General features: G+C 39.9%; 3 protein-coding genes and 1 pseudogene across 3 annotated transcripts; 2 read left to right on the plus strand and 2 right to left on the minus strand.

Annotated features, from left to right (window-relative positions):
- The first annotated feature begins 11,907 nt into the window (after positions 1-11,907).
- On the plus strand, positions 11,908-18,644 carry krr1 (KRR1 small subunit processome component homolog). Its single transcript, XM_052118132.1, has 10 exons — positions 11,908-11,983; positions 13,294-13,469; positions 13,562-13,696; positions 14,305-14,430; positions 14,612-14,695; positions 14,831-14,887; positions 15,775-15,945; positions 17,491-17,568; positions 17,670-17,766; positions 17,869-18,644. Exons 1-10 carry the CDS (start codon positions 11,914-11,916, stop codon positions 18,006-18,008), a joined length of 1,134 nt encoding a protein of 377 aa, XP_051974092.1. The 5' UTR covers positions 11,908-11,913; the 3' UTR covers positions 18,009-18,644.
- Positions 18,645-20,148: 1,504 nt separating this feature from the next.
- On the minus strand, positions 20,149-24,441 carry glipr1a (GLI pathogenesis-related 1a). The gene is made up of 6 exons (XM_052118135.1): positions 24,166-24,441; positions 21,315-21,569; positions 21,100-21,218; positions 20,887-20,972; positions 20,785-20,811; positions 20,149-20,676 (listed from the first exon to the last, which is right to left on the minus strand). The coding sequence occupies exons 1-6, from the start codon at positions 24,343-24,345 to the stop codon at positions 20,522-20,524; spliced, it is 822 nt and encodes a 273-aa protein (XP_051974095.1). The 5' UTR covers positions 24,346-24,441; the 3' UTR covers positions 20,149-20,521.
- A 5,662-nt stretch (positions 24,442-30,103) lies between these two features.
- Positions 30,104-47,257, minus strand: LOC127637184 (cytidine monophosphate-N-acetylneuraminic acid hydroxylase-like; annotated as a pseudogene).
- A 12,776-nt stretch (positions 47,258-60,033) lies between these two features.
- Positions 60,034-69,169, plus strand: ccdc107 (coiled-coil domain containing 107). Its single transcript, XM_052118133.1, has 6 exons — positions 60,034-60,237; positions 63,033-63,265; positions 64,033-64,105; positions 64,192-64,282; positions 65,777-65,886; positions 67,550-69,169. The coding sequence occupies exons 1-6, from the start codon at positions 60,105-60,107 to the stop codon at positions 67,846-67,848; spliced, it is 939 nt and encodes a 312-aa protein (XP_051974093.1). The 5' UTR covers positions 60,034-60,104; the 3' UTR covers positions 67,849-69,169.
- Positions 69,170-72,089: the final 2,920 nt, after the last annotated feature.

Genomic DNA, 72,089 nt, shown 5'->3' on the forward strand with positions numbered 1-72,089 from the left:
AATATTATTAACTACAGTCTTGACCAAAAAAAAAAAAAAAAAATAGGTGTCAACGTATTGTTTACAATGCATGCAGGCATTATGACCAAAACTGAACAAGTGCATTCAAATTTGCAGAGGAAGTGTTCTGAAATAGCCTATTTGTTTTACACACAGACAAAAATATAGCGAGTAATAGCCAAGTATATGTCTTTGACGTGCATGTTACATGTAAACAGGTGTTGCTTATATGCTGCGTTTAAACTTCATTAAAAATAAACATAACAAATATCCCATAACATTACTTAGAGTAAGTGATTATCTTTAAAATGAGCCCACATACAATGTAATCAGACACATAGATCATTAGATAATCCACACGAAGCATAATGTGCTATCTGACAAAAACACGTTCACTTTCATGGATCAGATGACATCATAGGAAACGATGTAGTCATGGAACGCTATATCAGTTGTATGAGGATTCAGATCGCTGCAACCAGAGGTGGAAGTCATCCAAATATGGGCAGAGAGGATCAGTCACTGTAATTACATATGGCCTCCAGGAGATGGCGCCAAATACACGACACAGACTCAATGATGACTCAAATGGCACAGAATGAAACTGAATGAGATCTCGTTACTCATGCCTGCATGAATTGGAGGGAAAGCATACCTTTAGTCATTGTTGTATTTGCACGTGTAATTAGGTATTATGTACAATTATTATGTTTTATTTGTTTGGAGAAGCTTTTGGACACTTGGAGACGTTTTTAGACACTAGGATAAATGATATTTGTAATGCTATAACTTTTGATTGCTTTGTCGTATCAACACAACATTTTACTCAGTTACAGGTAACAGCTTTGTTGCTATTTTAGTTATAAGCCCTTCATTTTTGGTATACCACTGAAACAGGAAATCTTTAAAATCACCGTCAGAGCTTGAAGTGATGGATCGGAGACTAGCTAAAATCTCATGCCTGTATTGTATCTATTTAAAATTCTGTTTAGCCTCAAATTCGTACCTTTTTGTACAAGACAAGTTGTACAATATCTCACGATTACGAGTTGTCATGAGACTATGTTAGCCATTGTCACCATTCACTTAAGTTGTACAGAATAGAGCAGTTTAAAAATGAGCTGACTCCAACTTCAAGATGTTTTCTCTTCTCATTTGCCATTTTCTACAAAACTCACAAACAAAACTTACATTTGTATTTATAACTTTGCATCTTTTAAGTTATGCACATATTCAAATATGTACTTGGATCAATAAGGAATGTGTAATCTAAATGTGCGTTTTATGTAATGAACTTTTAGCAAGCTCAAGACAACCATTTGATATATTTCAAGTATGCAGAGAAAGTGGGTAAATACGTTCTGCCCACTGCTATATTTGAAACGCCATGAATTAATCATGCATTCGGGGATGAGAGACTAATGGAATGGGCGAGAGGACTCATTAGATAGATAAGATGTAAGTAGGACAGCAATGTTTAGAAAAAGCAAAGTTTTTGAGTGGAAAAAGTTATATATAAGAGGTGAAACACATTTTATTGTGTAATAACACAGTTATAACATGTAATTACATATTATTAAAAGCTTTTTGTGTAGTAAACATCCTATTTTCTGCTTTTGTTTTGAGAGTGATAGAGTAAGGCGAGATAGGTAGTGATTAAGACCTGAAACTATCAATATTGGTGTAAAATAATACAGATATGATCTTATGAGCAGCCTCATTTTTCACCCTAAAACACTGACAATACGCATCTCGCAGTTTCCCGAAGCATCACACTTGCAGTCGTTCATGATTTGCATCCAGACTTGTAACGCCTGAAGTCCTCTGTCACCCACATTGGTGGAAAATGTAACAATATATGCCAGAACTTAATGAATTCAGCCACTACATCTCGCTTAATTCATACTAATGATGGATGTGTGAATGTGTTTGCTCTGAAATGCACATAGGGAAAATGTAAATGAATAGGAGACGTATGATTTATCCATGGCTCGGTACGTAGCATGTGCGTGTGACTGAAAGAGAAGAATGTGATTTATGGAGCTGCATTGTTATTCAGAGTCGTGCCTTTACTGTGTGTTACTTGTTTAAACAGAATTTGTGTTAATATATAATCTAATGAGAATAATGCTGAAATATACATATGCTGACCTGTGTTATATAGATAACATTTCACCCCAAAAATCAAGTAAATTAGGCCTACTTTACAGTTTTTCCATTGTGACATTATTTGCATGATAATTCAGCAAAATTATACAAATTGAACATTGCTTTTCAACAGTAGTACAAACTTTACACTGTACTTGTAGGTGCATTTTACCTAAATAAATACCTAAATACTAAAAATGTTAACATTAAAGCAATCTAAATAGAAACATAACATACGGCAACTGCAATATTCTCTGTAGTGGCTGCATGTGACATCACTGCACGGGTAAGTTACAGTGGCAAGAAAAAGTATGTGAACCCTTTTGAATGAGCTGGTTTTCTGCATTAATTGGTCATTAAATGTGATCTCATCTTCATTAAAGTCACAAGTAAAGGCTTAAGATGACAACACATGTAATTATAATCTTTCATGTCTTTATCAAACACATCCCATTAAACATTCACAGTGCTGTGGAAAAAGAAAGTGAACCCCAGAATTTAGTAACTGTTCAATCCTCCTTTTGCAGCAATAACCTCAACCAAGCATTTTCCCAGTAGCATTTTGGAGTGTCAAGATGGTCTTTGTGCAAACTTCAAGCATGCAACAATGTTTTAGTTGGAAAGTATCGGCTTCCTTCGTAGTGTCCTGCCATGGACACCATGTCTGATTAATGTTTTCCATATAATAGACTCATGAACAGAGATGTTAATCAGTTCCAATGATTCCTTCAAGTCTTTATCTGTCACTATAGGGTTATTTTTGATCTCATTGAGCATTCTGTGGTGTGCCCATTGAGTCATCTTGGCTGGACGGCCACTTCTAGAGAGAGTACCTATAGTACTAAATCATCTCCATTTACAGACCATTTATCTAACTGTGGACAGATGAATATCTAAGCTCTTACAGATAACTTTGTAACCCTTTCCAGCTTTATGCAAAGCAACAAATCTTGATCGTAGATCTTCTGAAATCTGGTCCACGTCAGCAGATGCTTCGTCTGAATTGCAAACTCAAAATGTTTGAGTGCTTTTTATAAGTCAAAGTAGCTCTAACCCACACCTCCAATCTCGTTTCATTAATTGAATGACAGGTCTGCCAACTCCTGACCCTAATTAGCTTTTTTTGGGGGTCGTCTTTAGCCTGGGGGGGGGTCACTGTATATGGAGGAAATAGATACATTTTTGCACAATGTTTCTTTAAAGACATTTACGCGATGTCTGATAAGATGCAAAAAATAAATATGACACTTTATATGTTTTAAAATGAAGTTTTCTCGCTAACAAATTTGAACGACATTTTCTGATGGTAGAAAAATAAATGAAAATATATTTTTTTTAAGAGCATGCATGTGCGGCAGCCACGCAGTGCACTATGCCAACTTGACATCACTATGACTGAAATTAACAACTTAAATCTTGGTCAGTTTGCTCTCACAAAGGTATTGTTTGGCTTCAGAAGACTTTTATATTGAATGAGCGGCTAATATAGCGAATGATCAGTATGGACTTCTTTTATGATACTTCTGTGGTGCTTTTGAGTTCAGTTTGGAGCTTGACACACATGGAGCATTGTTTCTACGGAAAAGAGGAGCATAATACTCAACATTTCTCCTTATCTATTTCACCAAAAAAAAAAATTGCATATGGATTTGTAACAACATGAGGGTGAGAAGATAATGACAGAACAATACCTTTAAAGAGACAATAAAGAGAATGAAAATAGACAGATTGAGACTAGTAACAATGTTGGCACGGTGGGCAGTGCCAGCTCTGTGCTGCCAGTCTTCTAACAGAGCCAGATGAAGACTGTAGCAATGGCAGGAAATGAGGTAACAGCTTCTCACCGCTTAATACAGGTTTCCATGGCAACACACAGCACATACGCGGGTGTGAGGGATGGGCACATAAGGCAAGAAAACTCTGAAAAATGGGACTGGATGAGCAGAAGAAATCAAGTGATAAATGATTTATACTTTTCATGAGTGTAAAGGCTACAACAGTCTCTCAGGGCCAGTGTTCCACATTCACTGACCTCAATTGCTTTTTATGTATTTTTCAAGTCCATCACAAAGATCTTATTCGTCAGTCTGCTAATTAAATTAATTGACATTAATGTGGATGCTTGAAGCTAAAACTCCTTGTGAATGTATGTGGAATGACACCGCTTCAGACGAGTGTATTCGCAGTGTAGACGGCTTCGTTGACGCAGCGTTCCAGTTTCTAGCGTCACCTCATTTGCCGTGTAGACGGCTTCGTTGATGCAGCGTTCCTGTTTCTCGCGTCACCTCATTCGCAGTGTAGACGGCTTCGTTGATGCAGCGTTCCTGTTTCTAGCGTCACCTCATTCGCAGTGTAGACGGCTTCATTGACGCAGCGTTCCTGTTTCTAGCGTCACCTCATTTGGCGTGTAGATCGGCTTCGTTGACGCATCGTTCCAGTTTCTAGCGTCACCTCATTTGCCGTGTAGACGGCTTCGTTGACGCATCGTTCCAGTTTCTAGCGTCACCTCATTTGCCGTGTAGACGGCTTCGTTGATGCAGCGTTCCTGTTTCTCGCGTCACCTCATTCGCAGTGTAGACGGCTTCATTGACGCAGCGTTCCTGTTTCTAGCGTCACCTCATTCGCAGTGTAGACGGCTTCATTGACGCATCGTTCCAGTTTCTAGCGTCACCTCATTTGCCGTGTAGACGGCTTCGTTGACGCATCGTTCCAGTTTCTAGCGTCACCTCATTTACCGTGTAGACGGCTTCGTTGATGCAGCGTTCCTGTTTCTCGCGTCACCTCATTCGCAGTGTAGACGGCTTCGTTGACGCAGCGTTCCGGTTTTTTGCGTCACTTCATTCGCAGTGTAGACGGCTTCATTGACGCAGCATTCCTGTTTCTAGCGTCACCTCATTCGCAGTGTAGACGGCTTTGTTGACGCATCGTTCCAGTTTCTAGCGTCACCTCATTTGCCGTGTAGACGGCTTCGTTGACGCATCGTTCCAGTTTCTAGCGTCACCTCATTTGCCGTGTAGACGGCTTCGTTGACGCATCGTTCCTGTTTCTAGCGTCACCTCATTCGCAGTGTAGACGGCTTCGTTGACGCAGCGTTCCGGTTTTTTGCGTCACTTCATTCGCAGTGTAGACGGCTTCGTTGACGCAGCATTCCAGTTTCTTGCGTCACTTCATTTACATTTACATTTATGTATTTGGCAGACACTTTTTTTCCAAAGCGACTTACAGAGCCCTTATTACAGGGACAATCCCCCCGGAGCAACCTGGAGTTAAGTGCCATGCTCAAGCACACAATGGTGGTGGCTGTGGGTTTTTCGACATTTTTAGTACAAGCACTTCCCTTTTTGTTGCATTGAATATCTCAGCCTCTGCGTGGACTAGAAACTCACTCTAGTGGTCACTGGAAATCTAAAATCCTCCTCTTTGCTAATTTTCAATGCAAATGTTTTGAGGCATTATTTTGTTGTTTTAAATAACATAAATGCAGTGATCTCTGAAAAGTTCAGATTCTAAGCTTTCAAATGATGCCTCATATGCCTGACTTTTGTATATGGATACTTCAATATCATAAGCGTGTACTTTTTTCGCAATATACCAGGCCCCTTTGGACCTGCCGGCGGGTCAATAGATGTAAATATGGTAAATTTAAGACAAGGACAGACAAGTTCCGACATGAGATCATCACTTCAAGTCAGGAAATCATGCTCAAGTTGGTTTATGAATACATGCATGGGAATCCTTACTTCAGCTATACTTTATACTTTATACATTACTCAGCTTTGTTTATTATAATCGTAGCCTTCTAGTTCGACGACTCATTTCATTAGCAGTGTAGACAGCTTCCTTGGTTACTAGGAGTGTTCAAATTTGTCTGCAGGATTGAACTTGAGTGGGCACGTCAAGTATGTGTGTCTAGAGATAGCAAATGGCTCACTTTAATGGTCCGGTGGGAAAGGAGGAAGTTCACAGTCATTAACGCTCTTCATGACAACAACAGAGGCTTAATTACTTAATTGGAACTGGACCTGTGGTTAGGTGGCGATCTAATTGCAGACTGAAGAGTTTAATACATGTTATGCCGCAATGTGTCATTTCTAAATGCCTCTGCAGTGCTGTATTTGTTCCTTTGAGGTTTCAGAGATCCCAGAGTTTATATTCTCACTGTCTCCACTATTATCAGGGAGTTCATAATAAAATCCAAATCTATGTGGCAGAAAACCCTTGATACTAAATGTGTGTGCATTCATTGTCACGGCGATAAAGCTCACAAAAATTGAAATTAAGTGAAGTGAAGAGGATGGAAAAGACTGAGAGATGATATTAAAATTCCTGGTGGTGTTATAATTATAATTATTTCCCGTAAATACAGGGCAGCCATCTAAAGAAGCTTTACATCAAACCATAGCTGCCATCCTATTTAACTGCTCTGAGATCTGTTTCTTCGACCCTCTAATAATAACTAAAACGAGGTGTTATGTTGCAGTAACTGGCCCTAATTCAGTGGCGTATAAACTGCTGTGGATTGATTAGTATGCAGGCAGCAGTATGTGTGTCCTCGACTGGTGTTGATGTCAGCACTGGGGTGAGTTTTAATTAGCTGACTGGCTTTAATAATGGCACAGGACACTAGGTTGTCTCTGTGTGTGTTTCACAAGCACACTGTTGGCACACAAAATCAGCCATGCATTGCCATATTTGTTTACTTGTTTCCAGATTTTCTCAAAAACCTCCAAAAACTAAAACAGTGTACAGTGGGGTCCAAATGTCTGTGACCACTAGTGAATATGCATCTGTTTTGCATTTCATGCTAAACGTTTCATTGCATATTATAATTTCAGCATCACGTTTTGCATAATCTAAATGAGCTTCCTTCATGCTGGTTGTTACAGGATTGGTTATCTTCAGAAAGACTTGCTCAGTTTCTGCTAGACGGAGCATGTTTGCTTGTAAACATTGCTTCGGCATTTTCATCTATTTGCGCAACAGTCAGTAACGATACTTTCTACACACAGAAACAGGGCGTGGCCGTATGCCACTGGAGGGAAAAATAAACGAAAAATACAAATAATGCTTGGAAGGTGTGTGTTTGTGTACATTCACACAGACCTTTAAGATCAGTTGACATAACAGTAATTATCATATTAGTGTTTTCTATTTAACTGAAAGACGTTAGGTTTATGTTATGTTACTTCCATCAAATATTGTTTATGCCCAATTCATTTTTAAAGATTCTGGCATTAGATCTACCACTTTTAATGTTTGGAACCATTTTTATATTTCTTTCCCTCTGGGTGTCTATGGCAGCCAGTGGCGGCTGCTGGTCTTTCAAAGAGGGGAAGCTCATTTTCGGCCTACATTATAAACTTATTTACCCTATTTTTTGCACTAAATCAATCTTAGGTGTTGATCTGCCCTGCTGTTTAATTCTAATTTTTTCCTCGTAAGGAAGACTTTCAAATGGCTTCGCCAAAATCAGGTTGACAATATTAGCACCGTCTGCCATCGTGCGCAGTTTCACCCGTACGACGCTAGCCTAGCCTACTGTATGAATGAACGAACGAACGAACGAACGAACGCTCTAAAACAAAATATATTAAACTTGGTAAAACTGAAACAAGGAATGTGGTGTATAATTGTGTGAAATGTATTATGCAAATTGACTAGCAATTTCGCCAAACAAATATAAAGAAATAGGTTGCAGCAGTTTGTCCGGGCCAGCCCACTCCTCATTCACCCCCAGAGACGCTGAGCGTCCGTGAGCGGGACATAATCGCAGCATTTATCCAATGACCGTCTATTTTCGGAGCACTGAAAAATACTGTTCAGAGCAGCCCCATTGAAGTCAATGGACGCTCGGCTTCAACAGGGAAATGCACTGACGCTACGGGAATGTATGAGAAGTAAATCGAGTCAGCCGACCTGCTATATGTAATGTAGCTGATTCTGAACGAACTCGTCTTCGAGATGAACGTGTTCTAACGCATTTTTAGTCAATAAATTGTTTACACAATAGTACATATTTGACCATTATTTTTTTTGACATTATAGGGGAAGCTGAGCTTCCCTTGCAGTCTTAAAGAAATCCCCACTGATGGCAGCCCATAGACCTGTACATGGGAAAGTTTTGAAATTTGGCACAATGATAGAGGACACTCTCATAAGTAATTGACCTAAATTTGGGGTCTCTAACTCCAACGCTGTAGCGCCACCAACTGTTCAAATTTTCACTTATGTTTATGCTCATAACTTTTGAACCATTAGGCCTAGAATCAAAATTCTACATTTACATTTATGCATTTGGCTGACGCTTTTATACAAAATGACTTACAGTGCACTTATTACAGGGACAATCCCCCCGGAGCAACCTGGAGTTAAGTGCCTTGCTCAAGGACACAATGGTGGTGGCTGTAGGGTCGAACCAGCAACCTTCTGATTAACAGTTATGTGCTGTAGCCGACTACACCACCACCACTAGATTGTCCGCCATTTTGAATTTTCTCCTATACCTATGTCGATGACTCATAGACCATTTGTCTGGCGGCTGTGGCTCAGTTGGTAGAGCGGGTCAGCCACTAATCGTGTGGTTGGTGTTTCGAATCCCGGCCCACATGACTCCACATGAACCCCAAGTTGCTCCCAATGGCAGGCTAGCACCTTACATAGCAGCTCTGCTGCCATTGGTGTATGAATGTGTGTGTGAATGGGTGAATGAGACACAGTGTAAAGCGCTTTGAATACCTTTAAGGCTTAAAAAGGTGCTATATAAGTGCAGACCATTTACCATATGTTGAAATGTGTTGTGTGTCATATAGAGACACTTGAAATAAAAACCATTTTTGAATAACGCTTCAACGAATTCGATGGCCAGCACGCCAAAATGGTCATGATGCTTGATCTTCGTAACGCTTTAGCGTATTGACACGAAACTTGGTATATGTCATAGCGATCATGACTTGAGGGTACCTGCCGCATTTCGGCACCATGCCACCTAGTGGTCAGGAGATATGAAAAATGCCTCTTTTTGTGGTATGAATGATTTTTCCTATATTGGCCATTTCGGGTGTCGGCCATTTTTTATTTTGTCGTAAAATGTTTTATTTTACAAATGCATTGCCACCAACTCATTTAATGGTCATTTTGACCACAGCATGACCTCGCCAGGTAAATTTGGTGACTGCGCCACCTACTGGACAAACGTTATAATGAATTTAATTTTAATTTTAGCACTCCTACCAATGTTTTTTATGCCTAAAGTCATAATCACCGGTGTCCATTGAAACCGCTCAGAGCTTGTGCTGTAGATGCTGCATAACTACTTGATTTGATCTTTGACGCAGAGACTTCTGACATATGGAGGACATCACTTACCCAGCGAATCCTGAGAGAAATTAGCCGGTCTGTAAACAACCCTGACTAAAACCCCTGTTTTATGGTGTCTGATAACTTCCTCGTGCATCTTTGTGAGGTTTGTTGGTTTGTCCTTCTTCATTTATGTGTGTGTATTTGGGTCAGTTTACTCTGCTGAAATGACACCGTGCTGCTCTAGGATGGGTTATCATGGTTTGGTGATGATCTATATAATTGGCTCCCACAGAACCATGTAACTGTGACGCTGGCCATGCTGAGAGCACTGTCATCTACTTTTAATTATCGTGTGGATTTTTGCCGATAACCGATAGTTCCAGAAATCATAATCGGTGCCGATTAATCGGCAAAACCGATATATCGGTCGACCTAAATGTAACTGTTGTCAACGGCCGCCTTAATCCCTCGCGTGCCCCAACAGGCTGATTGGGGCCCGGGTGTGCGTCGTTCCAGGCGGACCACGCCCTCCTCCGCTCTACACATATATTGAATGCAATTTTCATAAAGTAACTTGAGTAGTTTTCCGACAAACTACTTATTTACTCTTACTTGAATCCTAATATTTCTCAGTACTTCTACTTGTACTCAAGTGAATTATTTCTACAGTAGCAGCAATTTTACTTCGGTAGTAAATGAAACAACTGAAACATAATTGTGAAGTGAGTGTGTGTTGAAATGTGTTTCGTTTTGAGGAATTCATTGAAGCGATTTGAGTGGAGTCTGATCAGCGTTTGTTCACAGCTTTTCATCGTGTGGCTGTAGGTTAAGTATCACTATCTGTTACCTGGTAACTAAACACGCATCAGATTGAGAACACACACAAGGCCACAGCCCAATCACAGCATCTACCGCCTGCAGTCGGGCATGGGTCGATTTCAGCAAACACATAAAGACACACACACACACACACACACACACACACACACACACACACACATACACACATACACACACACACACACACATACACACACACATATACACACACACACATACACACACATACACACACACACACACACATATACACACACACACTGAGTGATATTGAACGCCTCCTTGTCTATTGGTCGTATGCTGTTTCCTTGCATACAGAAAAGACTCTAGTGATTTGATTGACAGGCCATGGTGACCTTTGATATCTCTCATATGTATCTGTATCACTAACTGAAGCCATGGTGGCAGAGGAATTTACACCACTAGAGTGACAGTGCTCTCTTGTGGACATCAGCTAGACTTTGCCTGGAATCTCATTGACCTTTAATATGTCTCTTGTGCCCACATACACACACCTTCAGTGTCATCACTAACCTGTGCCAGCATGTACCTGCGGTCAGCAGCTTTGTACAGTGGCGGGTATTTGCGCAGGATTTTGATGGCGTGATGTCGTGTAGATCGTACTCGATAGGTGACACAGGCTTAGTGGAGACTCCATACACAAAAATCACACCTTCCTCTGAGGTGGTATCTACACAACACACACATTATAACCAGCCCTCCATCATTAGACCAGATGACAGATGGCCCAAATGTACATTTTTATTATATAACTGGAAATAAAAAAAATGTGGACAAATTTTGACATTCTTGGAGTGAACTATCCCTATAAAACTCCAGTGTAAATAAATATGAATAAATAATTAATTATTTTATTAAAATAATAATTGTATTATAATGTTTATCTTTTGTTATAGTAAATAACAATAATAAAAATAATACGAAATAACAAAAATTAATTATTATATTCTAAGTATAATTAATTATAAAATAACTTGTTTTAAATAATTAAACAATAATAATGAATTATTAATTAATTAATTAATACTTATTATTATTATAATTATAAAATGCATTTTTATAATGAAATAATAATCAAATGTAATATATAATAATTTAATTATTTTCCAATTATAATATATATAATTATCATCATTAATGATTATAGAGATAATCTTTAATAATTAATATTAAATGTAGTATTCCTTAAAAAATTATAATTTGGTAATTTTTTCCCTCATTAACAAAGTTTAACTCCTGCAATATGTGTAGAAAATCATGAGCACTCACATTACTCAAGACTCCAGTCATATCAGTAACCTTATAAAAGCTGTTTTATTCTACATGGAGAGGGTCCACGCATGGGGGCAGCCATGTTAGAATCACATGACCAGCCGAACACTTCTCACTTAATCTCAGTATATCCTGTTACTGGACACTTTTCATTCATTTACTTATTGTTTACTTCAATCATTTAAGTTGGTGTATTTTGTCAGTAATCAGATTTCTGCTTTATGTACATAAATCAGTTGTGCCTTCTCAACACAAGGCGGCAGTACACGTGCTGATCTCTGAGCGCTCATGACGTCCTGACGTAGCGTCTGACGTCATCACGTGATGGAAACAATGGCGGCGCCCGCAGAAAGCGTGAGTAAAACGCCAGCAAATAAAAAAGAGAAAAAGAAGAGCAATCAAGGTACAGTTTCACTTACAAACCCTGAAATATACAACATATCATCCTCAGTGTGCGTCTTGACTGTGTGCTTGTCATACATATTCAGATAAACCCAAGATAAATGAGATGTTTATGTGTGGTGCAGCACATGTGTATTTATATTTAAAATAATTTGAATAATGCCTTAATATTTTGAGTTGAAACAGAATTCTGTTCTGAAATGAAAGAAAATTAGAACTATTTTAAATTAAAACTTTAAAAAGTTTCCTTAAAGGACAAAAATGTCCGCGTCAAAAAACTGCCATAATAATATTATATATTAATATTATTTCCACATTCAGTGTGTTAATCCTGATCATAAATATCAAATATCCATTCATTTCAGGATTTTAACCCTTCAAATACCAGTTTGTTTATATAATGCCATTGCTGTTTTTTTCTCATGACCTTAATGTTAAAAATTGCCATACAAATATTATATATTATATTCCACTTTTACTGACTTTAACATCAGTCCTGATCATAACTACCAAATTTAAGAATTTTAACCCATTAAATTCCAGTTAGTTTACACAGTGCCACTGTTGTTTTTACACATACAAAACACACACACACACCATACAGAACACAGTCTGACATCCATACCAACACATCCACACAATTTTATTTATTGAATTGTCCTGCAGGTCTCTATAATACAGCAATCAGAAAATAGGTAAAAAGCTTGTATTTGCTCCATAGGCTAAACATGAGAAAAATGGCGTCATCTGGTGGAAATATTAAAAATGTCCATTTTAAAGCCAGCGCTCTGGAATGAAAGCATAATATTATAGAATTCATTTTATGCTTTAAAGGCACTGGGATCAAATATTACAGTTTTAATGGGTTTCAATGGGGACATTTTTGTCCCAAAAGGTCCTGAGTGTAACAATTTTTTTACATGGTGTATTATAGATGCATTATAGGAACTGAGGTTGAAATATCAAAATACCCGCAAAAATACACACCTTTGGCAAAATGTTTAACACGCCAAAATGATCGAAAAAAACTTAATGAAAAAGATAAAAATGTCCCTAAGCTCACACAAGGGTTAAAAATATCATGGAACATGTTATTAGCATGTACAGTCAATAAACACATGGTGTTACCTCTCTACCATGTCCAAAAACTGTTACATTATTATATCATATCCAAAGAAACATAATTAATGCATGGTACTGTTAGTTTTGTCCACCAAACCTCATGTGTCTCTAGAGAGTGGTCACCTTTGGAATAAAGCTTCTGCTAATTGACTTCTTCTTATTAACATGACATTTTTGTCCATAATATAGAAGAAGAGACTGAACTGCTGACTGTGCCAGACGACTGGAAAGAGCCTGCGTTTACCCGAGCGGACAATCCAAAAGGTTTGCTGGAGGAGAGCAGCTTCGCCACACTTTTCCCCAAGTACAGAGAAGCGTATCTGAAAGAATGCTGGCCACTGGTGCAAAAGGCGCTTGGAGATATTGTACGTGTTTTTACTAACTGTTTTGTTTTAACATATTGGATCTCACGCTATTAAACGACTCATTTCGTCCAATCTCCATTCATCTTCTGTAGTTCGTCAATGCCACACTGGACCTGATTGAAGGCAGTATGACTGTGAACACCACCAAGAAAACGTTTGACCCCTATGCCATCCTCAGAGCGAGAGATCTCATCAAGTTGCTGGCTAGAAGTGTGCCGTTTGAACAGGTAAGATACCTTAAAACAGTAAATGCAAATAAATGGAATTAGTTCAGTATTTTGAAAAGATTATGCTTGGTCCTCGGCCACTCCTCCACCCTCTAATGGACGACAGCCGTGCCTCCCCGGGTGGATCGGAGGCTGTCCTCCGGCCCCTGGTGGACGGAACACCCCGCACGTTTTTGGTGGATGGTAGGGGTCTCCCCCGCCCCAGGGGGTTGGTTGGGATCCCCTCCTCCCCTCGCGGTCGGTGGCCATTCCTCTGCGGGATGGCCGCGTCTGCTCCTTTGGGGTGGATGTTAGCGGCGAGAACTCCACTACGGCGCATCCCTCCTCCTTCCTGGGTTTTGGCACTAGTGTAAAGGTAATAAAGGGAAAGGAGAACCAGCTTGATGATATAAATAATAGCTCAATATAAAACTCAACCAAAAGACAAGCACACACACAGGTGTTGGGACAGCTGCCCGTAAATCTCTCTCTCACATTGCCGTCTTCGGTCAGCCTTTATCCCTCCTAAGGGCTAATTAGCATGATTAGCGGCCGGGTGTGTAGCATCACGACCTGGCCCCGCCCTCCGCCCTGCCACACTCTTGTGTTAATTGTGCTTTTTATTCCAGGCTGTAAGGATACTTGAAGATGACGTGGCATGTGACATCATCAAAATCGGGACGCTTGTGCGAAACAGAGAGCGTTTTGTGAAGAGAAGACAGAGACTGATCGGCCCCAAGGGCTCCACCCTGAAAGTGAGCAATAATACTGTTTTATTGACGTTATAGGGATCCTGGAGCCTGATTTTCTTCTCAGAAAATTCGAGGTTAATTTATTAGGTTTTGTGTGTAAGTTGTGGCTTTTCTCTTGATGCAATAAAGATGGGATAAAACGTGTTATGGTGCAGTAAAATCTAATCAGTTCTGCTTGTTTCAGGCACTTGAGCTTCTCACCAACTGTTACGTGATGGTTCAGGGTAACACCGTTTCTGCTGTGGGGCCGTTCGGCGGTTTAAAAGAGGTGAAAACATCTGCGGTCACATTTGTTTTGATGCTTAAACCTAATCTGACCTATATCTGTTTTTACATTTTCATTTATATATTTCAAGTAGCTTGTAAATATCTAGTTATTTATGTTACTCACTCTTATCTACAGGTACGGAAAGTCGTACTGGAAACGATGAAGAACATTCACCCCATTTACAACATAAAGGTACATAGAAACGCTGCAGTCTGAGTATCTAAGTTGCATATCAAGCATTCATTTGCAGATTGTGGCTAATATGGTGGTGTGATGTAGTGCTTAAAGGAACAGTACACCCCCCAAAAAGTCTTATTATTTACTCACCCTCATGCCATCCCAAATTTATGACTTTCTTCTGCTGAACCCAGATGAAGATTTATAGATATATCTCGGCTCTGTAGGTCCGTGCAATGCAAGTGAATGGTGACCAGAACTTTGAAGGCCCAAAAAGCACATAAAAGCAGCATAAAAGTAACCCATAAGACTCCAGTGGTTTAATCCATGTCTTCAGAAGTGATATGATAGGTGTGGGTGAGAAACAGATCAATATTTAAGTCCTTTTTTCACTATAAATCTCCACATTTACGGTTACATTGTTCTTGTTTTGTTTTTGGCAATTCGCATTCTGTGTGCATATCGCCACCTATTGGTCACGGAGGATAATTTATAGTAAAAATGGATTTAAATATTGATCTGTTTCTCACTCACACCTATCATATCTCTTCAGAAGATATAGATTTGTATGGACTACTTTTATGCTGCCTTTATGTGCTTTTTGGAGCTTCAAAGTTCTTGCCAACATTCACTTGCATTGTATGGACCAACAAAGCTGAAATAGTCTCCTAAAAATTGTTCTTTTGTGTCGGGAAGACATGAGGGTGAGTAAATGATGAGAGAATTTACATTTTTTGGGTGAACTGTCCCTTTAAAGATCTAGATCGGTAACCCCACAAGTGTTGATAAAACTATATGTGTCATTGATTAAGACACTTAACCTCAGGTTACTCCAGATGAACTGTTAGAAACGATTTAATGCTGCATTTTGAGTGCATTCAGAACTGATTAAATCCATTCAGACGCTAATGATCAAACGAGAGCTCGCGAACGACCCAGAGCTGCGCACTCAGAACTGGGAGAGATTCCTGCCCAACTTCCGTCACAAGAGTCTCTCCAAACGCAAACAGCCCAAGAAGAAGAAGGTCAAGAAGGAGTACACGCCATTCCCCCCACCTCAGCCCGAGAGCAAGGTATGAGTGATACATTGTGAATCTATTTACTGATTATCATTGTCCCATGTGTGTCAAACATGTTGAGTGATCCAAACATCATCTGCAGCCTGAAACTGAACTTTTGATCAGATTTTAGGAGTGAACGCACTTAACTGCATAGAGAGCTATAGGATGCTTCCTTGCTCCCTATTTAGGGAATGACTTAACCTCCAGTGTGCTGTCTGTCTGCACTGATCTCAGAACAGTTTGAAATGCACCTTATTGTCATCCTAACTCCATATAAAGCATCTGAAAGACACATGGATGAACCCATTGATTCTCTATGTGATAATGCACAGGAAATGTATAGAAATGCATTTACTAATTTTAATGAATACAACCGTATTGCACAGAGATAAAAAAAAATAAATGTATCCAAATGTATATTAAAATGAAGCAAAATGACCCACAGATGTGTTCATGTTTATTCAAAATGGCTAACATGTTTTTTTCTACTTTTGAGGAAACGCAGTGCCAGTTTCCACATATGTGGACATCATGTTTATCAGGGCGCAGACGTGCGAAAAATGAACAGATTTTTAAAATCGGGATATCGAATGAAACTAGAGATGCTACTCCTTACAACCAAACAGTTTTCAGTTAAAAAACATAAAGAGATTTCTCACCAGAGGCACTTTTGTTGGGTCTGCACCTGTAGAAGCGTTTCAAGGAAATTAACATCATGCTGGTGTGTCATGTGACTCGGTGCACCAGAAGTTTAACCCTTAAATGACAGTCTAGAGTCTTGTGAACAATATTCAGTCAGTTTATATTAATTTAAGTTTGCTTTGCGTACAGCGAAACCACAAATACAACGTCCACGCATGTGGACACAGGGTCGGTTATGTTAAATACTTCAATTTAGTAACATTAATTTTCAATCTGAAACTCAAATTATGTAAAATAGTGTATAACTAGGCCTACAAAAAAAAGAAATATACCACACATTTCAAATTATTGTCATTATGGGGGCATTTTTGTCTTATTTTGGTGCTTGGTTAATATTTTGACCCTGTAGCAATGCAGCTTGGCACATTATTAATATAGTATATGTGATTTATTTGGTCTTAAACGGCAACTTGAAACCCTGCTCGTCCAATCAGAATTCAGTTGGATATTTCTGTTGAAGAAAAACACTTATTTACCCAAAAATGTAACCGTAGCACTCATACAGGAAGTGCAATTATTTGGCCACCGTTGAAGTCTAAATGGGTTTAAATGGGGAGATATGAAATCTGGTTATTGTTTTAAGAACTCTATATAGTTGAATGCCTTCATATTGATCCTTATACATTTATATAGCAGTTTTTTCCTCTATAGACATTAAATAAACTAAATGAGTCAAAAGTTTAATACTTGGGGTTTTGTTCGAATCCCTAACACTAAAAAGTCTCCAAAATTAAACAAAATAATACTATCAGTGCTACACCAGACAGAATTGTGGGTTTTCTGTATGTATATATATGAATATATATATTCATCTTGACCATGTTAATGTAAAATAATCATGTTTTTGTTGAACAGATTGACAAGGAGTTGGCGACCGGAGAGTTTTTCCTGCGAGAGAGCGAGAAGAGACGCAAGAAGATGACTGAAATTAAGGTGGGAGAGTTTTTTCCATGAATGATCCGATAAGATGATGGAAACTAGTTGTGTTTCACTCAAAACTGCTCTTGTTTTGCTTCTCAATTACCGGACTGCAGGTGAAACAGGCGGAAGTTTTATCCAAGAGACAAGAGGAGCGCAAGAAAGCTTTTATTCCTCCTAAAGAGAAACCAGCGATGAAGAAAACCAAACCAGGTACCAAGACGTTCTTTTTCACGCCATATATGTAGTCTCCAAAAATGACCGAAGGTTTAAGAAGAATATAACCTGATTTGATATTCGTTCTCTTCTTTTTAGCGACAACAGAGAACAAAATTGACGTTGAAGCCATCAAAGAAAAAGTCAAGAAGGCAAAATCTAAAAAGCTTGGAGCTCCTCCGGTAAACCCCCAAACGTCCTCCGTTAAAGACAAGAAACAGAAGAAGGTCAAGACCTAATATGATTCACTTTTCTATATTTTTAACTCTATTGGACTTTTGTGAACCCTGCAGAAACATTCACACCACCAAGTTTTTCATGCTTGTCAATGTTATTTTAAAACTTCACTTATTGGATGTGAAGATGAGACGCTCGAGCACTGAGTGCATGTCAATACAGACATTATTGTGAATTAACTGTATGAAAACACAAAACAGAAATGTGACATTTGTACTGCAGAACAATTAAAAACAATGAGTGTGTTGAGGCTGATAACATCAGGACATTGTCATGTGACTGTATGCACATTTACATATTTACATATCCATGTCTGCAAGCCCATGCAAGCAAGGCATAACCTTATTCTCTTTTCCCATGCAAGCCCGTTTCTGCCAAGGAGGTAATAGCTATGTTCAAATACTTTTTATGCAACCGTATGTACACTGCACAGTATGCATATGTTCTGTATGCATAGAACAACATGTGGCATTTGTGTGCAATACTGTATCCAATGCACTCGATTTGACCTTCCGTTTCCAATGTGATGCATGAACCAGCGAGATCAACCATGATGCAGATCTCATTTTTGAATGTCTGCTTAGGGTTGATCCATTTTTTGTGTTATGCAAAATTGAATAAAATGCAAAATGACCATGTTTATATCTGAGATAACTGTACGCAACTTGCTGAATTAAACGCATAGTGATGTAACCACAATGAAGCGTACTACCGTATAAACCGTTATTGTGCCATTATTTGTTCTCTTTATACTATTTGAAAGAAACGGAGGCAGTATGCTAGTACTCCATTACAAACATACTTATAATTAAGACTATTCTGGGGCACTTGTAGAGAGCGAAACATTTAGGCAATTAGAGTAACTAGTATAAGGTTTGTAGTTTTGAGGAAGTTTTTATAAAATGTGATGCTTCCTTCGGCATAGACGGAAGAAAACGAAAATAAAGATTTGATTTGAAAAAATCTGGGTTACAGCGAGGCGCTTAATGGTAGTCAATGGGGGCCAATCCGTAAACGTTAAAAAACTCACGGTTTACAAAGTATAGATACAAGACGTAAACAATATGTGTGTTAACATGATTTTAGTGTGATAAAATCACTTATTATCCTTTTATGTCAAGTTATAGCCAATTTTACTGCTTTGTTGCCATGACAACGTGACTGTACTTTGGCTGAGTTCTAAAATCTACGTATAAATTAGGATTTAAACAACTTCACAGCTCAAATTATGACGTTTTAAACCCTCCAAAAATTTGCCCCATTCTCTTGCATTTGAAGTGTCATGCTGTAAACCAGATTTTTGCTTTTTTTAAATAAAAGGAGGGACAAGTCAACATTTTTTTGTGTTAATCAGCATTATGCCACAAATGCTGTCGATTTAACTTAACCCTATAAGCTCAGATGGGCCGCGCTTTCGCTTGTAACTTCACTAAAAATGAACAGAACGTACATAAAGTATCACATACCATTACTTAGCGTAGGTAATTATCTTTACAACGAGCCCACATGCAACAATCGCATGCATAGGCCATTTGAGAATCCACACGAAGCACAATGTGCACACAGCATCTTGCTACCTGACTACAAACACGTCAACTTTCTTGAATCAGATGACGTCACCGAAAATGCTGTATCATCATGAAATGCTAAGCCAATCAGATCGGCTTCAGATTGCTCCAACCATTGGTGATAGTCCTCCATATTTGGGCAGAGAGTCATGTGATCAATCACTCTAATTGCATATGGCCACCAGGAGATGGCGCCAAGCACATGCCACAGACTCAATGATGACTCAAATGGCACAGAATGAGTTTCATTCTGTGAAATCTGCATTAACACCGTCTGCATGCTATACAAACTTTTAGTCATTGTTGTGTTTGTGTGTGTAAAGAACTGGCATCCATCAAATAAACCTCTGATTTATAGAAATATGTATAGAAATAAAAGCATCACTAGACAACAAGTTTTATGGGCTTTTAAAAAAAAATAAAAAATTTACAAAACTGAAAAAGTTGCAAACCTTTCTCACATGAAAGAACCGAGTGCTATAATCTTAGAATAAAATTAGATGACCTTAAATTTAACTAAGAGCATTATGTATCGCACAATCAGCAACAAATGAAGACACAACTATTCCTTGTTTGTGTAGACCATTTATAGATGTGTGTGTGGTTTATCCATGTACTACCATCATTGTTACAATGGATTATATTACAAATGATGACAGTCAAATTTTCGTGATCTTTCCAAATAAAAAGGCTTACTCTCGCTCTATGTAATGCTGGTTTTGCACTGGTTGATTAATACTGAACAACCAAATAATGCACCAGTGAAATCTAGTTGAGTTTCAAAAAGGTTGTTGATGGCATAAAATGTGCAACAAACAATATATACAAACATAGTATTATATGAATATAATAACATTATATCATAGAAGTGTGAGCACCCCTGGTATAACAGATCTGCCATATTGCCATGTAAACTAGGCCAGTTTTGCAGTTGTGTTGAGGCTTTTTTACTCATACGCAAACAGGTGTGTATAACGGTGTTTAAGACCGTAAACAATGGCAAATATGAGCAGGACAGACACGGGCCTGATGATCAAAACAGCCTGGCAGAAGGAGCCACAGTTCGACAGCTCAGGGTCCCAGTCAGGGGTCCAGTTATTCTCTGCACACACACAGAAATATGCAGTTGAAAAGGCGATTACCGTCCAAAACGATTTTGGACACTTAAAATGTCTCAGTGTCATTACATTAGATGCAAAAGGTCTCTTACTTATCAGTGTATCTCGTGTCGAGTTGCCTGTGAACATAAGATAGAAAGAGGTGAGAAATAATCTGATGTATCTGTGGTATATTTTTAGTCACTAACACTTACGGCAAAGTTGGTTTTCACACGTCTCTTTGCTGCACAGGCTGCACGGGTTCCCTGTTTTGTAAGGAGCCACACCCCTGTAATTTCCTCTGTTGAAATGAAGTCAGTTGTAAATGTATATATATACTGCGTGTGAAGCTAAAACCTGCTGCTTCCTGCTGTCTTATAAACACCTTTATTCTTGAAATGCTCATTTCATATTTTTGGCGTACTTACGCCGTTGCGTAGTTGCACACAAATATGATCCCTGCCATTGATGAAAATGTAGTTTCTGACACACCGTTCGGACAGGCTTGGGCGGCACACCCGACCTTGTAAGTGTCTGCCCAGACAACCTTTGGACAAATTACAGTGAAATGTTCTTGTAAATCAGGAGTGTATTTCCATTTGGTTATATTTTACTGTATTTAAATGAAGTGGGAATTGTTTACCTGTGTGTAGTGGCCACATTGTTGCGCTGGTGAGCACTCAGTGCTGTAGTAATTGTAATATTGTACCTCGCTCACCCATGAACTCAAAGCCGTTTCCACTTTGAAAATGGAGTATGGAGCGCCAACCCAAATATTCTCACCCACCGATTTGAATGTAGGGTGCATCTTGCTCGGCTCCCTAAGGTTAACGTTGTGTTTAAAGATGCAATTCTTTGCCCATGCCTGGGCTGATATTGCAAGGCCTTCGTCCCACGTCTACACACAGACACATGCAACAAGCTTGTAAATGTATTTGTTTATTTAATGCAATGCCACGATATGTACAACGAGCCACGTAAAAATCATTTAGCAAAAATGTAAGTATAGTAAAGCGCTTCTGAGACCAGGGGTGCATGTCTCAAAACCCTCGACCAGCTACAGTCGCATGTTCCATCGTTACAACATAGTTCAACGATGTTTCAATAGCGTGTTTGCAATCACGTGATTATGACTCGCGAAATTCAGATGGAAGGCAGGAAGTGAAAAGCACAATGGACGAGATGGAGGAAAGTCCTTACTTTACTAGTTTAGATGCTATTACGAGAGAAAGGAATAAACAGAAAATCACAACATATGTTGGACTTGATCCTTATGTTTTGAAAAGGAGCGATTTTTCAACTGAATACTTGCCTGCCATCAAGGCAGTCGATATAAGCAACTACCTTGTCCTCCAGAACACAAATGAAAGCATACAAAAGTATGGAGGCATACATTTTGTTGTCTTGTGGATTAACCTAGCAACAAACATTAAACACTGCGGCGCCTCTCGATGTTAGCATTGCGGTTGTTTACGTGATTAGGTTAACCACTCTCAAAGGTCCGCCGAAACGCCACTAAAGACACGGATCATCGCGAAACAAGACGGAGAAGTCATTGCAGCTCATTGCAATTGCATGGCAAGCTAAGTTATTTACATTTGACTGCAAAGACTTTGTAATTAGCTTTGTTATCGTTGCATATTTTTGTTCAGTTACAGGGGTACAAACTTGTACGGAAACCGCTAACGTTATATAAACATAGCCAAGTTGTATTAACTTACCTTTGACAAAGTGGTCACTACATACATGAGCATTATCCGACTCGGCTCCTCCAGACGCAGGTTTACAAGCCATTTTTTTCCAGCGTTTTTCAGTAAATTTCTTGCATTTTCCCCCTTATGAACAACAACTGTTGGTACACGATAAAAAGCTCCTTGTGGTTTCTCAGTTTGGTCGATTTGAGCAACCATAAACTATGCAAAACATAGGCATTTTGAGTTTGTGATAGTACTTGTATGCTAATAATCCTATGTAGAAAATCACTTCCTACCCTCCATCTGCATTTCACGCCACAGCAACACAGTGACTTCATGTGCAAACAAGCTACGAACATTCGCAAACAGCGTCTCAAAGTTGTGTGGTTGGAACTACAGTTCTCCACCTGTGGTTAGAAGCATATAGTTCCTTGTTAGTTTACTGTTCGTTTGCTATCATTTTATTCCAATGACTTATGTGTTCATGTTAAGGGATAAGAGATGTTCTTATATGTTTTTGAAGAGTGTGCATGTACGTATGTGCTCAAATGCGTCGGGGGAATCCCAAAGTCTAAAGTAGAGGAAAGCCCCACTATTACAGTGCAATCATCTGTCACATAAAACAGAGCACATCGCTTTCGTGTCTTCAGCAGCTTTAAACAACTTTCTGCGTAACGTCATTAACATCAGCTCTATATTGTTGAACCAGTGTGGTACGAACGATGGATGTGCGATATACTTACTACGGTTTCGGGAAACTGTTGTGACTAGCTAGTTAATTTCTCCAACGATGCATCGTAATATGGTGGCTAAACAGTAAGTTGAATCATGTATCTGAATAATATGAATTACCCAGAATGGTGCTAAAAAAAAAAATATCCAGTGGGCGGCAGATCTGCGGATGGAAACGTCTTGTTGATGAGAGAGGTCGATGGAGAATGGCCAGACTGGTTTGAGCTGACAGAAAGGCTACGGTAACTTGGATAACCACTCTGTACAATTGTAGTGAGCAGAATAACATCTCAGAATGCACAAATGGTCTGCACTTATATAGCACCTTTTTAACCTTATCGTTATACAAAGCACTTTACACTGTGACTCATTCACCCATTCACACACACATTCATACACCAATGGCGGCAGAGCTGCCATGCAAGGTGCTAGCCTGCCATTGGGAGCAACTTGGGGTTCAGTGTCTTGCCCAAGGACACTTCGGCATGTGGAGTCATGTGGGCCGGGAATCGAACCACCAACCCTGCGATTAGTGGACAACCCGCTCTACCAACTGAGCCACAGCCGCCCCTAGACCATCTAACTTTGAGGCGGATGGTCAATAACAGCAGAAGACCACGTCAGGCACTTTATTAGGACCATAGAGTTCCTAATAAAGTGCTCAGTAAGTGTAAATGCTCTATCCACTTTTAAAAAAAGAGAAGAAAATGCTTCCCTTTAGTTGCTGTCATCAAAGACTGAGAGTCCAATCAGACTCTGTGCTGCAAAATCACCTGTCACTTGTTCATGACTTTTGTTTTGCGCTTTCACAATACATATTGTACCTAAACAGCACAGCCGAAGCAATTCTGGTTTGTGTTAGATCACCACTTAAGATCTTAATCCAATGCAAAACCACTTGAGCAAGAAAATCAGAATCAGAAGACATTAAATTACGATTTGGAACATATTTTGATACTAATAGATGTTCCAATAGAATTCAGTCCCATATTGTATGACAGTTCTCTCAACAAACACAACAAAGCACTTGGTCTTCTGACATTAGCAAGTGTATTCTCTCATATTTACCATGTATCGCATGTTGCTGGCAGGGGGGTTCACCACACTTCTGTGTTTGTTGTGTTCAATCACGCATTGGTCAATAAACACTTGATCTTTAATGTTAAAGACAGGCTCGTTGGTCCATATGTAGGGAGCCAAATTAAGAAGAACTATTAAATAAAACATAAGGTGCATAGCTGTGCTCATAACTGAACTAGTTTGTGAAGCTGGCAGTCTGTAAATAAAGTGCACTACCGGGTATCTGTTTCCTGTAAGTGGTAAGCTTCTGCTATCAAGTTCACAGCTCAGAGTTTTCTCTGAATCAGAGCGACTACATTTGTGTCACAATAACCTCTGCAAAACCAAAACCTCTGACCTCACATCGTTGCATACCACACTCAAATGTGGGTTAAACTGCACCCCTATTCACCACAAAACGAGCTAATGTCAGTGTTACTCAAAATGATCCACTACAAATCAAAAATGTATGTAATAAGATTACTGATAACATAATCTAAAAAGTAATCACGTTACTAATTATTTTACTTATAAGTTACTTTCTAAATCATCAATTTTTGAAAAGATTTTGGTTTTCCACTAAAATTCAAAATGTCTATATTTCCTTATTCATGGTCACAAACCCTTCAGCTTTCAAATTAAATTACAACAATGAACCAACATAATCAAATTATTATATTGTTCTTGTGCATATTGAATACATCAAACATTCACAGTGTAGGTTGGGGAAAACTATGTGAACCCCTAGGCTAATAACATCAACAAAAGCCAATTAGAGTCAGGAGTTGGCAAACCTGGCATCCAATTAATTAAATGAGATTGGAGGTGTGGGTTAAAGCTGCTTTGACTTATAAAAAGCACTTTGTTGAGTTTGCTATTTACAAGAAGCATCTGCTGACGTGGACCGTGCCTTGCAAAAAAGAGATCTCAGAACCTACGATCAAGAATTGTTGCTTTGCATAAAGCTGGAAAGGGTTACAAATTTATCTTGAAGAGCTCAGATATTCATCTGTCCACAGTTAGACACATCGTCTATAAATGGAGATGATTTATTACCATGGATACTCTCCATAAAAGTGGCCGTCCAGTCAAGATGACTCAAAGGTCGCACCACAGACTGCACAATGAGGTAAAAAATGATTTGTCTGCTGAACTCAAAAAGGAGATGTTCATGGATAAAAGACAAAAGCTGTAGTAACTGAAAAGCAGAAATAAAACTGCGTGCATTGGTTGGATGAGCCACATGTTTCCTTCCTGTAACGTTCATATAGGCGCAACAGTGCCCGCCCACTTTTTCAGCTGTATTGGTTTCAGAGGTATTTTACCCATTCATTCTTTTCATAGAATAAAGAAAAAAACATCATAAAAGAGATTTAACTATGAACCAAACCAACCAGCTACGAGTTGAACCACTAGTTTACAAACTTTGATTTGAAGCAAAAAACAAAAAAAACTTGTTTGAATGTTCAATGTAATTCAAAGTAATTCTCTCTCTCTCTCTACACACACACACACACACACACACACACACACACACACACACACACACACACACACACACACACACACACACACACACACACACACACACACACACACACACACACACACACACACGCACACGCACGCTGTGGCTCAGGTGGTAGAGCAGGTCGGCCACTAATCTCAGGGTTGGTGGATCAATTCCTGGCCCACAAGACTCCACATGCCGAAGTGTCCTTGTTAAAGACACTGAACACCAAGTTGCTCCCAATGGCTGGCAAGTGCCTTGCATGGCAGCTCTGCCATCATGTGTGTGTGAATGGGTGAATGTGTCACAGTATAAAGCGCTTTGAATACCATTAAGGTTAAAAAGGCGCTATATAACTGCAGATCATTTATCATTTACACTGGTGTCCAAAAGTTTGGAATAATATACAGATTTTGCTCTTATGGAAAGAATTTGGTACATTTATTCACCAAAGTGGCATTCGACTGATCACAATGTATCGTCAGGACATTAATAACATGAATAATTACTAAATAAACATAACTTCTTAAACTACTTCAAAGAGTTCTCATCAGAAAATCCTCCACGTGCAGCAATGACAGTTTTGCAGATCCTTGTTATTCTAGCGGTCAGTTTGTCCAGATACTCAGGTGACCTTTCACCCCACACTTCCTGTAGCACTTGACCTTTCACCCCACACTTCCTGTAGCACTTGACCTTTGGGGTTAAGATCCGTAACACTCTTTTCCAATGATCTGTTGTCCAATGTCTGTGTTTCTTTGCCCACTCGAACCTTTTCTTTTTGTTCTTCTGTTTCAATAGTGGCTTTTTCTTTGCAATTCTTCCCATAAGAGTCTTCTCTTTACTGTTGTACATGAAACTGGTGTTTAGCGGGTAGAATTCAATGAAGCTGTCAGCGGAGGACATGTGAGGTGGCTATTTCTCACACTAGAGACTCTCATGTACTTATCCTCTTGTTTAGTTGTACATCTGGTCTTCCACATCTCTTTCTGTCCTTGTTAGAGACAGTTGTGCTTGGTCTTTGAAGACTGTAGTTACACCTTTATATGACAGCTTTCCAAGCATTGTGTAACCTTCATTCCTCAAAACAACGATTGACTGACGAGTTTCTAGAGAAAGCGGTTTCTTTTTTGCCATTTTTGACCTAATATTGACCTTAAGACACGCCAGTCTATTGCACACTGTGACAACTCATAAACAAACACAAAGACAATGTTAAGATTCATTTAATGAACCAAATATCTTTCAGCTGTGTTTAATATAATGGCAAGAGATTTTCTAGCACCAAATGATCAATTATCATGATTACTCAAGGATAAGGGGTTGGAGTGATTCTGCTGTCTAGATTTGATCATAAATGACTCTTTTCAGATAGTGATGGTGCTGTTTTACATCTGTAATGTCCTGACTATACTTTGTGATCAGTTGAACGCAGCCGACCAAAATGACATCTGTTGGGGCAAGTGAAAGGTTGGACAACACACCAGTTCTCAGCTATTGTGGAAAGATCTTGGAGCTCATAGTGCAAGTCATTGACCCACTGTCGAGCGTTGCTTTTGCCTCAACTTTTCCACTGATAGTCACTGTAGTGTAGAACAAATCATTATATGGCTGACGTTTTTGTGTGTTTTGCAAGACAGTACATTCGGAACTATACTCTTCACATACACTTTTATATACTGATTCCAGATCATAATCTATCAATGATGGGGGATCATCATTTGGCCTTACACTCACCCCTCCACATTCAGGCCTATTCTTTCCCATACGTGGAACAGCATCAGACTAAGGCATCACATTGGCAGCTGTGCAGGCTTTGGCTTTAGGACACTCTGCAAGTGAATGACCTGCTTTGTAACAAAGAAAACAGAGGTGATTTGCTTTGCAGTGAAAATGGGTGGTGTGGCCAATTGATTTCTTGATTGACCTTCCACCAAGACACGTTCCAACATTGCTAAGATTCGTTCCATGGGTTCAACGGGCTCTTTAGACTTCGTTTGGGATAAAACCGATTCCTTTGTATCAGTAGGCTGAACAGCAACGTCCTGTTTTAGAAGAGTAATGGCTGGGGACACTATAGGCATAGACCTACATCGCTTCTCTCTACCAAACTCTTCCAACCGTGCATGAACATCAGCTGATGTCCATTGATCAACAGTTCTTTAAACAGTCCTCAGCCATGTCCATGGCCCTATTTAGCCTCAGCAAATAATCAAAGAGGTTCATACCAGCATGTGTAAGGGTGCCATAAAAATCAGCTAATGGCATGCTAGAAAAAGCTGTGTCACTGAAATTTTGTTTCAAAAATAGGACTCGGGCCTTTGCACAAATCAATAGATGGGTTACTACGCAAGCCCACAACTTCCAATGCCCGCCCCATAAGCCTACTCATGACTTCATCAGCTTATTCTTCGATTAGCATCCCTGTTTTGCGCAAATATGACAGCACTATGGCTTCCCGCTCATGTATTGTATATGGCTCAGCTCGATCCCCCCTAAAACAAACAGGTTCTTTGACTTCATATTTTAGAACTCTGTGTAAGACAGACGAGTCTGCATACTTGAACTACACACTTTAGACTCTATGCAGGAAGCTATGCTCGCCCCAATAGAGCGTCCCATTCGTTCTACCATCCCCACTATTAATTCCATCGACTCGTTCCCTTCTCTCAAACTTGGTTGTTTCAGTCCACCTTCACTGAATTGGGGTGGTGGAGGACTTGAATTGGAGTATAATCAAATCTGCCTCTCCCAACTGATGGCATATGAGAAAACATGAATAGGCCTCTACCTCTCCCAAAACTGTTCTCTGACTCCATGTTCAATATTGACGATAGCAATGATGAATAAAAATGAATACCCAAATAAAAAATGCTCTTCCGATTACTTGATATGCAATTTTGTTGTTTCAGGACTTCAGAAAGCACCTTCATAAAAAAAATCAAAAAATAAATAAAAATAAATATTTTATTTTCTAAATATATTCTCATTTCAGAGTTCAAAGTTCAGTAAAAAATGTTTGTTTTTCACAGTTCAATCCTATAAAAATATACAAAAGCTCAATCTTCAGCGGCTATTGTTGTAAAATAAGTCAATGTTGCATTCAAATGGATCCCGCAATACCGGATGCTACTCTCAGTGGTGAAACACGTTCCTTTACTCCTCCTTGTGGTTAAAAGCGGTACTGCACCAAACAGCTTCTGGCGCGAAACGCTCTCGTCTCCCACTGTACGAACTCCTCCGAAAACCCTGTCAAAAATTACAAAATAAAAAATCTGGGATTTTTATAGATATAATTGACGAATATAATTTGTTATAAATTTTCTTTAGTACCCTGGTGACTTTAATTCGGTTGTAATTATTATTATTTATTTATTATTTTTTCTATGTCTCCTTATATTATTATTCTTTTTGTGTCTAAGTCCATGTTCAAATTAAGTTGATTGTAATTTGAATGCCATTTTGTTGTAATATTTTTGGCTTTTGCTTAAAAACAAAAACAAATCAAAAAAATATTTGCGATCATTTGTCACACTGCGTCCAGAGTAACGGTCACGGCACCGTTCTAACGGCTCTCTTCCTATCGGATTTGTGTGTAAAAATGGAGACCACCAACACCATCTACACAATCCAATTAAATTATATAACCAAGCATATTAATAATTATAGTAGGGAAATAAGACATAACAAATCAAGCAGAACAAACAAAACAGCACTAAGAAAAAGAATTGCACAAAATAAATATAAATATAGAAACAAATTCAACAATATTTTTATTTGTGTAGTTAGCAAATATAGCAAATATATATTTTTTGTAGTACTATTCTAAAAGTTAGCCTTGATTATTTATACAGTACACACACACAAAACAAATTTAATATAATGAATCTTTTTATTTATTTACTTTTTGCTTTCATTCATATGTCCATTTTTCAATCAATAAACAGGCAATTTACTTAGCCAATGAGAGACATTTGTCCAATTAATTGAAATTAATAGTTTAGCATGCAACCAACTTAGCTTCATGTTACTTCGCTTTCAAATATTTTGGAAATACGCCAAAGACACAAAGCTTAGGGCACAGAGGGACAATTCTTGATAATATTTTGAAGATTGAGTCAGTTGTTAATTTCCCAAAATCTTTACACATATATATATATATATATATATATATATATATATATAAGATATGTGATTATGTTGCATTGGCATGAGTTCAAAAGGGTTTTCAAGCAGGGGGTCACCAAACTAGACGCGCAGCCTTAAAGCCCAGGGCACCCCCGGGCAGTCAAGGGCCCTCAGGCAGTCAAGGGCCCTTGGGCATTGGCCTGGTCGGTAATCTGTCCCTGACATTGATATATTACAAATCTGAAGTTACAAACCCCAAAACCCCATCAAAGCAAAAGTAATATGTTTACAAAACAACTCAAACACCCTTATAGTGAGTCATGCATTCACATTGCTGCCCTCTGTTTGACGGAAATGGTCCCAGTCTGGCGCTGATAGTGGTAATTCTGTCTGAAAATGATTCCAGAACCTGTCAAACAAAAACATGATATTATAGATGAAAATCACAGACTGTCTACACTGGATGCGTCCATCATGTCGAGTTTACTTATGAAATACTGATTAATAAAGTGGACAGTTCTGCCTCATAAATCCGATTGGATGAGCCGTGTTTAAAGCCGCATTCCACCTTTTTCCAGAACGCGGAAGTGCTCCATGATTCGTAATGGACGCTTCATTGTTTTTACTCGCATTGGCGTACTGTATGTTATTAGTAGATAATGTGATGCTTAGTGTAATCAATTTGTAAAAACTGTCCAAAAGCATGTGGCTTCATAGTGTCGATACTTTACAGAGATGCGATGAGCCTCTTTCGACATTGACTTATGGTCAAAGTTTAATGAGTGTATGGATGATGGAAAGCTGTGAACCGACGTTAGTTACATTAATATCATTAGCTACTTTTGAGCTGTTATGACAAATGCACAAGCTGAGCCTGAACCCATTTTTACATCAACTAACACTTGAAATGTTGTATTGGTACTTTGAAAGTAGAAATCAATTCATCATCATGGCGCCAGGAAAATCGTGGAAAAACAACTTGTGGTAATGCATGGCACAGCCAATGATGTGATTCCAAAAATGGAGAGAAAAACACTTTTTTCGTGTTGTTTTTTTCAAGTTTGAATGCCTGTAATTACAGAAGCATTAAAGATATCTTAACCCATTTTATAAGCCTGACATACTGTATAAAAGAATTGTAAGACAATTAGAATTTTTTACATTACACCATTAGACAATCTATAAAAAGATTAATATCTGATGCATTAGGCTCTTTAAATGTCATTATCCTCATTTTTGTGCAGGACATTTATTATTGAAGTTTTCTGCAGTGGTAAATATTGGGGTATTATCAGAGGACTCGCTGGACTTTTCAGAGTTGCCAAATGTTTGAGACTTTGGCCATGACAACTTCCTCTCCTTGCTCTATAAATATGGATTGAAATGTATTATCATATGTATTTTATGCACCAAACACTATATTGACTGTTTTTGGAAAAAGTTACTTTTTCCAAAAATCATAATAGCTTGCATGGTAAGATGACGTCATAATAGCTTGTATGGTAAGATGACCTCATATTAGCTTGTATGGTAAGATGACATCATAATAGTTTGTATGGTAAGATGACATCATAATAGCTTGTATGGTAAGTTGACATCATAATAGTTTGTATGGTAAGATGACATCATAATAGCTTGTATGGTAAGATGACATCATAATAGCTTGTATGGTAAGATGACATCATAATAGCTTGTATGGTAAGTTGACATCATATTAGCTTGTATGTTAAGATGACATCATAATAGCTTGTATGGTAAGATGACATCATATTAGCTTGTATGGTAAGTTGACATCATAATAGCTTGTATGGTAAGTTGACATCATAATAGTTTGCATGGTAAGATGACATCATAATAGCTTGTATGGTAAGATGACATCATAATAGTTTGCATGGTAAGATGACATCATAATAGCTTGTATGGTAAGATGACATCATAATAGCTTGTATGGTAAGATGACATCATAATAGCTTGTATGGTAAGTTGACATCATAATAGTTTGCATGGTAAGATGACATCATAATAGTTTGCATGGTAAGATGACATCATAATAGCTTGTATGGTAAGATGACATCATAATAGCTTGTATGGTAAGATGACATCATAATAGCTTGTATGGTAAGATGACATCATAATAGCTTGTATGGTAAGTTGACATCATAATAGTTTGCATGGTAATATGACATCATAATAGCTTGTATGGTAAGATGACATCATATTAGCTTGTATGGTAAGATGACATCATAATAGCTTGTATGGTAAGATGACATCATAATAGCTTGTATGTTAAGATGACATCATAATAGCTTGTATGGTAAGATTACATCATAATAGCTTGTATGGTAAGATGACATCATATTAGCTTGTATGGTAAGATGACATCATAATAGCTTGTATGGTAAGTTGACATAATAGCTTGTATGGTAAGATGACATCATAGCTTGTATGGTAAGATGACATCATAATAGCTTGTATGGTAAGATGACATCATAATAGCTTGTATGGTAAGATGACATCATAATAGCTTGTATGGTAAGTTGACATCATAATAGCTTGTATGGTAAGATGACATCATAATAGCTTGTATGGTAAGATGACATCATATTAGCTTGTATGGTAAGATGACGTCATAATAGTTTGTATGGTAAGATGACATCATAATAGCTTGTATGTTAAGATGACATCATAATAGCTTGTATGGTAAGATGACATCATAATAGCTTGTATGTTAAGATGACATCATAGCTTGTATGGTAAGATGACATCATAATAACTTGTATGGTAAGATGACATCATAATAGCTTGTATGGTAAGATGACATCATAATAGCTTGTATGTTAAGATGACATCATAGCTTGTATGGTAAGATGACATCATAATAGCTTGTATGGTAAGATGACATCATAATAGCTTGTATGGTAAGATGACATCATAATAGCTTGTATGGTAAGTTGACATCATAATAGCTTGTATGGTAAGATGACATCATAATAGCTTGTATGGTAAGATGACATCATATTAGCTTGTATGGTAAGATGACGTCATAATAGTTTGTATGGTAAGATGACATCATAATAGCTTGTATGTTAAGATGACATCATAATAGCTTGTATGGTAAGATGACATCATAATAGCTTGTATGGTAAGATGACGTCATAATAGTTTGTATGGTAAGTTGATATCATAATAGATTGTAACGTTGAGAATTTCAGGAGGGAAAATTTGAGGATGACATCCGGAAATGCAAGGAAGAGTAAATGAGTGTTGATGTAATCCATTTCTCTCTTTTGGACAATCGCAAAACGATGGAAACAGCTCAAAAGTTATTTTAAAGGAATGAATGAATATATACAGTATATAGCCTATTTATACTAACTATATATATATATATATATGAACGGCCTGAATGCTTCGTGACATGGATTCAACAAAGTGCTGGCTTCATGCTATATACTGTATGTTCTGTATTTATATATAAAAGTATTCCGCTTGTGATTCCAATACAACCCAATGTCCAAACGTTAACATGGGCAACGTTACCCTGTAAAACCATTCAAATTGATTTTAAACGGGGCCTGGGTAGCTCAGCTAGTAAAGATGCTGATTAAGACCCTGGAGTCACGAGTTTGAATCCAGGGCATGCTGAGTGACTCCAGTCAGGTGTCCTAAGCAACCAAATTGGCCCAGTTGGGTAGAGTTACATGGGGTAACCTCCTCGATGTGGTTCTCGCTCTCGGTGGGGCAAAATGACTATTCTTTGCTCCTTTGCAATTAACATTAAATTAATCTGCTGAAAAGGCAATTAAAATGATTCACTTGCACACGTACATGTCCAGATAACACGATCCCCAGATGTTTATTATATTGTGTTACAATCATGACATAGTTTAATTGAATGCTACTCCATTGTGTTATATACATCTGTTGATATAATTCTGATGCCATATGTTTGTTTGGTTTGTATGTATTTGTGTGCATCTTACTTGTGGTGGTAAACATCAGGATCTCGACTCATTTTGTTATTGAAGCCGATGTACAGATCGTCCCATAACCGCCCGTTCAGAACCACGTGTCTCATCACCCCCACTCTGTTCTTAATCTAGCACGCACACACACACGCACGCACGCACACACACATTTTATTTATTTGTGGAGTTTTATTGGTGTATTAGTGTAACAGTGTAAGGATGAGCAAGGAGGAGGCGGGAACAGGCTGAACAGTCAACATAAAGTTTTAATGGACGACAAAAGATTCGCCATCCACCCCCCGGATTGAGGCGAGTCACTATGCCACCATGAGGACTTAGAGCACATTGTGAATTGGGCATGCCAAATTGGAGAGAAAAGGGGAGAAGAAACAAAAGTACAAACATTGGCATGTAACTCGTCCTGTGCTGTTTGTGCTACAGATATGAATGATCCGGCTTGTTAAGAAGGAAGGTCTAAAAAATCGAGTTATTCACTGCCATTGAGATTAGGAGCATTTTCAGGCTAAAGGTCAAGGATATTTTTCTCAGTTACCTCCTCATATGAGTGATCTCTATCCGGTCTTTTATCTGGGATGGAAAGATCCATAAAGTCCACAAGGTAATCGTAACCACCATCCAATGGCTTGAAATCATCATCGGTCTCAATTACCTGATGAGAAAACATTCGTCAGTATATATGTTAACAATGTGTTTGCTTCTGCTAACAGCAGCTGTATTTGTCAGGTCCACCACCAGTTTGGTTAATAAAACATTATTTACCCGAATGACCAGATCGTAGCCTTTAAATCCCGCCCAGTTATAATAATACTGGATCCAGCTTTTGTATTTAAAGATATCAGCTGAAATAGCAGCATTCAGCTCATCCAAATACAAGTCAAAGTCCCAACTGTCCTTATAGATCTTTGAACCATTTGGCGGTTCAGTGATGGCATTCCTACGATTGTGGTATTAAAACCAGAAAGGAAAATCATGTTTACAAAATTATAGATGGAAATAATAGCAGAAAGTAACAAGAACTGATCGACATTATGCTAACTAACGCTACCTCCAATTACAAGTGAAAAAAAAATAATATATATATTAATGTAAAAGTGCTTTTGTGCAAAATTATGAGCAGAAAATATGCATTAGGTGCAATTTCTGTGTAAATCATCCATTCAAGTCAACTTCAAAGCAGAATTATTCTATCATGCTACATGCTAATAGACACATGCTACATAAACATGCTCGCATGCTACCAGGGCTGGACTGGTAATCTGGCATACCGGGCATTTTCCCGGTGGGCTGACGTACTTTGGGGCTGATCAGGGGAGGACTGGCCATCGGAAGAACCGAAGGGTCCGGTGGAAACGGGCCGAATGGCCGCGATAAGCATAAATGAGCTGCCGCATTATGCAGAACGGACCACAAAACGGCGCCGCAATATGCAGACAGCGAACACCCCCCAACAACTCTTGGCTCAAATTTTGGGCCAGTTGCTATTTAAAATCCCGGGCCGATTTCTCTTCCCAGTCCAGCCCTGCATGCTACATACCAATACATGCATGCTTCAAATACCCGAACATATTTGTGCTAGACAACAAATGCACATGCTACATACCAGTGTTCTCTACTTACATTAGTACACTCATGCTACATGCTAATGCTAATTATTAGCCGTCTGAACAGACCTGTTGGACTTGTCAGCCAGAGCAAGTGCCAAATCCAGCACAGAACCAGGTAAAGGAGTCCAGGTTAAGGTATTTGGGCAGCTCTTCCTTATAGATGCGTTCAGGTCTGCTGGGTTGTTCTTGATGTTTGTCTCCTTTATGTACCTATTAGTCACGTTCAAATATTCCTGTTACATCTTCGTAAATTTTTAACCTGGATTTGGAAAAAATCGGTCCACCTCTATCAAATAATGTGATATGGCATACTTGAGCTAAACATTAGGATGAATTTCTCATAGTAAAGATTTTAAATAGACCTGTCTGAAGGGTGAGCTTCGGTGAAGTAGCCAGCGAATGGACAGTATATCTTGGGCTGTAAGGACTTCACCAGCAGTGTCTTGTAGTTTAACAGTTTCTTCCTCTCATTCTTAATGAAATCTGCCTTCCAGCTTTCTGTCCACGGAAAAACCCCCACATTAGAATCATGATTGCAGACAGACGTGTGCTTTAATATGTATTTTGTACAATGAGACAAAGCAAAAGTAAGTCGGGTCCAAAAGTCCAGAGTCCACTAGTGAAAATGTTTGTCTGATTTAATACCAAAATGTTCATGCAAATTATTAATATACTTTAATATAATTAAAGTGAAAAGTGGGATAGGTTTACGTATATTAAGATATTTCTTAGTATTTGGTATGTCCCCCTTTTGCTTTTATGACAGCATGCACTGAAACTGGCTTGAAGGTAGTTTCTGGCATTGCTCCCAAATTGGAACGCCCAATTCCCACTACTTAGTAGGTCCTCGTGGTGGTGTAGTGACTCACCTCAATCCGAGTGGCAGAGGACGAATCTCAGTTCGTACGCTTCTGAGACCGTCAATCCGCGCATCTTATCACGTGACTCATTGTGCATGACACCGCGGAGACTCACAGCATGTGGAGGCTCATGCTACTCTCCACGATCCACACACAACTCACCACACGCCCCATTGAGAGCGAGAACCACTAATCACCACCACGAGGAGGTTACCCCATGTGACTCTACCCTCCCTAGCAACCGGGCCAATTTGGTTGCTTAGGAGATCTGACTGGAGTCACTCAGCATGCCATGGATGCGAACTGGAGACTCCAGGGGTGATAGTCAGCGTCAATATTCGCTGAGCTACCCAGGCCCCTAGATATACAAACATTCTTAAACAAAAACGTCTGAAAAACAGATTACTGCAAACTAGATCTTAAAGCACAGGGCACCCCCGGGCAGCCAAGGGCCCCAGTCGGTAATCCTTCCCTGCCTCTGAGGTGCGCTCGCCATTGTTTATGTGCATAACTTTGCTTCCTGCTTCCCACCGAACCAGTGTCTCGGAGGTTGCTCAATAGCCCCACGGGGCAAGGTTACCAGATTTCTATTGGCAGAATGGTGGATGAACATTCAGAAGCAGCATGTCGATTTGGCATGCGATCATGATGCACTTAGATTAGTGATGTAGAAATAATGTAGAATTACATGTTTTTCATTTTACCTCATGCTCTGAAAATTGTCTTAACCCTTGTGCATCCTTGTGGACATTTTTGGCTTTTTCAGTTTTGTTTTTTTGATAACTTTGTCTGTGTTAATGCTAACTGCATAACATTTTCCACAGGTGTGAATTTTTATTGGAATTTTAATATTTCACCCTATTTTCTTTAAAAAAATATTTTTTGCACTAGTTACACAAAATACTCCCTCTTAGCGTCGTTTTGGACAAAAATGGCACATTGAAACCCATTAAAACTGCGATTTTTTATATATTATATTTTTTATAAAAAACAACAGTGGCATTATGTAAACAAACCGGCGTTTAAAGTGTTAAAATTCTGAAAATAAATGAATGTTTGGTAATTATGATTAGAACTGATGCCTGTTAAAATATAAGTCAGTGAAAGTAGAAAAAAATATTATTCTATAATATTTTTATGACACTTTTTGACATGGCCATTTTTGTCCATTATGGACCTGAGTGGTAGCTTTTTTAAAATCTGATACTGCATAAAAAATATGAAAGCATCAAAATGAATGTTGTTGTTAATCACTGACATATCCGAGGCTCTAATAATCAAAGAAAAAAATTCTGCTTAGCATCTATTAAATTGAAAATAATTACTATTTTTCATTTTTTCCTAAAAAAAAAACAGTGGCATTATGTAAACAAACCAGCGTTTAAAGGGTTAAAATTCTAAAAATGAATGAATGTTTGGTCATTATGATTAGAGCTGATGCTGGTTAAAAAAATTATGTCAGTGAAAGTGAAAAAAAAAATATAAATCTATAATATTTTTATGACAGTTTTTGGACATGGCCATTTTTGTCCATAATGAACCTATGTGTAACTTTTTTTAATTGATGCACAAGGGTTAAATGAAAAAAAATCCCAAATTTTCAATGTTGTCTCAGACTTTGGAACTTGTTTGTCTCTCGCACTTTATTCCCCATAATCTACGTTTTCAAACAATCACACCTGTGTATTTGCCCCCATGAAATGTCATTGGAAATCCAGATGCGCCACCTGCGAAGTCGCTCATCATAAGGTCAACACCATGCGGCAGACGTCCGTTGTTTGGTTTAGTGCAGTCGACTGTATTCAAGATCATGTGACCTTGGAAGAGGGTTCAAGGTATTTGATTTAGGACAGTGGTTCTCAACCTTTTTTGAACAAACGCCCCCCTGACCTCTTCATGATCCTCTTAACGCCCCCTAAGAAAATAAACTACTTACAGCAAATACAATTACAGCCAAACAGATACCTGAAGCCTGAGTTTTTGGTAAAAAAAAAAAAAAAACTGAAACAGAAGTTTCTTATTGTATTTAAACTACATGTAAAAGCCTCAAGTTGAGTAATATTGTGTTTGGAAAAAAATGCAAAAACACATGGATTGTTTGAAAGGTATTTCAAATGTATTTAGAAATTCAAACAAATTCAGGCTCACACAAAATTTTTTTTAAGATGAACCAATCACGTGAACAATAACGTAACTAACCTAAATGGCCAATGAAAAAGCAGCGGTCGTTCGCGCACTCAATTAGGCGATATATACTAGGCTTCAAATTTGAATAGCCTACAAACGGTCATTTCTACCACTCTGACAGCTGCGGCATTTGTTTTAGGCGTTGCTATGGAGATCATTTGCCGGTAACTAGCCGAGTGGGTTATTAGCAACATTTAAATATGAATTCATTAATTTGCACAGACATAATTTTATTTTACATTCAAATGAACATTGTATGAGTTGTCAGAGGCTTAAACGTTGTGATGAATAACAGTGAGTAACGTAGGGTGACCACCTGGCTATTGCTCTGTTGCAGGTCAGCAGACCTGATTTTGCGGGACACGAGGGAGAGAACTTAAGTTAATATTAATATACTAGGTGAATAACTGCAAAAAGACAAATAATATAAAATCAATATTTATATTATTATGACTTTATTATTCCCATCGGCCAATTACACATTGCAGAGTAGAGATGCGCGGATCAGCTCTAACGTCACCCGAATCAGCTGTTAAAAACAAACTCACCATCACCAATGATTTTCTCCGATTAGATATCCGCACCCGATCATCACATTACAATTAAAATTCTCAGGGCCAGATGTACTAACGCTTTTGCGCCCACTTCAGGCGTATTTGTTTCGCAAAGTGCGCATAAAACCATGGCGAGGTTTGTACGAACGTGACGCACCGAGATGAAAGCGCAGATTGCCTGTCGCAATTTAAAATGGCAAAATGCGCTTTTCGTGTCATGCATATGCATTCATGGGATGGACAAGGGGAAAGTGGGAGTGTCACATAAATAGATGGGAGGGGAAGCGTAAACTGCGCCTAATTATGTATTCCGCGTTATGTACAGAAAAAGCCGGTGAAAGCGCGCCTCTATTTTGCGCTGAAAATTCTCCGCTTCTTAAAAGCATGTGTAACTTAGGAAGCGGCTCTCCTGGCATATCCTCCTGGTGAAGTGGCAGCAGTAATCCGAGCAAGACGAAGACATAGGCTAAGGAGAAGAGCTGAAAAGATTTTTGCGCAGGCCGCCTGTTGAGTACCTCTGAGTAACGCCCCCCATTTGTGCCTGAGCGCCCCCCTCTCTGCTGCCTCGTTCTCACCGCCCCCCAACGCTGTCCAAACGCCCCCTAGGGGGCGGTACCGCCCCCGTTGAGAAACGCTGATTTAGGACATGATTTACTTTCATTTCATTTGGCACCAGGTTTGATGTCAATGACCTAACAGCATTTATTCTCAAGTGTATTATAATAAAAAACAACGCTCTACTTTCCCAAACCTCTTTCTATTAACAGCAGACAAGATCGATGCACATTATTTAATCAGTTGCACGTGGCCTCGTGTTTATCTTCTCTACTTTCATTTGTATAAAACACGCTTAGACAACTAGTTAATGACATATAAACTGTAAGCCTGTCAACAAACGGATGTTTGAACTGCATGTACAGGATTAAGATAAGATTGAATTCATTGAGATTGAAATATGAGATTTGTTATTTGTTTTTCAGGCAAAACATCAGAGTCTTAAAGGAGAAGAGTTCGATTAAATACCTTTATATTCCACGATTAAGCAGGTATCCATCTCAGGGTGAACAACGTCCATTAGAATCATAAATCTCAGGTTTTCATTGACCTTGAAAAAGATAAAAAAATTTATAAAGCAAAACACTCAAAAATATTGTAAAGAATATGATGTGTGTGTATGAAAATTATCCAAGAGAAAAAACCAAGGTGAGTCACTTACATTCTGCCATACCCCAAAAGGCACGACGTTGATGTTTGTTAATTTCACACCACTTTTCCCCAAATACCTGCCGGATAATTGCAACACAATCTGTTTTTCCAGTCGTGCCTGCTTGGCAACAAACTCAGAAGAGATTCAGTACCCTAAAGGCTTTTCTTACCAGAACACCGGCCGTGAGGTGTCTCCAACGTAAATGGGAATATCAGGCCGCTTTTTGGAGACAAGTTTCAATGTGGGGTAGCTGATAAAAGAGAGATGTTATGTTAGATTTTAAAGGATGTTTATGCGTTGTGCCAAACGAAAGACTGTAGAAATGTAACACCATATTTACGCTGCACAGAAGCTGCTTCTAAAAGGGAGACGGGGGCTAGTTGTCACAAGGACACTAGTCTCACTAACTATAAGGTTTAATCTCCTGAGACCAGAGCATAAGTGCTGTGTGCATTTTGCATTTCCATTTTTGATTTTAGAGATATTAATCAGAAATGTGCATAATTAATTCAGATTCAAAGTAATGCCCAGCATCATCCAATCACAGCCAACCAGATTTTATCAGATTTTAGGAGTGAACGCACTTAACTGCATAGAGAGCTATAGGATGCTCCCTTGCTCCCTATGTAGTGAATGACTTAACCTCCAGTGTGCTGTCTGTCTGCACTGGTCTCAGAACAGTTATAGGAGAGCTATAGGATGCTCCCTTGCTCCCTATTTAGTGAATGACTTAACCTCCAGTGTGCTGTCTGTCTGCACTGGTCTCAGAACAGTTATAGGAGAGCTATAGGATGCTCCCTTGCTCCCTATTTAGTGAATGACTTAACCTCCAGTGTGCTGTCTGTCTGCACTGGTCTCAGAAAAGTTATAGGAGAGCTATAGGAGGCTCCCTTGCTCCCTATTTAGGGAATGACTTAACCTCCAGTGTGCTGTCTGTCTGCACTGGTCTCAGAACAGTTATAGGAGAGCTATAGGATGCTCCCTTGCTCCCTATTTAGTGAATGACTTAACCTCCAGTGTGCTGTCTGTCTGCACTGGTCTCAGAACAGTTATAGGAGAGCTATAGGATGCTCCCTTGCTCCCTATTTAGTGCATGACTTAACCTCCAGTGTGCTGTCTGTCTGCACTGGTCTCAGAACAGTTATAGGAGAGCTATAGGATGCTCCCTTGCTCCCTATTTAGTGAATGACTTAACCTCCAGTATGCTGTCTGTCTGCACTGGTCTCAGAACAGTTATAGGAGAGCTATAGGATGCTCCCTTGCTCCCTATTTAGTGAATGACTTAACCTCCAGTGTTCTGTCTGTCTGCACTGGTCTCAGAACAGTTTGAAATGCATCTTATTTTCATCCTAACGCCATATAAAGCCTCTGAAAGACACATTTTCCAGTTTTTGGATGCATCCATTGATTCTATGTGAGAATGTACAGTAAATATAGGAATTCTAAGGACAAATTGCGCTACAGTGCACATTAGCGCACATTGTGTTTAGCAGCATGGCTTTTCGTGATAAATTGAAAAAAATAAATAAACTGGCATATCTGATGAATCTAGAGACTCTAATCTTTAGACTCTTTTAGATTTCAATGTGAAAACTTATTTAGGATGTAGTTTTGTTGCCGTTTCTCCCAAAGACGAACTCCGCTGTGGTCAGCGCCATGTTGTTTTGTCACATGATTCCATTGTGGTTTAACCCTTTACTATCACTGTGAATGGGATGTGAAAAGCTGAAATGGGCCGCCGCGTAATGCAGAACAGGCCACAAAATGGCGTCACGACAGAAAAGGACAGGGACACCTCAACACCAACCCCCCGCACTCCCCGCTCAACAACTTTTGGGCCAGATTTCCCTCCCATTTGAATGGATACAGAGTCTGAAAGAGTTAAGATAAATTGACTTTCAAAAATAAAGCTTCCCTGAGAAATATTCACCGGAGTAACACAACTTTTCCTAAAATCACCACCAGGGGTGCTATGACCAAAACCACCTGCTGAGGAGAGTTTAGCCTAGCAGAAGCGTGTGTGTGAATGAGAAACAAACCTGAGATGATCGGAGTGCATGTGGCTGATGTAAATGAGATCAGCCTGACAGAGTCTTTCCATCGCATCAGTCGGAGGCTCGTGTAAAAGCCACCATCCTCTGGCAAACGCCGGACCTGTTAGCCACGGGTCAAACATCATCTGCTTATTCCCAGCTTTAAGCTCCATGCACGCATGCGTAATGTACTTCAACTGAAACACAACAAAAGATGCACATCAAATGTATTTACCCACCTGTTTCAGCAAAACAATTTAATAAATTCATGACAGGAGCAGAAATATTTGATATTATCTTGCATAGACTAGGTTAATAAGGTAAAGTCTCATGTTAACGTCTATAAACAGGGACGGATTATGACTTGCAAAGGCCCCGGGGACAATTATCTCCAAGGGCCCCCCCTCCAAAAGTAGTTGGTTTTCATTTTCATTGTTGATGGGTTTTCAAGCGTGGGGAAATGACCTGAAATACCTGTGATTTTAAAGAAATCACTTCTGTCACTTTTCAACCCAGTGTGTGCAGTCAGTGTTGAAAGTTAAATGTTACCGTGATCTCGCCGGCTTGTAGGGCTTGCGCTTCTCTGGGGTCCACGTTCCAAGGATCTGGAGGATTCAACCAACTAAACCAACTCTAAACTACCATCTGCATCTGCTAACACTGCCTCTACACACATTCAAACAAAATACGTTAGAATTTATGTATGAATTTATATTCATAAATCTTATATGCATATTTAAAATTATGAGTGTAATTGTAAAAGTGAATATATTGCTAGAAATCCATTATAAAAGGCATTTATATATACCGAAAGTATATGTATAATTCCTGAATATGTAGTTGTAAATCAGAATATATAAATTAACCTCAGCGTTGACATGTAAGAGGTCATTGTACTATAAAGAACTTAAAACTGTCTCCTTAATAGAACAGGGGCATTTATTTAAACCAAACTGCCAATACAGCTTGTTTGGAATGTTCTGAACTTGTGATGTCATAAGGACTCAATACATCTGCATTTGAATGCCTCCTCAGCAAGACATCAATGCCAACTGGTGCTCAGTCAATCACAGAGGTGAAGAGGAGAGAGATGGGACTGTCATGGGACATTCATTCATAGTCGAATTTCTCAGGATGCCCATCTGGATTTAAACGCTTTTTACATAAAAACACGCGGTTTTCAACGCTATCATGCCTCTCGCGCCGCTTTTAAAAGACGCGATATCAAGTTATAACTCTAAAAAGGACACCCCCTTGTGCTGTTTTGAAGGTGTCCTGGACTGCACCCATTTGTGCTATTTTAATAGTTGGTCTTTTGCAGACATGGGGACTTGTGACTTGGTGACTTGACTTGACAAAAAATAAAATACTTGAGACTTGACTCGGACTTGGAAGTTAAAGACTCGGGACTTGACTTGACTTGAGACACGAAGACTTGAATGACTTGAGTGTTAATCACATCAAGTTTTCAATTTGAATATAAAATATGTACATTATTTTAAAAAATAAAGTTGATCCAGCTGGAGCGCAGGCTGAGAATAGTTTTGTCATGACTGGATCACGACACTATAGGCTATCATCAGCCATGACCTCTCGTACCTTACGCACACCACGCCCACTTAGATCAGATAACACATCAACATGTCAGCCGGAGGGGTAACGTTACCGAGGGTCATCGCTTTCGGCTTCAAAAATTATTATCAAGATGGCAAAAGACGAACAGCGCTTTGCAAGACATGCAACGTTAAGATCGCGGACAGCCAGACGACAACCTCCAATTTCGTCTGACATTTGAAGAGCCATTCTGCCCAGTAAGTGCTTGTCAATTTGTTAATTTTATCTGGTTAGTTGGTAGTTAGCTAATGTAATAATAGCAGGATTCCCACGGGTCCTTGAAATCCTTGAAAGTTTGTGAATTTGAAAAATAAAATTCAAGGCCCTGGAAAGTTCTTGAAAATAAACATACATAGATACAGGTCCTTGAAAGTGCTTGAATTTATTTTGTGCAAGAAGTTTTCTGGGAAAAAAAAATCTGTCCATTAATTTTTTATTTCGCCAACACTTTGTGGCTTATGCTGCATACTAGCATGCTTGATTTACGTTAGTTACGCGCATTTACGTTAAGTGTTTCCCGCGCGAGGTAGGCCTACTTTGTTTTGTACGTTGCCATGACGTTCACGCACGCTGGTACCTCAAGGTGCAATACCTTGTAAAAGAGGTAATGACTAATGGATATACTCTGTGTGTGTGTGAGAGCGCGAGAGTGAGTGAGTGAGTGAGTGAGTGAGTGAGTGAGTGAGTGAGTGTGGGTGTGAGAGAGTGGGAGAGAGAGAGAGAGAGTGTGTGAGAGAGAGAGGAGAAATGTAACAAAGTTTAATGTTATTATGATCAGATTCTGCAGGTAAAATTACAATTTTTAAAAATTACAAAGGTGACTTGACTTGACATAGCCTGTGACTTGACTTGGACTTGACTTGACATAGCCTGTGACTTGACTTGGACTTGACTTGACATAGCCTGTGACTTGACTTGGACTTGACTTGACATAGCCTGTGACTTGACCTGGACTTGACTTGGCATAGCCTGTGACTTGACTTGACTTGACTTGCCCAAGAAAAAAATACTTGGGACTTACTTGAGACTTGAAGGTTAAGACTTGAGACTTACTTGAGACTTGCACATGTGTGACTTGGTCCCATCTCTGGTCTTTTGTAAACATGTACTAGATGGACGTCTTTAGTCATATTGATGCATTTCCACGCAACACTGGTGATGTGCGCCGCATTTTAAGAGTGGTATAAGTGCAAACATGTCTCATGCTGCCACTGACTGGGAGAAACACAAACCGGGAATATTTGAGATGTCACTCTGGAGAAGACCAGCATCCCTACTTTGGCCTGTTGAAGCACCCAACGTCACCGTAGATACGGTTGCGTTTTAAGAATATTTCAATGTGGACTGTATGTTTTTCTCGGCTCATATCAGGATTGCTTGTGAACCAGTCACAACATGATTCAAGCTTTGCAAAGGAACAATTATTGAAAGATGGGGCAGTTAAAATTGGACTATTGGACGAAAAAACGTTAGTAACCAATTCCATTCACGAATGTTTCAGATGTCATGACTGTTTGATAGTTTAACCTGCGCTTGAGAGAACATTCAGTATTGGACTTGTTGGTCCAGCACATCCTAAAGATGCTCAACCGGATTGAGATCTGGGGAATTTGGAGGCCAAGTCAACATTATTATCTCTTCATCATGTTCCTCAAACCATTCCCGAACAATGTGTGCAGTGTGGCAGGGCGCATTATCCTGCTGAAAGAGGCCACTGCCATCAAGGTATACCATTGCCAAGAAGGGGTGTACCTGGCGTGCAACGATGTTTAGGTAGGTGGTACTTGTCAAATTGACATCCCTGGCTTGTCATCTTCCCACAGTGCATCCCGGTGTCATCACTTCACCAGGTAAATGGCACACATATACATGGCCTCAACGGACCAGGTGACTTTCTTCCACTGCTCCAAGGTCCAGTTCTGATGCATTGTAGACGCTTTCAATGGTGGACAGGGGTCATCTTGGGGACTCTGACCGGTCTGCCGCTACGCAGCCCCATACACACAGGGTGTGTAGACCTTCTGTCAGTTCAAATCAGACAGGATAGCCTTCGTTGCCCTCGTGCATCGATTAGCCTTGGGTGCCCAACACCCTGTCGCCAATTTGTGGTTTGTCCCCCCCTCTGACCACTGTCAGTAGGTACTCACCACTGCTTACCGAAAGCACCCCACAAGCATTGCCGCTTCAGAGATGCTCTGACCCAGTCGTCAGGCCAAAACTATTTTGCCCTTGTCAAAGTCGCTCGGGTCTTTACTCCTGCACATTTCTCCCACAATCAACACATTGACAATTCGCTTTGCATCTAATCTACCCAGACCTTAGCATCTAATCTACCCATGTTAGGAGATGATCAACGTTATTTGCTTCACTTGTGAGTGGTCATAATGTTTTGGCTTTTCAGTGGGTATCTAAAAAAATGAAATCTTAATGAAAATGTACTCTACCAGGAGTCTATTAACTTGCCCAGTTTGAGTCAGTTAATAATCAAAAGAACAACCATTTTGTCCCTGTTGTTTTGTGTTGTGGTTATGTGCCATAAAAGTACATTGAATGTGCCACGTTCTTTTTTGGTCCTACAAGCTACCAGCAGTTGTGTGCTGTAGTTACATTTGATCCTACCAAGTTCATCTTGCATGAAACTGTCAGGAGGGTTCACATACTCCATTGAGGCCACATTAAGTTTCCAGTAGTGTTTGGTACAGCGCACCGTTCTGTTACAAAAACACAAATACGATACAAGTGTACAAATTCTGCATGACTTGCAATAAGTGTAATACATTTCTGTGCTAAGTTTGTGTGCTGAAACATTTTTACAATGCATTTAACTAAAGAATGTGCACTATTATTGCCGTAATCATTGTATAGTGTATTTAAATCGTATTCAACTATACATTATACATTGGACAATACAATGCCAATTGCACTTTGAAGTACACAATACAGTGTACTTGCATACTGAACCGTACACGTTGCATACTGGTTCTGGTTGTTAGTCCACTCATTTAGCTAGATGCATTTGACAAGCACTTTTATCCAAAATCAACTTAGTTATCCATTTTATCAGTGAATGTGTTCCCTGGGAAATTCAGACTACTTTGTGCATGCTCACAGACATACTGTTAAGCATGCAATGAAGATTAAAAAAAATATTTTGTAAAATAGCAAGTAAATGTGTTATTTGCTTATCACATTAGCCTAAATTCACTGACCTGCCATCTATATCCTCAATGTCTTTAATGAAGAGTCCGCCCTGGTGCTTGCACTGGTTCTTGCAGGCCCGAAGTTTGTCTTTGTCTCTATAAATGATGTAACATTTACCATCCTCTGGGTTTTTCTGAAAATTTATGCCGTCTTTTAGCGCCCGGACCGATTCGGCATCCAGTCGCAAGACCATCTGCTTGTCCTGAGATGTCATGTTGATCTGGCAGCCTTAGATCCTTAGAAACAGTTTCAATATTTTCAGTATTATGTTGATCTACTCAAGCTTCTCCAGTCTGATTTAAATTATATTCTAGCAAGACCGTCAATCTCTTCTTTCCTCTTTGTTCTCTTGTGTTTCTGCTGCTAAGGTTGACTATGTTGTAGAAATTTTGCTACTCATTGATCAGTGATAATCATTGCAGGGGAATGCCTCTGTGTCTGAGGGATGCAGAAGGGAGGATCTGCTTTTGTTGAGAAACCTTGGGATAAAAGAGTATAAAATACAAGTCAGCCCTCCCCTCTGGGTCCCACTCACGGCACAGATTAACTCCTGTGTAATGACCGGGTCCTTCTTGCAAGAATACAATTTTTTTAAAAGACTGTTTGAGTCAGAGTGTCTCTTACGCAGTGATAATGGTTGGTTGATAATTTTTTGCCACAACAATTTGGTTTCAGAATAGTGGGATTCCTTGGAAGTGCCGTCTGGATCTGAGTGCGGATGGTGTTTGGCCACCTGGACTGAAGTTCCAGCTCTACCTCGTAAGCTTAAGAGAGAGGGGCCGACCGCACCAGGGCCAGGAGAAACTCCACTGGAATCAAATGAAAACGAACCCATGGCAACCCAAATATCTCTGGTAAGGGACGACTAAATTATTTTCTTTTGGTATGAAAGTGAGCGAACCATATTGGCTGAGACTGTTTTTTGTGTGGTCCGAGTGCAAGAGGTTCTCGAACAAAGACTGAGACCTGATAGGTCAAGAGGTTTTCTAACGGAGACTGAGTTCTCGCAGAAATTGTTTAATTAGGTTAGCTGAAATGAAGATTTTGAGTAAATTGTAATTAACAAAGCACTAGGGAGTGCACCCTTAGCTGAGTCTTGGGTTAAAAATCAGATCTGTTGGAGACGTCCGACAGATGATAAGACGTGCGTCGTGCGTCGAACAGTAACCCACAGAGAAACAGAAACAGCCAGTATGGGGAAATCTCAAAGTTAGATTGCTGAATTTGATACACCGGTTTTCTGTCAAATGAGAAAAAACTATAGGAGAATGTATGCAGGACATAGAGAAACTGATCAAATACCATGATTTCCCCAGGGGAGGGAACACTGAGCACTGAGAGTGGTGCGAGAATCAGTGGGACAGGGCAGCGCACGAAACAGAGTTGTGGCTGCGTTCAACATGTGTGTAAGAATGTGAACAGACAGTGGGCTGTTGCTTTAAGGAAGCAGATAGAAGAGAACAAAAGCAAATGCAGAAAGAATTAGCATGTAGGGTTGAAAATGTGGAATGTAAAATAAAATGTGTGAAAGATCTGTTTGTGTGTCAGCACCACCAGAACATTTGTATTTATTTATACTTTTGAAAAGTATGTTTGTGTTTTCCCACATGCAACGACGATTGTGCTGGCACCGCCGGCATATAATCATCACTATCCCGTGGCAGAGCTGAAAGCCCTGAAGCTGAACCCTGACCTCGACTGCTCTCCGCCCAGAAGACAAGCACCACAAGCGCCCGACTCTGACAGTGGAGGAGACCTGAATTAACTTTTTCCTGAGACCTGAGATCGCACAAGCAGTGAAAGCAAGTTACATTGAATGGAAGAGTGATTGACCTCCACCCTGGCACACACGGTACATGCAGAGCAACAGCTGCTGACAAAGAAAGACAAAGTCAAGGCGAAGGGAGAGAGACATCTTCAGCTGGCATCTAATGTCAGCACATCGAAACCACAGCAGAAGTGACCTGACAGGAAGAAAGGCTACGGAAACCAGCGAAGATGGAGTTGCGGCTTGTGTAAGACTGACGACCATGAATTCAGAGAATGCAAGAGATGCAGGCTGTGTAAGCAGGAGGGACATTGGGCTACAGACTGTCCGGGGAAGAAAGGAGGAGAGCAGCGAAGGTGGAGGCTGGAGACAGGGCGATCAGCAGCTGCTACAAGACAGGGAAGTGAACATTTCTTTACCCCCCCACACGCCATTCTTTTTTTTTTATCACTTTTATTTTTAATTTTTGATTTACAGGATGAACAATTAAAGCAAAAACAATATTAACAGAAGGAAGGAGATTATGCTTAAATACATCGTAGATGTATGTTACATGGCATAGACAGCTTTATACTTATACAACTTTATACGGCCCCGGGGCTGTTACAATATCCACGCATATTCTCAAATATAAATCATCGTTTACCTGCATTCCTAAAATTATATGTATGCACTAACCCCCCTATAAAAAATAAATAAATAAAAGAAAGAAAGAAGGAAAGAAAAAGAAACACTGAACAACAAAGCCAAACTGGTGAGGACCATTCTAATAGCCATTACTGTTTACTTAGTTAAAGATGTCTTTACATTCTTTATATATCAACCACTTTTCCCAGTCCCTTTTAAAAGCACCTTTTTTCATCTTTAAAATATAAGTAAGTTCTTCCATATCCATGATTTCTTCAATAATTCCAAACCATTGTTTACACTTCAAAGTTGTATCTTTAAGCCAATTCCTAGTTATAGTTTTTTTGCAAGCCGCAAGAAGGATCTTACATAAGTATTGATCACTTTTAGGGACTATGCCTTTAATATTTCCCATTAGTAGAAACATAGAGGTTCTAGGTATTTTAAATCCAAACACTTCCGCCATAACCACCTGCACATCGTCCCAAAAAGACTGAATTTTCTCACAGCTCCAAAAAATGTGTGTGTGATCCGCTTCTAACTGTCCACACTGCCTCCAGCAAGCTTGTTGTCCGGAGACTTGTTTGTTTCTGATCTTAGGTGTTATAAAGAAGCGGACAAGGCACTTCCAGCAAAACTCCCTCCATATTTGTGAACTGGTTCTTTATCCCATTTCAATTTTATATATAATGTAGAGGAGGGGCCGCTACTCATCAACACTTCATACAAATAAAAAATTATTCTGAGTAGTGTATGCTCATAGGCATCCATCAGCATTTTAGTAAGGGGATGGATATCATTTACTTTAACTTTCCTTTTTTTGTTGTAGTAATCCCTTAACTGGAAGTATCTAAATAGATCCTGATTTCTTATTCCAAAGTTCTCCTTTAAGTCCTGGAAACTTCTAATTTCACCCTCTGTAATTACACAGCACAATGCTGTTATTCCCCTATCCCTCCACTGTTGAAATATTGGGTGATCCCTTCCTGGCTTAAACTCCTCATCATGAGTAATCCACCTAAGTATTCCAATTTCTTTCTCCAATTTGAATTGTTTAACAATAGAATGCCATACCTTCAATGAGAATGTTGTTATTGGGTCCAGTTTGTCTTTAATATATCCATGGATTTTACTCTCCCCTATAAGTGACTGAACTTGAAGATCTTGTATATGTGTTTCTATGTCTTTCCACTTGGCTATGTAACTAGAGGTGCACCAATATCAGATGGGACGCAACTGTGCTGCACAGTAATCATTTTTAAGACTTGGAAGAGCCATGTGGGGCTGGCCATTCTACGATACGACCATGTGACTTGCCATGTGTCCCAAAATTGACAGGTTCAGTGCATAAAGAGCACTTTGGCCTAGGGCCATTTGATTTCTGAAAAATTCACAGTGCCCTTAGAGTATGAGTCAAAGGAGAAGGGGAGAACATTTAAACATGCGTTTTTTGTGTTCACCAGCTTGTCCGGTACCTCTAATGGCCAGGGATTTAATGTGTGAATTAAATTTGACCCTTACTTCCTTTGGCATTAGCATTGAGGAAGAACCACAAATATGTTGTTCTAAATTTGACCCGCAGTGGGCTTATGAATGGCGTGTGAAAAATGATGATTGTTCGATCTTTGGCCAATTTCAAGATCATTTTTGCACAATGTCATTTAACACAGAAAATATGACGCCTGACCAATTGCATTGCACGTCACTGAACGGCATGTCGTAATTGAACGTGAACCATAATCTGAGGAGGGGTGGTTTAACTGGGCAGAAAATGAGAGTGTGAAATTTGATAAGATTTACTGGGCAGAAAATGTGTGTGCTCTCAGCTTGCCTGACAGAAAAAAACAAATGCAGTACTATTTTGATAGCAGGGAACACTGAGGCACCCTAATCAGTGATCAAGGCCAAAGAGCAGCTGTGAGCAGATTTGGGCCCCTTTGTGAGAGAATGCATAAAAGCAACAGATTAGTACAGGAGTGAAACACAGCATAAGTATAGGAGCATTTATGTCAAAATGTGATTTTGAGTTCGAGGTACAGAGAACGGTGCTATTGTGGAGAGTGCGGTGGAGAAACATAGGAGGGGGCTCTGACAGAAGTACTTCCTAGGTTATGGGTTAAACTCAAATATGATGTGGGTTTAATCAAAGGATGTGAACCAGTTATAGTCAAACCAAAACCTGATTACAGACCGTGTCAAGCGCAATGCCCCCTAAAAGAGGAGGCATTGCAGGGTATTATGCCAGTTTTTGACTCCTTGTTGAAGGAGAGCATAATTATACCATGTCATGATTCTCCAGTTCGCACTCCAATCTTCCCTGTGAAGAAAATAAGAGATAAGAATTCAACAACTGAGTGGCGATTTGTGCAAGATCTTCAGGCCGTAAATTCAGCTGTCATTGCTAGGGCGGCACGTGTATCAAACCCTTACACAATTTTGTCACAAATTCCACAAAATGCAATGTATTTCACTGTGGGGGATTTGGCTAATGCTTTCTTTAGCGTGCCAGTGGACCAGAAGAGTCAGTTTTGGTTTGCATTTGATTTTGACAATAAGGGTTATACGTTCACACGGTTGTGCCAGGGGTACACTGAATCCCCAACGATCTATAATGAAGCGCTTCGAAGAACCCTTGAACCCCTAACACTGACAGCCGGAACGGCTTTGTTGCAATATGTGGATGATTTGTTGATCTGTGCATGTGATGAAGCTACGTGTGTGACGGACTCTGTGTCTCTCTTGAAGCACTTAGAGCAGGAGGGACACAAAGTCAGTCTTTCGAAATTGCAGTTTGTGAAACAGGAAATAAAGTTTCTGGGACATGTCATCAGACCAAACAGTAAATCCATCTGTGACAAACGGGTACAGGCCATAAAAGATGTGCCAAAACCAATTACAAAAAAACATTTATTGTAATTTTTAGGAATGTGTGCTTATTGTCGTACATTTATTCCTATTTATGACATTCTTGAATAGCCTTTGCGAGCCCTGATGACAGGGAAAGGTCTGAGGTCATGTGACAAGCTTGTTTGGACAAGCGAAGCCGAAGAGGCATTTGCAAACATGAAAGTGCAAATGGCTTTGGCTCCCACTTTGGGCCTGCCAGATGTAAACAAACCGTTTGTTCAGATGACTGATGAGAAAAATGGGTTTATGACTTCTGTTCTTTTACAGACTCATGGAGACAGACTGCGACCTGTGGCATATATTACAACCAAACTTGACACAGTAGCAGCAGGGTTGCCACACTGTTTGAGGGCTGTGGCGGCTGCTGAACTGGCAGTACTGGCATCCAGGGAATTTGTGGGGTATTCTGATTTAATTTTGATGGTTCCACACGCAGTCTCCATGATTTTGCAAGAGCAAAGAACGTCACACTTATCTACAGCCCGATGGCTGAGGTACCACACAATTTTATTAGACATGCCAAACATAAATGTTAAAAGATGCACAACTGTGAATCCCTGCCACACTTCTCCTGACAGTCTGTCGGCGCTTGAACAAGTGTGCATACCAGATCTATTAGACATACCATTAGACAATTGTGACAATATCCTCTTTGTGGATGGGTCGGCTTCCAAAGATCCACAAACAGGAAAGAATAAGGTTGGTTACGCTATAACCACTGAATTTGTGGTTGTGACATCTGGCAAACTGCCATCAAATTATTCAGCTCAGGAAGCTGAGCTGGTTGATTTAACAGAAGCATGTAAACCTATGGCAGACAAATGTGTGACAATTTACACAGATTCACGTTATGCCTTTGGGGTAACACACGATTTTGGTGCTTTATGGAAGCACAGAAAATTTCTGAAGTCAGATGGTTGTCCAATATTAAATGTATCTCTTGGGTCTGAGTTTTTGGAGGCCATTCTTTTACCAGACAAGGTGTCGATTTGCAAGTGCACAGCGCACACTAACGAAAACAGTTCAGTCTCAACAGGGAACGCACGAGCAGACGCGGCAGCGTAGGCCGCGGCAGCGATGGAGACAAAAGAGACTACTTGTTCTTTGATATCTGACAATAACCTCAACATTTGTTCTTGTTTACAGAGCATGCAAACTTTTTCCACAGGCAAGGAGAAAACCTGATGGAAGGCAGCTGGCTGTAGCTCTAAGGAGAATGTGTGGATGAGCTGTGATGGCATGCTTTGTTTACCCAAACACTTCTTTCCTCATTATGGAAAGTTGATACATGGGTTAGACCATGTATCAAAAGAGGGGATGGTTGCACAAATGAAAGAATTGTGGTTTGCTGAAAATTTTTGCAAAAGATGTGTTATTTGTAACACACATAATGTGGCAAGAGGGATAAAAACACCTATAGTATCTCAACCACCATCAGGGGGGCCTTTTGAGTATCTGATGATGGATTCATCGAGTTAACCCCTTGTGGGAAACAGAAATACTGCCTGGTGATGGTTGACATGTGGTCCAAATGGGTTAAGGCCTTCCCAACCTCGAAACAAGACTCGGCAGCAGTAGCGAAGGCTCTTTTAACCGAGATTGTTCCGAGATGGCGAATTCCAAGGAAAATCAGCTCGGACAAAGGGACACACTTTGTCAATGAAGCAATAAAGCAGGTGGGTCAGTTTTTGGGAATTGACATGAGAACACACTGCAGTTATTGAGAGGGAGAATCAAACAATCAAGAACAAATTGGCTAAGTGCTGTGAGGAGACTGGGCTCACATGGGTTAAAGCACTCCCAGTTGTGTTGATGTACACCAGAATGAGAAAAAGAGTCAAAACTAATTTGAGTCCATTTGAAATACTCTTTGGTAGACCACCATTCATGGGAATAGAAAGGGGTGGACAAAGGCTGCCATCAACAGATCTGTGTGAGAATGACATGTTGAATTATTGCAAAGAAATGTCTTCTCTGTTGTCCAATGTTTGTGTTCAGGTGAAAAGCTGCATAAGATCAGGCCTGGCGATTTCGTTGTGATTCATGACCTGATGAGAAAGAGCTGGGCGGCGAAAAGGTGGCTGGCACCACTCCAAGTGCTACTAACGACTCTCACAGCAGTGAAGATCGCAGAGAGAGCTACGTGGGTTCATGTCAACCATTGCAGGAAAGGAGAATCAGCAACAGGAAGAGATTGTACCGAGTGAATGTCAATAAATGCAGAGATCAAGTTAGAACACCAAGTACCACTATCAGTGGAAGAGCAAGGCCAACCACAGAGAATAACAAGGCCTGTGTTCGGAGTGGACTCCATCTTGTGGTTAGAAGCAGTAATCATTGTGAAGAGGTACGAACTGAAAATAATTCAAGAGCATTAACAACAGACCCCTGCATTCTAGCTGTGTGTGTGTTTTAAGAAGAGCAAGATAAAAGAAGAAGGTGGAGACTAGGAAAGGCAGGCAGCCCTAGCTGTGGAAACAGCATCCGGCTGGGCACCGTTAATCAACGAAACAGATAAGACTCTGAGTGCTTCAAAGACTGAACTCCTTCACACATTCTGGCCACACAGTTGCAGTACTGATCTAGCAAATGGAAGAAATGGAGGCCGTGGCACCCATTCAGAGTGCAGGGAATGTGTGGTCTGGGTAAGAGTATGTGCATAATGACTTTGCTTGCAGCGACAATTTGTATGATGATACTGCACCTTACCGAGGGCTTGAGAGTGTTATCAACAGGAAACCACACCAACTGGACTGAGACAACTGCGCCAAACGATACCATCCAGTGGTTCAAGAGAAGCGCATTTATTTTCGTGGAGCCAACGCATGGCCTGGAAGGAGAAATCATCACGATTCAGGAAGGAACTAATGTGACTTTCAACTGCAACCCGTTCCAAAAGAACTGTCCGAACTGTGAGGGACGCAGGGAAGATTATGCACCTTTCTATGTCTGCAGAGATCCATGCAAGTGGGGCGACGTGAAAGCGTACTACTATGACTACAAGAAGGGGAACGACGAAAGATTCAGAGTGCAAACGAACCACAGACTCAGCAGCAACAGGGATGGAATGCGAGTCGAGCTGAGACAAGTAAGAAATTCTGATCAAGGCAGGTACTACTGCGGACTGGATAAAGAAGGAACCGACTGGTATGAGACGATTGACATAATTACAGTTGAAGCAGCTCCAACAACGACGACAAGACCTTTTGAGGCACATGAGCTTGAACGAGAGACAGAGGAAGAGATGGCCTGGATGGGAAATGGAGACATAAGAAAAGGTCAAGCGAATCCTGAAGTGCAGAAGGCCATGATGAGTTGTCAAGGGAACAAGGCCTGTGCTCTGGCGATGTTGCAAAAGGAAGAACTGGAGATATCGACGAGCTGCTGGCTCTGTCTGCAAATGTCTCATGCTTGGAAAGCGGTCCCACTGACTGTAGGGACATCAGAAGAAACAAAGTGTCTGATTCCACAGCAAATGACTGATGTGCTCAAAGCTGTCAGTGATCTGGAGAAAGGAAAGACACCAACGAGGCAACCTGCGGACAGCGGCGACCATGTACAGCAGTATAACCACACTGATATGGCGATTCCACCTCTGAGAGTGACGGCGACACAGGGTGATGTATGCATTTGTCTGGACAATGGGAGACAGATTAAAACAGGTTGGTCCGACTGCAGGGTCAGAATCAACGTGAAGGACGGAACAACGGACAATTGTACAGCCGTCATCAACGACAAAGAAGTCAACTTCACATGCCCATTCAGCAAGCCACATGAAACTTCACCTGCAGCACAATGTTTTAATGATTATTTTATAAATTCAGTACAAGAATTGAGTCTAAGATTTCCAAAAATTCAACTTACACAAACTTGAACCTGTGGTGATTCTGCCTTCAAGCTCTCTTTAATCAACCCAGAGAAAGTGGAAAATGTAATCTCACTTCTATCTAATAGTATAGCTAAAGATATATATGGTTGTGATACAGCTTTTTTAAAACAACACAAGACATCTATTATGATACCTCTAGCGATGATTATAAACAAGTCTTTTAATGAAAATATCTTTCCCAGTGTACTTAAATATGCCATTGTCACCCCTGTGCATAAATCTGGGGATACCCAAGTGGTCTCTAACTACCGACCCATCAGTATTCTCCCAGCTGCATCAAAGGTTATTGAAAAGGTTGTGGCAGAGCAACTAATAGCACATCTGAACTCTTAAGTCTTTTTTCCATCCGATGCAATTTGGTTTCAGGAAAAAACATTCCACTGAAACTGCATGCTGTTACTTCCTTGAGGAAATTAAAATTAGCTTAGATCAAGGAGGAGTGCTGGGAGCAGTCTAATTAGATTTACACAAAGCCTTTGATACAGTTAACCATGAGGTACTGATACACAAACTGGGCAAATACGATATTTCAACAAATGTCCAAAATTGGATAAAATCTTACTTGATAAATCGAAAACAATGTGTGCAAATAAATGGAACATTGTCAACGTCTCTTCACTCCACTGTAGGAGTACCACAAGGATCAATTTTAGGGCCTCTGTTGTTTTGCTTATATATTAATGACCTGCCTTTGGTCTGCAAGGGCATAAACATTGTTATGTATGCTGATGACACAGTTTTATATACCCATGGGAGAAGTGCAACAGAAGTAGCCAAAAAGTTATCAAGTGTTATGAGCAAGGTCAGTGACTGGTTATATGACTCATGCCTCACATTAAATGTTGAGAAAACTGTAACTATGTTTTTCACAAACCGGTCTAAACTTAATATTTATCTGGAAATTTTTGTAAGTGGCCAATATATAAAACATGTAGATACATTTAAATATTTGGGGGTAACTTTAGATTCGACACTTAGTTTTAAAGGTCATGTTAAAAATATGTGCAATGAATTGAAATTTAACTTAGTAAATTATAGATACATAAGAAACTCTCTCACTACTGTTGCATCCAGTACATATCTGAATGCAATGATCATTTCCCACCTTTTGTACTGTATTACATCCTGGTCTCAAGCATGTAAGACAGTCATAAAACCCATAGAATCCCTGTATAAAAACTGCCTCAAGATTCATGATAAAAAACACGTCATTATCATCACTGTCTTATACTGGCCAAATATGATCTACTTAGTCTTGATAATCTAATAAAACACTCAAATGTGTCTTTGATTCATAAAATCATATATAGTGCTACTGCTCCCCCTCTGAAAAAGTTTGTAACACTTTGCTCCGAAAAAACAGTGCGAACAACTAGAAGTGTCACAAGGGGGGAGTGTAGCCTCCCACAACGTAATACACTTCCCACGGAACATATCTTATGCACAGATTTTCACACTTTTTCGGGCTTGACAAAAAGTTGGTTGCTAAGTAAGCAAGTTTGCACACATCGTTAAGATAGTGTGTGAGTGAGTGAGTAAGTGAGTGTGTGTCTGTGTGTGTGTGTGTGTGTTGTGTTTGAATGAGTGTCTAGAGTTGGATTGTGCTATAATGTGCTTAAGATTTTTTATTTTCTTTTGTGTGCTTGTTGGGGAGGGGTGAAACAGAGAGTAAATAGGCTGATGGTTTCCCTGTTTCTGTATTGCTAACCTGTATATCTGTAATTACGATGGAAATCACTCTATCCGTAATCCTGTGCAATTATTATTTTGAAATAATTTTAAAATTGTCATACCTGCCCAGGGACTACAGGTGGAAATTAGTAATTGTTGCTACAACCTGGCCCAAGACATATTCTCTTGTTTAACAAGTTTAATGTTTATTTGTGCATTGTCCCTGTTTCAAATAAAATAATTTCCATTCCATTCCATTGCAGCGGTGTGGGTGTGTGGCAGCAGGGCATTTCATCGGATGCCAAAGAAATGGGCAGGGTGTTGTTATCCAGCGTTAATGAATGTGGGTACATCTGTGTATTTGCCAAACAGGGCACCCGGGGTGGGAAGGGGAAAAAAGAAATGTTGAAATTTTGCATGGGGTTTTACCAAAGCACTATGCAGCAAATGTGGGGTGGTCATTGTTGTTAGGGGTGGGTACAACAGTAACAATTAATAAGATAAATGGGCTAGCATGGAAAGTATTAGCAATAGCTAATAGCACAGAAAATGCTTTGACAATGATAAACGATGAAATAAAACAGTTAAGAGATTCAAAACAGGTTGGTTCTTGATATGTTAACTGCAGAGAAAGGGGGAGTTTGCAAAATGTCGGGAATGTCTTGTTGTTTCAATATTCCAGATTACAGTGACAACATCACAAATGTAATTGAACACATGAGAAAAGCCGTACAGGAGCCAGAACATATTGAAAGTACATGGGTTGCTTGGTTTATGAATCTCTGGGGAGGATGGGGGTATTGGCTGGTTCAAACTGTGTTACCAATTGCGGTGATAGGACTGTTAATATTGTTATGTTTACCATGCATCATAACGTGTGTTTCCAGCTCAGTAGCTCTGCCTGGCTTTTGGAGATCTCGGCCTGGATGATGGAATGCCACCATTAGCTCAACCAAAGACAGAACTCCTTGTGATGCCAGCCAACCATCTGTTGACCACAACCCTACTATTCCTCTTAGTTCAACTACACTAACATCAACCAGGACAGCCCGGAACTTGGGAGAGGTGGTTTAAATTCACCGGCCACTTCTTGTTAACCGCCTGGTCTTGCAGGTTTGTGCTTCACAACATCAGGAGAAACAGACCTTTTCTTTAAATATGCTGCGCAGCTCCTGGTTTAAGCTCTAGTCATTTCAAGACTGGACTACTGCTCTGTTTGCATGCCTCCCAACTAGCACGATTGCTGTCCGGAACACAGCGGCGTGTTGGGTCTTCGATCAACCAAAGAAGTTTCCCTCCCCTCCCCTCCTCTTGATTTCACTTCACTGGCTACCTGTAGTTGCCGGCATCAAATTAAAGGGTTTGACTTTGGCCTTTAGGACAGCTGATAGAACAACACCCTCTTACTTCAACTCACCTCCAGGTCAATGTCCCGACTTGCTCTGTCACTTTAGTTATAAAGCCTATGCAAATGTCTACATAATTAATGATTTGATGTCTAATTTGCTAATTTTACTAAACAAAAATGGGAACATGTCCAAGACAAAAATATGTATTTATTTTTAAAGACAGTTCTGATTGTACCTGATATGCAAACCTGAAAGTATCCAATGTCCATATTTTTATTAAATAAATATATATATATATATATATATATATATTTTTTTTTTTTAAATGTAGACCTAAATAGCCTATTTATTTATGTACGACATGTATGATGGAATTGCTGTATTTTAGGTTTATCAACATTTTACTTTTGCATTTGTTCTTCACTTAAATATTCCTGATACATTTTTATAAGTACTTATATTCTATTAAGTCTCTCTGAAGTGATGTCATAAAAGTTGCATGTATAATGCACAAGAACACTTTTTCATTTTTCATTCTTATCAGGGCTTGTGTATATTGTTTTAATTCATTATTAAATATTATAAACAGTGAGTTAGATTTGTAAAATCTGCATTTAAAGATGAAATGTTTAGCATATATGATAAGAGAACATTTATTTATCGCGCTGCCGACCACATTTTTATTGATCTCTTAGCAAAGGTGCAATGACGCCCCAGTCCTGAAGATGGCAACAGACAGCGCTGTTTCTTGACGAACTGTTTCATCAACACACAAAGAAGGCATCTTGTCAACAGTAGTTTGGAAGTGTTGCTCATATGTGTAGTGTGCGATATTTGTAGCGAATAAGTGATGGTACTGTCCTCCTCGCAGCAGGTCGTGATGGCGTTCACCGCCGTTCTCCTGGTGTTCGTGTTGTTTCCGCGTATGTTCGGAAGCGGCAGCCGGGAGAGTCAGTCATTCGACCCGCGGATCAGCAGGAAAGGTGCGAACATAGACTCACCCGCCTCTGCGCTATATACTGGGGCTTTTTAGTGGTGTTTATTTACTCTCATTATAGACTGGGGCTTTTTAGTGGTGTTTATTTAATCTCATTATAGACTGGGGCTTTTTAGTGGTGTTTATTTAATCTCATTATATACTGGGACACTTAACTGGTGTTTATTTACTCTCATTATATACTGGGGCTTTTTAGTGGTGTTTATTTACTCGCATTATAGACTGGGGCTTTTTAGTGGTGTTTATTTAATCTCATTATATACTGGGACACTTAACTGGTGTTTATTTACTCTCATTATATACTGGGGCTTTTTAGTGGTGTTTATTTACTCTCATTATAGACTGGGGCTTTTTAGTGGTGTTTATTTACTCTCATTATAGACTGGGGCTTTTTAGTGGTGTTTATTTACTCTCATTATATACTGGGGCTTTTTTGTGGTGTTTATTTACTCTCATTATAGACTGTGGCTTTTTAGTGGTGTTTATTTACTCTCATTATATACTGGGGCTTTTTAGTGGTGTTTATTTACTCTCATTATATACTGGGGCTTTTTTGTGGTGTTTATTTACTCTCATTATAGACTGTGGCTTTTTAGTGGTGTTTATTTACTCTCATTATAGACTGGGGCTTTTTAGTGGTGTTTATTTACTCTCATTATATACTGGGGCTTTTTTGTGGTGTTTATTTACTCTCATTATAGACTGTGGCTTTTTAGTGGTGTTTATTTACTCTCATTATAGACTGGGGCTTTTTAGTGGTGTTTATTTACTCTCATTATATACTGGGGCTCTTTAGTGGTGTTTATTTACTCTCATTATAGACTGTGGCTTTTTAGTGGTGTTTATTTACTCTCATTATATACTGGGGCTCTTTACTGGTGTTTATTTAATCTCATTATATACTGGGGCCTTTTACTGATGTTTACTGGAGTCCAGTCTGTTTCCTGGAAATCTTTACTGGTATAAACTGTTGTTATGGATAGTCCTGCAATAAGAATAGATAAAAATGGCATTATTTTATGCAAAATAAAATGCATGGGAAGGCAATTAATATACAGTGAGGAAAATAAGTATTTGAACACCCTGCTATTTTGCAAGTTCTCCCACTTGGAAATCATGGAGGGGTCTGAAATTGTCATCATAGGTGCATGTCCACTGTGAGAGACATAATCTAAAAACAAAATCCAGAAATCACAACATATGATTTTTTAACTATTTATTTGTATGAGACAGCTGCAAATAAGTATTTGAACACCTGTCTATCAGCTAGAATTCTGACCCTCAAAGACCTGTTAGTCTGCCTTTAAAATGTCCACCTCCACTCCATTTATTATCCTAAATTAGATGCACCTGTTTGAGGTCGTTAGCTGCATAAAGACACCTGTCCACCCCATACAATCAGTAAGAATCCAACTACTAACATGGCCAAGACCAAAGAGCTGTCCAAAGACACTAGAGACAAAATTGTACACCTCCACAAGGCTGGAAAGGGCTATGGGGAAATTGCCAAGCAGCTTGGTGAAAAAAGGTCCACTGTTGGAGCAATCATTAGAAAATGGAAGAAGCTAAACATGACTGTCAATCTCCCTCGGACTGGGGCTCCATGCAAGATCTCACCTCGTGGGGTCTCAATGATCCTAAGAAAGGTGAGAAATCAGCCCAGAACTACACGGGAGGAGCTGGTCAATGACCTGAAAAGAGCTGGGACCACCGTTTCCAAGGTTACTGTTGGTAATACACTAAGATGTCATGGTTTGAAATCATGCATGGCACGGAAGGTTCCCCTGCTTAAACCAGCACATGTCAAGGCCCGTCTTAAGTTTGCCAATGACCATTTGGATGATCCAGAGGAGTCATGGGAGAAAGTCATGTGGTCAGATGAGACCAAAATAGAACTTTTTGGTCATAATTCCACTAACCGTGTTTGGAGGAAGAAGAATGATGAGTACCATCCCAAGAACACCATCCCTACTGTGAAGCATGGGGGTGGTAGCATCATGCTTTGGGGGTGTTTTTCTGCACATGGGACAGGGCGTCTGCACTGTATTAAGGAGAGGATGACCGGGGCCATGTATTGCGAGATTTTGGGGAACAACCTCCTTCCCTCAGTTAGAGCATTGAAGATGGGTCGAGGCTGGGCCTTCCAACATGACAATGACCCGAAGCACACAGCCAGGATAACCAAGGAGTGGCTCTGTAAGAAGCATATCAAGGTTCTGGCGTGGCCTAGCCAGTCTCCAGACCTAAACCCAATAGAGAATCTTTGGAGGGAGCTCAAACTCCGTGTTTCTCAGCGACAGCCCAGAAACCTGACTGATCTAGAGAAGATCTGTGTGGAGGAGTGGGCCAAAATCCCTCCTGAAGTGTGTGCAAACCTGGTGAAAAACTACAGGAAACGTTTGACCTCTGTAATTGCAAACAAAGGCTACTGTACCAAATATTAACATTGATTTTCTCAGGTGTTCAAATACTTATTTGCAGCTGTATCATACAAATAAATAGTTAAAAAATCATACATTGTGATTTCTGGATTTTTTTTTTAGATTATGTCTCTCACAGTGGACATGCACCTACGATGACAATTTCAGACCCCTCCATGATTTCTAAGTGGGAGAACTTGCAAAATAGCAGGGTGTTCAAATACTTATTTTCCTCACTGTAATTGATAAGTTACATTTAGTATTCATGCATGCACAGTGCGTATTACTCAATATAACCTGAATGAAGAGATTTTTTCCGTATATTTTGAAGCATTAGAAGTGTCTGTCTTGTGTTCTGCAGGTCCTGGTCCGAGTCTCGGTCCTGGCAGCATGAAGAGTCAGCAGCAAGTCCACATGAATGGAGCACCACCCAAATCTCAGAATGGGGAGAACATGCATCAGATGAAGAAACTGATGGAGCAAGAGTTGAAGAGTGAAAAATTCAAATCCAACAGCAACAAGGGCTACGTCTTCACGCTCATGCCCATATACGCCATCGGTGTCGGACTTTTCGCTGCTTATAAGTTCCTGAAGGTAATGATGTGTGTCACACAGTTTTACTTTATTTTATACCCATGTTCAAAAACACTAATTGGGTGTATGGGGGAATCCCACACATTTATAATAATAAATTAGATTTACGGACAGCTGTCTGACACCTGTGTGTGTTTGTCTTTTTGTTTAAGTTTCTTATTAAAATATTATTTATATGGTCAAGCCGGTTCTTGCCTCCTCCTCTCCATTTATATCTTTACACTGGTGCTGAAATTCGGGAAGGAGGAGGGATGCAACGTAGTAGAGTCATCGCCTATACTATCCACCCCAACGGAGAAGCCACGGCCATCAGCCGAAGGAGCCCGTCTGCCTGAGAGCAGATGAACGGTCGCTGACCGCAAAGGGAGAAGGGGCTCCTAACCGTCCGCCTGGAGTGGTCAGGACCGCTGCCAGGGGCGGAGGAGACCCCTACCTGCCACTGAAACACGGCGGGGTATGAGACCGTGAGCAGGGAGGTGCTCCTGTCCGACCGCCTGGAGCGGGAGAACCGCTGCCAGGGGTGGGGGAGACCCCTTCTGTTTCACGAATAGGCTTAGGTTAATACAACATGGTACCATTTGTTTAGATTTTTGCATTACTCTTAAGGCAATTTTGTGGGAAAATGTGATTAAATGTCATGAAAATAATGTCACAATGCAATTAATCTGGTACTAAAAAACATCATTGTTATTATGCAAAGAATTATTGCCCAGAAAGTCTCCAGGAGATTCACCCGTGTAAAGATTCATGTCTTTGTGTGTTCGCAGATAAAGTCTGCGAGTGACTCTGAAGCTCAGAAAGCAAAAACAGCTCGAGGAGTGAAGAAATCCGAGGAGACAGGTGTGTACCTGTGTTATTTTAAAGGAGCAGTAAATCATTTAACTGATTTTTGTTTATTAATTATTTATATTTCTCGTTTTTAATAGAGAATCAACTGAATGAGTTGGAGCTGAGGCTAGCTCAGACAGAGAAGATGCTCAACTCTATTCTGACTCAACTGGACCCGCTCACAAACTGGTGAGACTCTATTAGTTGGGATTTGCAAATGTACACATTTTTTTTATACATGTACATCGTCTGAACGACTTGTCGTCTAAGCGGTCTGAAGGAAGCCCTGTTTAATTTGGCTGATTTTTGATCATGTAGTGGTGGTGTAGTGGTCTAAGCACATAACTGGTAATCTGGTAATCAGAAGGTTGCTGGTTTGATCCCCACAGCCACCACTATTGTGTCCTTGAGTAAGGCACTTAACTCCAGGTTGCTCCGGGGGGATTGTCCCTGTAATAAGTGCACTGTAAGTCGCTTTGGATAAAAGCGTCTGCCAAATGCATAAATGTAAATGTCAACCACAAACCTGGCAAAAGCGTTTTATAGGGGCGTTCACACAGGATGCGTGCTTGTGTTCAATAACAGCCTGATGGAGTGCAACTAAATGTTTTTAAAAGACGTCCATCTGCATAGACTAATAATGATAATACATGTTATTTAATTAAATTAAACAATAGCTCAGGAATCAAATAATGCTCTTGTTTGCAACATCCTACTGTTTAACCAACCGTCACTTCATTTTAAAAGACACACGTGAACTGCAAAATTCGGGAAATGCACGCACACCAAAGCACATATGCTTATGCTCAAACAAATGAAAACATCAGTCATAGAGACCGTAGGAGCATTTTAAAGTGGCCCTTTACAAAGTACTTTATGCAACCAGTTTAAAAATTCTGCCCATCATAACATAATTCTACGTTTCATAACGCTTATAGTAAAAACAGCAAAGTCTTGCTAGCAAGTCAGTCCACTGTCGGCCATCTTTGGAACGCTCCCGTGAGAATATTTCCAGTCATGCCAGTGTAGCTCCTTTCTACGTGAATCTCCAAAACGGTTGGTCATGAAACAAAGAACAGATTTTAAATCGGCAATCAAATCTGTCAACACTGGCATCATAAATTGTGCTTCTCAGATTACGCTAAAAACATGAACGTCACATCCTTTGGATTTTCCCGGCAAAAGCGACCCGCTCCCTTCGCGTGAAAATCAGTCTACAGGCTTTAATAGTCAACCTAGCCAGTCCTGGAACAAGCCGTTCATACATTGGCGATCAAAAAAAGGCGAATATTTTATGAAATATGTTACATACTGCACCTTTAAGTACATAGTAGTTAAGGCCACCTAAAATAAAGTGGATCCTCTTAATTTGTTACTAAAAAAAGCATTTTGTTGTCTCAAAAGTATGTGCACAAGTTAACATATTGTGCACTATAACTGTTGCCCCGGTATGTACACTATATTACGATAACCCCCAATGTTAAAAACATTTATTTCATTCCGTTACACCTCTAGATGGTGGTCAGTTTGTCTTTTAAAAGAAGACCGTGTTATGACACACAATGATTTCCTGTTCAACAAAAGGATACTTGGTAAATGCACTAATTCAAATGGAAACTTTGTTTGCATCCTCTGGCTTTGAGTGTTTTTGTTGTCTGATGTGGTGTCCTTGTTGTGCTATAGTGTGAAGTCTGTTGCCATGGAGCAGAAGAACGAGATCATGTCGCAGCTGCAGTGTATCCGGCAGCTAATGAAGAAGAGAGGCATGGAGTGTCCAAACATCAGGATAGAAGGTAAAACACGTCTGCTCCCCTCATTAACACACTCACACCTCCCAGGACAGTGCCGGTATGTTCCTCTGAAACACACTTCTGAAAGTGTTGAAAAAAGTGTCACATACAGTTCATTGTAGAGTAAAGTGCTAAAAGCTACGTTTTTGCTGTCAAAAAATTATCGCTACAAATTAGGTAAATTCTTACTTCTGCACGACTGGTGCGACCGAACTTGATCGGTAAAACAGGTTGCAGATCTTTGAAAGAAATATGCCACATGCGAATTATATTGGGATTAACAAAGTAGCTCTGAATCACCCAACATGTGTCACACTGCTGGTCAGGAGAGGAGAGGGCAGTCACCCTTTTTCATGACTCATGATTGGTGGAAGACCGATATATCGGTTTTACCGATAAATTGGTTCCGATTGTTGCTTTTTTTAACTATCAGTTATCTGCGAAAATCTATTTTGATAGTTGCCGATAGTGTTTTCACAAGATGATAGTTTCAAAATAAAAAAACAGAGTCCCTGGTGTGTTTTTCAGGCTTGTTTATATTTAAAAGTCCCTCGTTATGCACCAAATCTTCTGGTTATTATTGGGATTTCGGTTAAACAAAAACTGCATCTGAGGTTGTATTCATTTTGGACACTTTCAGTTTGTCTGCCGTAGTGAAGAAAGAAAGAATAATTTAGTTTTTTACGTTTTATAAATCTATTTTTTAAAAACTATCGGCTGATTAATCGGTTATCGGCCTTTCCATACCCCCCTTATGGTGCGTTCACATACAACACGCAAAAATGTTTTGCCTCTCATTGCTCGCACGAGTTACTAGTTACTAGTAACGCGAACCCGTGAGTATTCCCCCTTCTCTTCCCGGCAAAGGACAGGAGGAGGGGCTTCTACGACGACTTATCGGCCATGTTTGATGGCGGAAAGATATCACAACGATTGCTGATCTATATCAGTTGTTGAAGTCCAGATATGTTGACGTTGTGTCATACAATTCCGGGTGCCAACACACCGCTACAACCATTTTCTCACCCATTTTTCCAGACATCCGGACAATCTCAATGCTGATAGGCTTTCGCGACAGTGCGCCATGCGGATTTTTCGCTCGAGTTCAAAATTTTAAACTCGCACAAATACGCGAATGAAGTGTTTTTGCGGCATTCTCTTCATTCGTGACGCCCGTGACGTATTCGCGTCTTTGCATTGACTTTGTATGTAATCGCGCCGTGCGAAACACTCGATTCGCATTGCATGTGAACGCACCATTAGTTATCGCTATCTGCAAAATCCACTATCGGTCGACCTCCACTCATGATGGTTGTGATGTCATAATACAATTGATCATAATTGGTTTTCTCCATGAGCTCCACTTCTAAGTTATTTATGTTCTACAAACAGTCAGGATTTAGTCTTGCTTGACCATTTTCAATCTCTCTCTCCTATAGAATGACATTTTGACATAAATTGAAATGAAATGTCGATATTAATGTGGACGGTCATAGTTAATGACAAGCTATTTTATCTCAAAGATATGAAAATTTGCTTCTTTATGTAATATGTGCATGTTGGCACCTTGAGATATACATGTGCATGTGCTATACTATGAAAATGCTCTTTAATTTGGTCGTTGCCGTGTCGTTGGGTTATATCGTCACTTGTTTGTGTCTTTTAGAGCCAGCATGCCAACGCAATCTCGACAAACTCATCGAGACTTTGGCTGCCGCTGAAGAGCTCCCAGAAACGGTGCTGGAATCTCAAACGGATAATGAAACAAAGTCACATAATCACAAACCTCTCCAACCTGACTCCGAGGAAGAGCAGGAGCACGCCGAGGAAGAGGCTGATAATGAGAGTGACTCTAGTATGCCCTCCCTCGAGGACACCGCTGACGTCAGTGATGATGTCACTGTCGCTCAGAAAGTTCCCGACGATCTGACTGGAGGGTTGCGACGACGCAACAGGCCCGAGTAACTGTAACGAGAATCGGATGTACTTTTTTTTATGTATATATATATTTATTTATGTAATGATGTGATGAAACCGTTGACAATATTCACTGGTTGTACTCCAGTGTTTGTGCATTAAATATTTAGCATCTACATATTTGACTGTGAGGTACTGATGTCCCAAAGAAAAAGAAGATGTTTGTCTTGGTAATCTTTCATCCTGAAACAGCTGTTTTAAAACCATATGAGCCAATAGCCAAATAGTTATTGAGGCGTTGAGTTTCGTGTGTTTTAAACACAGAAATGCTAAACATTTCGGAGGTAAAATGGGTGTTTACTGAATGTCTGTATGCTTCGTGTGGTCGATATCATGTGGATTTCCCTCTGTATTTCTGTGACGGTTTGCTCAAGGCCGCAGGAATGTTTACAAGGCAGCTAGTGATTTAGTTTTTTGCATATTTCATTTGCATGTTTGTCGTGGTCTATGCAGGAAAATGTACACTTAATGTTGCATGTGAATGACAATCATGTGTGCAAAACCTTTCGATTGTGAGGACCTTAAATAGGACATTTTTGGCATTTCTTAAGAGTTCTCTATTCTGTGTACAAGTCTGTTTGATGATGAATTTTCCCGAACGGTTTGGCCTTGGGACAGCTTTCCTATTTAGGCTTTTAAGTGCATTTTTAAGTTTGAATTATGCACACATGAACACATCTTAGAAAACGTTCATGCCCGCCTTTGCTGTCTGTGCCAGCTTTTAAAAACATTTCTAAAAAGCTACTTTTAAAAGCCTCATATTTTATGAATACATTTAGCATCTGTTTATTTAGAAGTTGGATATTTTAGTCCCAGATTAGCTCTTACGGTGCATGTTTTTTCATTTGTTTGCTAAGTGTATTTCTTTTTTCTTTGAGAGCGATGAAGTCATTTATTGAGTTTATTTAGGAAAGAAAAGAGAAATGTTTTGTTGCCAGTCTGAGTGGATTCCTAAATCAAGACTTTCAGAAATAAACGCTGAATACAGCTACACCATTCACTCATATTTTTAATTGTTCAAACTTGACAGTCGCTGCTTTTTCGGATGACGAAGTCATTATTTTTATATATCAGACATTTTGAGAATTCTGTTGCGTGGCTTTTGAATCATGTGATACTTTGACCTTTATTTTGTATCTGCAGGTCACTGTATATGATTGGCATGTGATAATACACTGTGTACTTCCTGTGCTCATTATTGTTTGCCTTGTGTGTGATGTAGCGTGTAGTCTAGCAGATAAATATATATATATATATATATTTATTATGAAGAACTGTTTAGAGCCTTAAATATTAAATATGTGTTGTCCTGGTGTTTATTATTAGTAAGAAACACTTAATGTACTATTTAGTCTCAAACTCTTTATTAGTCTTCCCCGGATGTGTGCCACAGTGAATTATTATAAACGTATCGTTCCGGTCCGCCCCTGTATGGCAGTTATGTGTGTGAAAACTATATTTTTCCAAAACTTTGGCATGCCCAATTCCCAATGCGCTCTTAAGTCCTCGTGGTGGCATAATGACTCTCAGTTGCCTCCACGTCTGAGACCGTCAATCCGCGCATCTTATCACGTGGCTTGTTACCATGGAGACGTCGCGCGTGTGGAGGCTCACGCTATTCTCAAAGGCATCCACACGCCCCACTGAGAGCGAGAACCACATTATAGCGACCACGAGGAGGTTACCCCATGTGACTCTACCCCCCCTAGCAACCGGGCCAATTTGGTTGCTAAGGAGACCTGACTGGAGTCACTCACCACACACCCCACCGAGAGCGAGAACCACATTATAGCGACCACGAGGAGGCTACCCCATGTGACTCTGCCCCCCCCTAGCAACCAGCCCAATATGGTTGCTTAGGAGACCTGGCTAGAGTCACTTAATCACAGTCGCGACTCCAGGGTTGATAGTTAGCGTCAATGCTCGCTGACATATCCAGACCCCCATGAAAACTATTTCATAAAGGAATAGTCATTCACTCATCCTCATGTCGTCTCAAACTTGTATGACTTGCATAAAGGTCGTCCATAATGCTCGAGTGGTTTAATGTATTGTATTCTGAAGAAATTTGATCGGGTTTGGGCGAGAAACAGACCAAAATGTAAATGCGTTTATGAAAGACGCTCGTTTGCACTTTAGCGCGTGACGCATTTGACGACTGAGACGGCATAAAGGCCAAAACATACGTCACGCAAGTATGCAAACGCAGACGCGATTGCTTGGTCAGCGTGGTCCCGTTGTACATACATTGTGTGTGCTCTTGCGTTGCTCTAGCGGTTACAGACCACAAGGGGGCGAAAGAGTTTTCAGGTGCAACGGAACTGGATGTGGCGGAGTCGTTATTAAAGGAAGTTGCTATTTCTTGCCAAACATTTTCAATCGATGTTTTACTTAAATGAGAGGGGACGAGGAGACTTAAATATGTTTGCTGCGTCCATCATAACAAATAAATCAGCTGTAGCACCCCTAGTGGCAACGCTGAGAATACAGCACGCACTTGCATTGGGATATGAATTGCGCTGTGACACATTTCACGAATGAGCTTACGCTGCAAGATGCATCTGCTTTCATGTATGTATGTAGAGTAGGTTTGTGCTTTTAGGGAGAAAAAGACTTATTATATTTGGGTGAACTATTACTTTAATCTGAGATTATAAACCATCCCTGAATGCACACCATTGACCCATGAAGTGGAACACCTACAGCAGCAGGGGCGGAGACTACGGGACCCCATTGGCCACCCCACTCAAAGCTCCACCTCTCCGTCCCGAGCATCCTTTATGTTTTTAAATTTTTCACAAATTCGGAATGTCCAATTCCCAATGTGCTCCAAGTCCTCGTGTTGTTGTAGTGACTTGCCTCAAACAGGGTGGCGGAGGACGAATCCCAGTTGCCTCTGAGACCGTCAATCTGCACATCTTATCACGTTGCTTGTTGAGCACGTTACCACGGAGACGTAGCGCATGTGGAGGCTTCACGCTATTCTCCTCTGCATCCATGCACAACTCACCACGCCCCCACCGAGAGCGAGAACTCCTTTATAGCGACCACGAGGAGGTTACCCCATGTGACTCTACCCTCCCTAGCAACCGACCCAATTTGGTTGCTTAGGAGACCTGACTGGAGTCACTCAGCACGCCCTGAAACTCACGACACCAGGTGTGATAGTCAGCGTCTTTACACACTAAGATACCCCAGACCCCTGAAATGAAAGCATCTTAACAGAACGCGCATGCGTGAGAGGGATCCCATCTTGACACGACCCATTTTCAGACCTGGTTGAGGACACAGCTCACGTTCCTCATAAGCATGATGGCCAAGGTGCAAAAAACCCCTTAAGTTAAAAACTCTTCGTTTATACACTGTACAATTGCAACTAAGGTTTTTTTTTTCTTAAAAACGACCATTACTAACAGCCGAGAAGTAGATCTTCATAAAATGCTGTACAAACTCTGACAGCTCTTGTCTGCCTGCAGAGTTCCTGATATGTCCAGCAGAGGGTGCCAAAGTGTAACGCATCAAATCATCTTACCAAAGGACACTTTCCAGCAGATCTCAGTCCCTGAGCACATTGCAATATACTGTATAAAACATTTCATTTAGAAAACCCCTGTTTATTTCATGTGGATTAATGAGATTGAATGCATAGAGTGAAATTTCCAGACTGGGTCTAAATGTCCCAGAATGATCTCCCAACCTCAGTGAGACCACCCCCTGCTCCTCCCATCAGCCTTAATCAAGTGTGTTGACTCCCCTAATGAGATGTGTGCTAAACCCAGTTTGCCCTCTTACCTGGGCCTGTTCCTCTCAGGGAATTGTCTTTTAATTAATACAAGCGTGGATGGCGGGTGTAATTAGACACAAGATGGTTTTTCATTAGACAATGACTTCTTATTATATCACGGCTACTCAGAATCATCCTTAGTTACCGTAACAGGCGTGAAGCATTTACTTAATTTCAGCTATGTTTTGCCTGAAAATAAAATAATAAATCTGTGACTTCTTTCAGAGGATGCAACGAAATCTGGGAAAAATAGTGAATATTTGAACCACACTATTTTTATTGCACATTTGGAAACAGGATTAAGATACTTGTGTGTGGGAATTTGTCTTGAGATGCTTAAATAATATGTTTTTCTCTTTCTTTAGAGCTGTACGGGTGCGTGTGACACCGAAACTATTTTTGGCTTTATGGCAGGTAAATTGTGAGAATGTATTTGCAGAACGTG

The sequence above is a fragment of the Xyrauchen texanus genome, chromosome 45, assembly GCF_025860055.1.
Source record: "Xyrauchen texanus isolate HMW12.3.18 chromosome 45, RBS_HiC_50CHRs, whole genome shotgun sequence".
In the NCBI taxonomy this organism is placed as follows: Eukaryota; Metazoa; Chordata; class Actinopteri; order Cypriniformes; family Catostomidae; genus Xyrauchen; species Xyrauchen texanus.

Coding starts and splice junctions, on each gene's coding strand:
- glipr1a (XM_052118135.1), bottom strand. CDS start 24,345: ATGAGCACAGCTATGCACCTTATGTTTTATTTAATAGTTCTTCTTAAT. Junction 21,570..24,165: donor CCAGCAACATGCGATACATG/GTAAATATGAGA, acceptor GTCTGTGTGTAG/ACGTGGGACGAAGGCCTTGC. Junction 20,973..21,099: donor GTGTGCAACTACGCAACGGC/GTAAGTACGCCA, acceptor TCATTTCAACAG/AGGAAATTACAGGGGTGTGG.
- krr1 (XM_052118132.1), top strand. CDS start 11,914: ATGGCGGCGCCCGCAGAAAGCGTGAGTAAAACGCCAGCAAATAAAAAA. Junction 14,888..15,774: donor ACCCCATTTACAACATAAAG/GTACATAGAAAC, acceptor AAATCCATTCAG/ACGCTAATGATCAAACGAGA. Junction 17,569..17,669: donor AGAAGATGACTGAAATTAAG/GTGGGAGAGTTT, acceptor ACCGGACTGCAG/GTGAAACAGGCGGAAGTTTT.
- ccdc107 (XM_052118133.1), top strand. CDS start 60,105: ATGGTACTGTCCTCCTCGCAGCAGGTCGTGATGGCGTTCACCGCCGTT. Junction 63,266..64,032: donor CTGCTTATAAGTTCCTGAAG/GTAATGATGTGT, acceptor GTGTGTTCGCAG/ATAAAGTCTGCGAGTGACTC. Junction 64,106..64,191: donor GAAGAAATCCGAGGAGACAG/GTGTGTACCTGT, acceptor CGTTTTTAATAG/AGAATCAACTGAATGAGTTG.